Here is a 72,089-nt window from a genome sequence, read left to right on the forward strand (position 1 = left end):
AACGATATCACTCTCCTGAGGATTACACAGTGAGATAAAGAACGGATGTTGCTTGAATGCCAGCAAACACCAAGACCATACGCTGCCAGGCTTTGTCATGCAATGGTACCCGATTACTTGCTTCTAGCATGGCGTGGTCAAGTGTCCTACCATGGAGGATGGAATAAGGCTGCACTGCCCAGAAACCTTGTGGAAAGGCTTTTGGAGTACCTCCAGGAGAGCTTCATGGAGATGTCCCTGGAGGATTTCCACTCGATCCCCAGACACATTAACAGACTTTTCCAGTAGCTCTACTGGCTGCGAATGCATCCCAAGTCCTCCGGGCAAAGTAATCATTAAAAAACGCTTGCTTTTAAACCATGTTTTATATTTTAAAAGGTAAACTCACCTGAGGTCCCTTCCATGGGGTTATGGTCTTGGATACTGCCTTGGGAGGGTTGGGAGGGTACTTCAGTCAGGCTGAGAAAAAGATCCTGGCTGTTGGGGAGAACGGAGAGCTGTGTGCTCTCCGCAAGCTCGTCCTCCTCCTCCTCCTCCTCCTCTTCCCCATCCACAGAATCCTCAGGTGTGGCTGAGATTACCCCCACCTCGGAATCCACGGTCAGAGGTGTGGTAGTGGTGGTGCCCCCCCCAGAATTGCATGCAGTTCAGCGTAGAAGCGGCATGTCTGCAGCTCTGACCCGGAGCGACCATTTGCCTCCTTTGTTTTTTGATAGGCTTGTCTGAGCTCCTTAACTTTCACGTGGCACTGCTCTGAGTCCCTATCGTGGCCTCTCTCCATCATGCCCTTGGAGATTTTTTCAAAAGTTTTGGCATTTTGTCTTTTCGAACGTAGTTCTGCTAGCACTGAATCCTCTCCCCGTATAGCGATCAGATCCAGTACCTCCCAAACGGTCCATGCTGGTGCTCTTTTTCTATTATCGGACTCCATGAGCTGATGAGCTCTCTGTGGTCACTGATGCTCTCCACGCTGGGCAAACAGGAAATGAAATTCAAAAGTTCGTGAGGCTTTTCCTATCTACCTGGCCAGTGCATCCGAGTTCAGATTGCTGTCCAGAGCGGTCACAATGGTGCACTATGGGATAGCTCCCAGAGGTCAATACCATCGAATTGCAGCCACACTAACCCTAATTCGAAATGGCAATATCAATTTTGGCGCTACTCCCCTCGTCGGGGAGGAGTACAGACATCGATTTTAAGAGCCCTTTATTTCGAAATAAATGGCTTCGTTGTGTGGACGGGTGCAGGGTTAATTCAATTTAACGCTGCTAAATTCGAATTAAACTCATAATGTAGACCAGGCCTTTGGCTTAAAGCAGTTTCCTGGGCTCAAAGCCTTCCCTCCAATCAACCACTCAAGGCCCTGGAACAAATCACTCCCAATTCACACTTTTCAAACAAACAACCATATTGTCAAATATTCCCTGCAACAAGTATCCACATTGAGTGGATGTTTTCAGTGAACTATCCATAATGACTCCCAAGATCGCTCTCTTGAGTGGTATCAGCTAATTTAGACCCCGTCATTTTGTTTGTATAACTGGGATTATGTTTTCCAATGTGCATTACTTTGTATTTATCAACATTGAATTTCATTGGCCATTTTGTTGCCCAGTCATTCAGTTTTGTGAGATCCTTTTTTAGCTCTTCGCAGTCTTCCTAGACTTAACTATCTTGAGTAGTTTTGTATCATCTGCAAATTTTGTCACCACACCCTTTACCCTTTTTCCAGATCATTTATGAATATGTTGAACAGGACTGGTCCCAGTACAGACCCCTGGGAGATACCACTATTTACTTCTCTCCATTCTGAAAACTGACCTTTCTTTCATTCCTACCTTTTATTTCCTATCATTTTACCAACTACCAATCCGTGAGAGGACCTTCCCTCTTATCCCATGACAGCTTACTTTGCTTAAGAGCCTTCACTGAGGGACCTTGTCAAAGACTTTCTGAAAATCTAAGTACACTATATCTACTGGATCCCCCTTGTTCACCTGCTTGTTGACCACCTCAAAGAATTCTAGTAGATTGGTGAGACATGATTTCCCTTTACAAAAACCATGTTGAGTTTTCCCCAACAAATCATGTTCATCTATGTGTCTGACAATTCTGTTCTTTACTCTAGTTCAATTTGTCTGGTACTGAAGTAAGGCTTACTGACTTGTAATTGCTGGGATCACACTTGGAGCCTTTTTTAAAATTGGTGTCACATTAACTATTCTCCAGTCATTTGGTACAGAGGCTTATTTAAGTAATAGGTTACATATCACAGTTAGTAGTTCTGCAATTTCACATCTGAGTTCCTTCAGGATCCTTGGGGAATACCATCTGGTCCTAGTGACTTATTACTGTTTAATTTATCAATTTGATCCAAAACCTCCTCTAATAATAAAAATAATCTGGGACAGTTCCTCAGATTTGTCACCTAAGGTGTGGAGTTCTCCAGCCCATCCTCTGCAGTGACAACTAATGCAAAGAATTCATTTAGCTTCTCCACAACAGCCTTGTCTTCCTTGAGTGCTCCTCTAGCATTTTGATCATCCAGTGTCCTCACTGGTTTTTGGTCAGCCTTCCTGCTTCTGATATTCTTTAAAAATTAGCTGATATTTTTTGTGTCCTTAGCTAGTTCTTGATCCCTGATTAGGTGAGCAAGAACAGCCCAGGCAACATCTGAGCAAGAGAATGCTGGGTGCCATCTCAGAGGCCTGGCCCACTCCATCCAGTATCCCATCTCCAGCAGTGCCCATCACTGATATTTCAAAGGAAGGAGGCAAAAACCCCACACCTCCTAATATACATTGCCGGGGGTTGATCCCCTTCCTGACCCAAAACCCTGAAGCATGAGCTTTTAGAACTTGAGACATAAGCCAGAAGTGAGCCCCAGGGCTGCTGAGCCCTGCCCCCCACCCCTCACCCCCCACCATCACAAGAAACGCAGTCATATATTTATTGATCTCTCTCTTAAAGCTATTTAAGTTGTATCCCCCTACAGTTCCTGATGAAAGGTTGTTCCAGAACTGTACCCCTCGGATGGTGAGAAGCCTTCTTCTCGTTTACAGCCTGAATTTGTTCATGGCCATTTATATCCATTTGTTTTTTTTCTGACAATAAGGAGATGGAATTAGGAAGAGGAGCTCTGGCATAACTTTTATCCCAGCATTTAGGATTCTCATTTGGGATGTGGGAGACCCCTGCTTCAAGCTGATGAGGAGAAACAATTTAAAAAGGGATCTTTCCCCTCCCAGGGGTGTGCCCTTATCACTGGGTTATGGGATATCCTAATGTGGGTCTCTCTCAATCTCTCCTGTTCAAACCTAGATCATTTTGTTAATCTACCTCAGCTGAAGATCAGACCCATTGGCTCTGTCACAGTGTCTGGTATGGGTCACAACTGTGAGTGCCAGTCTCAGGTCAGACTGTCATAACTGGGCAGACACTCCTCAACTGATGGTCTACTCTATAGTTAGATTTAACCAAACCAGAAATAAATATGTGCTCCTGGATCACTGTAAATAAATATGTGTTCCTGGATCACTGTATTAGCTCACCATGAAGCCAACAGACAGTCCTCTTAGACATTCGGTCTCCATGACCCCCCAGACAAACTGGACTTCTGTGATGAAAGGTTATTAAAACCAAAATCACCACACAATAGGTTCTTCCAGCCCCAAAGGGCCAGTCACTTATCCCCAGGTCAAGGTATACTCCAGATCTCACCAAAGACAACATTGTTTGCCAATTCCTTTAGTAAACTAGCTAAAGATTTATTATATGAGAGAGAGAGAGAGAGAGAGAGAGAGAGAGAGAGAGAGAGAGAGAGAGAGAGAGATTTATTGAGAAGCTAAAGCAGATAAAAATGCATTAGAGGTGAGTCCTAGTTTGTAATCCAAATGATGCAGAGATGTAATGTCTGCTAGTTTTCTGTAAGTTCTCAGGGTTTCCCAAAGTGGCTTTGGGAACTTCTGTCCAATTGCTTAGGGTTCTCCCTTTCAGAATCTAAGCAGTTCAGAGATACAGAATTTCTCCCTTAAACTAGATATTTATTCTTGTTCTCAGAAGAGAAGCTGACAAAGCCAGCTGGGTCTTTAACCATTTGTGATTTTCCTTTGATGAGGATGAGTGGGAAATGTAACTTGAGTAATTGACCTCAGGCAGCAGCAGTGACCCCTTGCTTTGAAATTAATATTTGTTTGCTATAGTCCTTAAACCCTTATTTGATAAGCAATGTAGTTAGTGGTGTGCACAATGCAATTATCACATTACATTGTAATAAAATAGTCACGTGCCCAGCCAATGGGAGTTGCATTGCTAGCGCTCGGGGAGCATGGGAGAGGGGCAGTGTGCAGAGCTGACTGCCACAGCTCTGCCTAGGAGCAGCCAGGACAGGTCACCGCTTGTGGGGAGCCACTCAAGGTGAGCAGCCCCTGGATCCAGCACTCCTTCTCACGCCCCAAACTCCTGCCCCAGCCTCCTCCTGCACCAAACTCCCTCCCAAAGCCTGTGCCCCGCACCCCCTCCCTGCTCCAACCCCCTGCTGGCTCTATACCAACCAGACTATAAACTGAAATTTCAACGAAAATCATAAATTCTGGTTTATAGAGTTTTCCAGCTGGTGAAGTGCCAGATAAAAACCACTTTTACTGTACATCTTTTTGATCTAGAGTTAACTAAGTATATGCAAATCAACAAGTTGATCAGTGAAGACAATAGCACTAACATTTCCCTTTAATGTATACCTATACGTGAATTGGCTCAAAAGTACCATGACCTTTTAGCATTTATTTGGTCTTCATACACAAGTGAATTGCCCTATTGATCCAGCCTGAACCTGAGCCTCAGCTTCCCTGTCAGGGCCACAGGCTCCCACCGAGCTATAGCTGATTTACATGCAGTAGGGATCTAGGCAATTGACTTCAATGGATCAACACTGATTTAGACCACTGGAGGACTTGGCCCGAAGTGTCAGTCATCTACCTGAGCTGAGAATGTCCCAAACACTAGTTACCCACAGTTCTATGTGCAACACTACTTGAGAAACTTGAATTTCCCCAATATATTCCTTAGAGCTGTTTTCACCTCCTTGTTTTTCAGGCTGTAGATGATGGGGTTTAACATGGGAGTCAAGATGTTGTACTGGATGGAAAACATTTCATCCAAAGCCACAGAGGAAACTGAGCTGGGCTTTGTGTACTGGATAAAAGCTGCCAGGTACCATAAACCAACCACAATCAGGTGGGAGCTGCAGGTGGAGAAGGCTTTATGCTTGCTCTGTGCAGAGGGTATCCTCAGGATGTTGGAGATGATGTGAATGTAGGAGATTAGGATGAGAAGGAGGGAGATTGATCCAAGTATCACAGCAGAAGTGAGAAGCACCACTTGATTAGTGAAGGTATCAGTGCAGGACAATTGTAATACGGGTGGGAGCTCATAGCTGAAATGGCAGATTTGATTGGGCCCACAGAAATGCAACTTGAAGATGAAAACAGTGTTAAGCAGGGCATGTAAAAACCCAATAGTCCATGCCCCACTCACTAGCTGAACACAGATTCCTTTGTTCATCATCTCCATGTAATGCAATGGGTCACAGATGGCAGCATAGCGATCATAAGCCACTGCTGAGAGAATGGAAATTTCTGTACCGGCTAAGAGGATAAAGAAGAACATCTGGGTAATGCAGCCATTGACCGAAATAATTTTGTGCTCTGCTAGGAAGTTCATCAGCATTTTAGGCACCGTGACAGAGGAATAGCAGATATCAACAAAGGATAAATGGAAGAGGAAGAAGTACATGGGGGTGTGAAGGTGAGAATCAGCTCTTATCACCAGCACAATCAGTATGTTCCCAACCAGAGTAACCAGGTAAATAACTAAAAACACCAGGAAGAGGAAAATCTGCACCTGTGGTTCACTGGAAAGTCCCAGGAGAATAAATTCAGGGACTTTGGTTTGATTTTCCATTGGCATTTATTTAGGAAATCTTTGATCTGGAAGACCAGAAAAAAAATTAATTAACACTGCTAATAAAAGTAAATTGAAAACACATGTGAAGATCCTCAGACCAGTAGCATGCCTGTAAAGAGAGCCTATTCCTGCCTGTAAAAGGTGTGTTTAAAACAGAGTAAATTGAGAGAGAGAGCTGCTGGATGGAATTTGTGTGCTTTAAATTGACAAAATGGGCTGGATTCACAAAAGGACTTGAGCATCTAACTGCTCCTTTCGATGCCTAAGTCCCAGCATCAGGCCCCACTGGTATTCACAAATACCCTGCTCAGCTGTGACTAAGGGACAGTCTTCTGGGGGGCTCCCTCAGCCTCTCCTCTTGACCCTGTTCTGCTCTGGATACAAAATAAAAGAGGCAGTGTAGAAGGGTTACTGGATCCTTGGACTTCTGCATCTGGGGTGAGGATTCTAACCACAAGGCAATGAAGGCATTCCCACACAATCTCTTCAATCTGGCCATATGACTTTAACAGAGCTACAGCTGAGTTAGGCCAGCATGGGGTTTGGAAGATTGACCCCAATGGAGCTATGGCCAATTTGCAATTGCTGGGCATCTCTTTCTCTATTATATTTTATCAGTTATTCTAGACCATTTTTTTGAAAACTATTTAATATCTGTAGTGTATGATTGGAGTCATATCTATTAAAATCATCAGGATTTTTCAAGAAGACATTAATGGGACCAGCAAACATTCTTTCAGCACTGTGACATGAATTTAAAAGAGGGGCCTGATAGAAAATTAATGGGACTGTTGTTCGTAAGTCATTTAAACTCTGACTCAATGGGACATTTGACTCACTGTCCTGCATGTCTGAATATCAGGCTTTACATATAGAAGAGAATCTATCCTGCCCCTACAGACGTCAGTGGTTATTTTGACATTAGTTTTCAATGGAAATGGGAATGAAGCAATGCTCTCTCCAATGTCCCATCTATTTTTCTCCCCATATGACCTTAGAGAGAAAATCACCATTCCTTCATTATCAACTCATGAGACAAATACCTAAACACAGAGGTTGATTTTGTACTAGAATCTGAAGGTAAACACAGGCAGATTCTGTGTGAAGGGAAATTTCACAGTAGAGAGAAGTAAATAGCTGGCCCCTGGCAAAGATCTTTACAGGGACCACAGCTCTTCAACATAGACATAAATGATCTGGAAATAAGGTTAACCCATACAAAAATGTTTGCATACAATACAAAATTTCTCAAGATAGTTAAGCCCAAACTAACTGAGAAGAGTTACAAGCAGATCTCACAAAAATGGGTAACTGGGTGACAAATGACTGGTGAAATTCAGTGTTGATAAATGCAATAAAATGAATATTGGAAAACATGATCCCATCCATATATAAAAAAATAAAGAAGTCTAAATTAACTGTTATCCCTTAAGAAGAGAGATCTTGGAGTCTTTCTGGATAGTTCTCTAAAAACATCTGCTCAATGTGCAGTGGAAATAAAAAAAAACTAACAGAATGTTGGGCACCATTAAGAAAGGGATAGATAATAAGACTGAAAATATCAGAATGCCACTATATAAATGCATGGTATGTCCACATCTCGAATACTCTGTGCAGTTGTAGCTGGCCCACCTCTAAAAAGTTCTATTGAAATTGAAGGGGAACAAAAATGATTATGGGTATGGAACAGCTTCCATATGAGGAGAGATTAAAATGGCGGTTGACTTGGAAAAAGGCAACTCAGGGGGGACATGATAGAGGTCTACAAAATCATGAATGATGTGGAAAAAGTGAACAAGGGCATGTTATTTGCCCCTTCACATACCATACAAACCAGGGGTCACCCAGTGAAATTAATAGGCAGCAGGTTTTAAACAAACATAAGGAAATACCTTTTCACATAATACACAATCAACCTGTGGAATTCATTACCAGGGGATGTTTGGAAGGCAAAAAGTATAACTGGGTTCAGAAATCAATTAGATAAATCCATGGAGGATAGGTCCTTCTGTGGCTATTAGCCAGGATTGTCAGGGACATAACCCCATGTTCTGGGGGGTCCCTAAGCTGCTGACTGCTAGAAGCTGGGTCTAGACAACAAGGGATGGATCACTCAATAAATTTCAATGTTCTGTTGACTCCGCGGAAGCATCTGTCATGGACCACTATTCAGACAGAATGCTGAACCAGGTGGACTATTGGTCTAAACAAGTATGGCCATTCTTACATTCTTATTAAAACTAAGTGTCTTCTCCTACCCATGCCCATAAAACGCACACACACCACACTCTCCAAAAATAAAAATTACAGCTAACGTGTACCAAATGAACTCTCACAGTGCTGCCGAGAGAGAGAGAGAGAGAGAGAGATGGGTGATTCAAGTAGCAGCTGGGTTCCCAACCATCGCCCCTGTGCTGTAACTTACTCTGTGTGCGCACGCAGTGTAGCTGTAGCTGTCTCGGTCCCAAGATATTCGAAAGCTAAGGCAGGTGAGATTATATCTTTTATTGGAACAACTTCTGTGGATGAAAGAGAAGAGCGCTGTGTGGCTCAAAAATATGTCTGTCCCACTAACAGAAGTTGGTCCAATAAAAGATATCACCTCACCTAGCTTGTCACTGTGTGAGCAGGCAGAAGTCAATGAGACTTGGTAGAGAGACCCACACCTAGATAAGGAGGGACAAAATCCGGTTCTTTGGAATGGAAAGGATAAAATAAGTTTAAAGAGGAATAAAATATAAATCATCTCACCTGCCTTTTTAATGTGGATCATAAACATGGTGAGATCATTCTGATCTGTGCTTTTCTCTTTCTGTTGTCTTAGTTTATCTCCCTACTTACTGATTTGTCTGTCTAGTCTTTCTATCCACCTCCGTGATACAGCACCTCAGGATATCAACTCTTCTTTACCCCAAACACTTGCATCTGACAAGGGAGGTACAGTTAGCACTGGGAGTGGAGCAAAGAGCTTTTCCTCATCTGACTCCAAGACTAAGAAGTGATTCTTGAGAGCTGTTTAAATGGTGTCATGTTCCCCTTGGGACAAGATCCCTGAAGTTTACTCTGTAACAAGCTACCAGTAACACCTTGCAGGGTCGGTCCTTATGCAGTGATTTACCATGCATAAGAATGAGAGAATTGAGGCCTGGATTATCAAAGGAGCCTAATGGATTTAGGCATACAATTTAAGTGACAGGATGAGATTTTCAAAGCACCTAAGGAGCTAGACAACCAAATAACACATCATTTTCTCTCCCATATGGTACTTTGAAGATGCTATCCACAATGTAAATGGAGCAGATAGACTGCATGACCCTTACAGCTTCCTGTACATACTAACAAGTAAAACCAAAGACATAAGAACATCCATACTGGGTCAGACCAAACTTCCAGATAGCCCAGTATCATGTTTGCTGACAGTGGTTAACACCAGGTGCCCCAGAGGGAATGAACAGAACAGGTAATCATCAAGTGATCCATCCCCTGTCGACCATTCCCAGCTTCTGGCAAACAGAGGCTAGACACACCATCCCTGCCCATCCTGGCTATTAGCCATTGATGGACATATTTTCGATGAATTTATCTAGTTCTTTTTGGAACCCTGTTATAATCTTGGCTTTCACAACATCCTCTGGCAAACAGTTCCACAGGTTGTGCGGTATGTTGTATGTAAGACAAGGGAGGTAATTGTTCTACTCTACTCAGCACCAGGAAGGCCTCACCTGGAGGATTGTGTCCAGTTTTGGCTATCACACTATAAGAAATATGTGAACAAATTGGAGAGAATCCAGAAGAGAGCAACAAAATGAGAAAAGGTTTTGAAAACTCAACCTATGAGGAAAGATGGAAAGAACTTGGCAGATTTAGTCTAGAGAAGAGAAAACTGTGGTGGAACCTGTTAAGTGTTTAAATATGTAAAAGGTTGTTATAAAGAGGACAACAATCAATCATTCTTCATTCCCAATGAGGGTCTCACAAGAAGGAATCAGCTTAATCTCCAGCAAGGGAGATTTAGTTTAGATAGTAGAAAAATATTATAACTCTAGGGGTAGTTAAGCCCTGGAATAGGTTACCAAGGCAGGTTTTGGAATCCCTGTCATTGGACACTTTGAAAAGCAGCTTAGACAAACACCTGTCAGAGATGGTCTAGATGGTCAGCGCAGGAAGGTGGGCTAGGTAAGTGGTTCTCAACCTTTCCAGACTACTGTACCCCTTGCAGGAGTCTGAGTTATCTTGAGTACACCCAGTTTCACTTCACTTAAAAACTACTTGCTTACAAAATCCAACATAAAAATACAAAAGTGTCACAGCACACTTACTGAATCATACAATTCTAAAATAAATCCATGGGGATGTAAGTATTGTACTTACATTTCAGTAGCAAAGAGTCCTGTGGCACCTTATAGACTAACAGATGTATTGGAGCATGAGCTTTCGTGGGTGAATACCCACTTCGTCGGATGCATGTAGTGGAAATTTCCAGAGGCAGGTATACATATGCAAGCAAGAGTGAGTCAGGCTAGAGATAATAAGGTTAGTTCAATCAGGGAGGATATACAATATACAAAAACCTGTAGGAGAACACTTCAATTTCTGTGGACACACAATCGCAGATTTAAAGGTAGTCATCCTGCAGCAAAAAAACTTCAGGACAAGATTTCAAAGAGAGACTGCTGAGCTTCAGTTCATCTGCAAATTTGACACCATCAGCTCAGGATTAAACAAAGACTGTGAATGTCTAGCCAACTACAAAAGCAGTTTCTCCTCCCTTGGTGTTCACACCTCAACTGCTAGAACAGGGCCTCATCCTCCCTGATTGAACTAATCTCGTTATCTCTAGCCTGACTCACTTTTGCTTGCATATTTATACCTGCCTCTGGAAATTTCCACTACATGCATCTGACGAAGTGGGTATTCACCCACGAAAGCTCATGTTCCAATACATCTGTTAGTCTATACGGTGCCACAGGACTCTTTGCTGCTTTTATAGATCCAGACTAACACAGCTACCCCTCTGATACATTTCAGTGTGATACTGAGCCTGTTTTTCACTTGTGAGCCTTGTCTGAAGCCCAAGCCGTGCTGTCCAGGGCTGAAGCATGTAACTTAGCTTCACAGGGGGTTCCTATGGTGTGGGGCCCCGGGAAATTGCACTGCTTGACACCTCCTAATGCCAGCCCTGCCTTTGTGCCCCCCTCCCCCCCCGCCAACTGTCCCATGACCACCCTTGGGCCTGCAAGCCCCAGGTTAAGAAACACTGATGTAGATGAGTTTAGTACCCCCTGGAAAGCCTCTGAGTACCCCCCAGGATACAGGAAACCTTGGTTGAGAGCCACTGGACTAGGTGACCTCTCGAGACCCTTCCCAGCCCTTCATTTGTATGGTTTATTATTCTATCTCTTTATCAAACACATCTCTGAATTTTTTGTTGATGCCTTATTTAGTGATGAATTTGTATTCAAAGTTTTAGTTAAGCATACAATATTAGTTGTTTGTTTGTTATTCTATGCCTTTGTTTAGGGAGTTTTAACAGGTTTACAAATCCTATCCATGTAAATATCAGATACAATACAATATTAATTTTAATCCTTGCCTATTTCTTCTTCATATCTGCTAGAAATTACATTTTTCCAGTCTTAGCAAACTGTAAGATCACGTGTTATAAGGTTGCTTTTATCGTCTGTAACTTAGAAAGCATTAGAAAATTAATGATAGATAATATGTACGTCTAAAATTGTCTCTTCAGGGTGTATCTCGCAGAAAGACAGTATCTCAGTTACACATTATTCATGACAGTATACTTCATCCTTTATCTTCTGTGAATCTGATGAGAAACGTTGTGCTTCCTCAAAAATGGGTATAACAAAATCTGGACTCTCTGATGTGATATCTTCATACAGTCTTTCAGAGAGCACGATACAGGATCTAGAGTCTATCTCCATCTTCTTCATGGACTTCAGTAAAGAGATCTGAGAGTTCTACAGAGGACCCCCAGTTCCATTCTCCTACTTGGCATTGCTGGCTTTTACCTGATCCCAAAAGTGACTGCCTCCTCTTATTCATTACATGAGAGAGCAACAACTCCCTGGAAACTTCTGCTAATGGGAATTTTCAGCTGCCAGAAAGGCAGAGTTAATGCTGCATTTATTTTTAGAATTTACAAACAAGTGTAACAGGTGAAATTCTAACCTAAGTGAAAAAAATGTGGAGATAGGAGAAGTTCTAGCTTCAAAGGAAATGTTATGGAAATAGGAAAATTTCTAATGTGAAATGAGGTGTTTCTCTTTATCAATTCTAAGGAACATAGGAATTGCCACTTTAGAGGAGGCTAGTCATCTACCTTATCCACTCTTCTGTCTCAAAACTGGCTAGTACCAACTGCTTTAGAAGAAGGTTCATAGATTCACAGATCTTAGTCCAGCAGGGACATTGAATCATCTTCTCTGACCTCCTGTACATAGCAGGACATTACTTTTCACCCAGTTAACTCTGTATTTAGTCCAATAAAGTGTGATTGATTAAAGCAACTTTCAGAAAAGCATCTGGTTTTGATCTGAAGATATCAAGAGATGGAGAATTCACCACTTCCCGTGGTAGCTTTTTCCAATAGTTAATCATCTTCTCTAGAAGAGTGACTCCCTGGCTGGTGTGCTTCCTCATGTTTGGTCATGGCCTAGCAGGGTCTTCTTTGGCACCCCGTGCCAACTGTCACTTTGGCCACTCTGCAGTGGTCTACTTCTTGTGACTCGGCCCTCCAGCTAAATCATATATAATCTCATCCCTTCTGAGGTAAAGCCAGTTCAGCTCAACAGTAGTCCAGCAGCTTCACACTGGGTCTTCAGCCTGACTTCAGGCTTTATTGGCCTTCCAGCTCATCTCTGGGGATCTTCATGTCATCATACTCTGGGAGGCTGGTAGGGGAACCCCGGCCTGCCCTCTACTCTGGGTTACAGCCCAGGTACCCTGTCATAAGCAGCTCAGCTCTGTATATTCACACCCATTGCTTCTTCCCTGGGCTACTTTCTAACTTGGCCTGTCCTTAGGCCTTTCTCACAGCCCCTTCTTGGACCCACTGCTCCACAGGACCCAGAAGGAAAGAGAATTAGTTATGGAGAACAAAGCAAATATACAAGTCCCACACAAAGGTTATCTGCCCCAAAGAGGCTCTCATATCCAGAAGTTTCAGGAGAGCCCCTGTCCACAGACCAGCCTTGCTCCATGCAATCTATAGGTTTTCTCTGACACCAGCTAGGCCTTCCTTCAAGATAGCACAGGAGAACCATCTCTTCTCCTGCTCATCCCCTACTGTACCTACTGTATTGGGCTTTTCCTCTGTTAATTCCTCACTCCAGGGTTTGACCTCTCATACGTGTACCAGGGTAGGGATGACTGAGCTCCTGGCCCTCATTAACCCCTTTCCAGCCAGTGTGGGGTCAGTGTCCCCCTTCAAAGCCTCATGGTTAAACATTTGTGCCCTATTCCTAATTTGCATTTGTCTGGCTTCAGCTTCCAGCTACTGGTTCTTATCCTGCTAGAATGCAAGTGCCCTTTAGTACCAGGTCCTTTCTCCACATGAAGGAATATCTATGCTGTAATCAAGTCACTTCTAAGTCTTCTATTTGATAAGACTGAGAGGTGGAACCCAAGGGCCCCATAGAAAGTCCCCTTGTATCCTAATCAGTTAGCTGTTGGCTTAATCTGGGATGAGTGCTCTGGTAAATCTGAAGCAATAAATAGTTTATCACTAAAAGCAGTGAAGTCCTGGGGGCCTAATCCTGCTTTCCTTGTTTACCCAAATTTCCCATTGATCATTAATGGAAAGAGATGAGACGCTATAGCTTGGTATGCAATGTTACACCCAAAGTCTTACTCACATAATGGGCTGAGCAGAAAAGCTGAAGACCTCTTGGTTGGAGTCTCATTTCTTCTCTTGAGTGGCCTTGATAATAATTTGAACATCACCCAATCAGTGAGATAAATATGTTAAAATATAATGATTGGAGCTGCCCAAAAATTATCCTATGGAACAATTTTCCATTGGAAGACGCTGTTTTGACAGAATGGGAACTTTTCATTGAATGTGTAGATTAAATTGAAATTTTCATTGGAGACCAAGCAGGCTCCTGGTTGACTTCAGCTTGACAGCTGCCTGATTCTTCATCTGCCTCGCTGCCCAGATACCCATGCTGTCTGCCCATCTCCCAGGCTCCCAGCTGTCCAGCAGGAAATGTCATTTTTGATGAAATCGCATTTTTCAAGGGAAGAATCTCTCATGTGAAAAATCCCGAGCAGCCCTTAAAAGAAGTTAAGGGAAAAACTAAAGGCAGATTTCCTCTTGCAACCTTAACTCTGCCCCTCTGGGAGTGCCAGTCTTCCATCTCCACACTGGATCAAACTAAATCCTCCCAGCACAAAATTCTACTATATCAGTATCCACAAATTATGTGGATAGGGCAGCAAATGGTAATTGGATAAACGGGTATATAAATAGTGTGGTGACCTCTGGAGTGCCCCCTCATGGCTTGGGATAGCTGTGCAGTGCCTGGCCTCCATTTCCCTCCATGGGGTTCCTCAATAAATCCACTAAGACTCATGTGTCCCTCCTTGGGGTCTGGGTTATTAACATAAAATTCAAAATAAGCACAAAAGAGTCTTCCAGCCCAGTCTCAAACTGCACACAGCCTCTCCCCCCTGTGGTCTCTCTCTCTGTCTATCTTCAAGTTTCCAAGTTGGGAACAGCTTTTCATCCCTTTCCAGGATCTGCTTCTGCTCTCCCCTTGGTCAAAGGTCTATCTCCTGCAGGAGCCTACTGAGCTCTGCAACCCTCTGCCACAGCTTCCTCCCCTATTTCCTGTTCCTCTATGGTGCTTTAAAAAAGACCAGATGCCCCCATCAGGTGCCATTGATAGACTGTTATTAAGGTACAGATGGTATGGGCCCATTCCCTCTTAAACGCTCAACTCACCTGGTGAGCGGGTGCATGAAGAAAGGGAGGCTGAGAGGGTGGAGTTCAGGTTAGGGTGCATGGACTGAAGTTTATGGGAGCTCTGGTAATAATAACACTGACAAAATCAATGAGCTGGCTCCTCAGCTCTTTTACATCAGCATAGCTCCATGATGTCAACTCAGCTACATTGCTTGACATCAGCTGAGGACATGGCTTAATAGTGGTCTTACATTGTCTCAGTGAGTTGGATACAAACAGCCCAGTTTATGACACTTGGCCTCAGCTATTCAGGGATTTATAAGTGATTCACCACTGCCTTGGATTTCACTCAGAAGATGGATGGCAGCAGGGAACATGTCTATAATTAAAGGTGGGTGGACACATGATGTATGAACAGGAAGAATATCATGTCTAGAATTCAAACCAGGGTTATTGTTGCTGCTTCATGGAGTACTGGAAAAGGATTGGCACAGAGACTCCAATTATACTAAGGCCTTAGGTAGGGTGTGCAGAGGGGAACAGGAGGAGAAGGCTGCTGTGCCATGTTTGGGACTTTCTCAAACTATGGTTAGGGAAGGCATTTTTCAAGGGAATTTTGATGCCCAATTTCCATTAATTGTTAAGGAAAGTTGAGCATCCAGACCCCCTAGGTGTCTCTGAAAATCTGAGTCTATTTATAGAGCTGATGGACACTCCAAATTTCTGTTTCATGAGAAATTTCAGTATTTCACATTTGTTTTTATTTTCAATTAGAACAAAACAAAATATGTTTGAAATTTCCTGTGAAATGTTTTTTTTTTAATCCCTTTGGAAAACTTTGGAATAGATCCATCTGTCCCTCTTTAGAACAGAATAGTGTAGACCCACCTGTACTAGTTGAATAGACTATAATAGAATAGACTCACCTGTACTAGTTTATAATATAATAGACTAAACCCTTATGGACTAGACTAGACTAGGACTAGAGTAGAATAGACCCCCCTGTTTCTGCTCTGAATAGAATAGACACACCTGTAGTAGTTGAATAGAATAGAATAGAATAGAATAGAATAGACCCACCTGTACTGGAATTTCAAAAGCACTTAAAACTTAGGAGAACACATCCCTTTGAAAGTTTCTGATACCTTAGGACTGCAGATCCGTTGATTAAGAGTAGGTCTTTTTTGCTTAATTTGTTTTCACAGTGGAACAGCAATTTGTTGCATCTGAGTTAAGGACTCCAGATTGTCAAAATAAAGGGCTCAATTAGAATTATTTAATCTAAAATTATCAATCAGAGATTAATACAGCACTATGGAGAATACAGAAAATAAGAGAATACTTTGCCACTCTTTGTTGACAGACTAAGAGATGGATCTGTGTCTCTCCTGCATCTGGAAAAGAGGTGAAGTTTTCATTCTCCCAAACTAAGTTACCATACCAGTATTGTTATATAGGTTGTTGGACAAAGGAAACCCCATTGCCAAGAATATACTCCCAGAAGCATATGTTATGATGTTCTATACATTCTGAGTTTATCTGATTTATCACACATACTCTTTGTTGAAGGTAAAGATTCTAAAGAATAGTTAATATATAAATGAGTCAAATATGCAGAAAGAAAGAAGTAAAAGTGTTAATATTTACTAACAGGTGCTAACAAATTTAACTTAGCATTAGATATACAAAAGCTGATTGGGAAGAACAAAATATTTCACAAATCTACACAACAATTTCAAAAACATTTTCATTTCAAAGGTTTTGAAAATAACTCCTTTGATTAAAAAAATTAGAATTAATCACATTTTTAACTAAAATAATTAGGTTTGTGTTTTCAGGGTTTTTTTTGTTTTTTGTTTTTTTTACTACTTCTGTCCCCATTTTCTCAATTTTTACATTCTTCCCTTTTTCTAAGGAAAAATGAAGGATGGGAGGAGAAAAAGCTGAAGAAAAGCAAAACCCAAAGAGTAAATGTAGTCATTTTTCTACTTTTTATTTTTATCCCTCCAAAACTCTGGAAAATGTCTGATAAAATTTTCACTTTATTTTCTAATTTCAATAAAAAGCCACCTTATTTTGTTCATCATAACAAAGACTGAGCATCTCCATTTACAAACACACTTTTACATCAGGATTTGGAGAAATGACAGCCAAATAGAATTGAAGATTTACCTCTGAAAATAGAAATAGAAAAACATTGTATAAAGGAATGAACTCCAATTCTCTTTGAAAAGAAATCTTAATGAGCCAAAATTGGTATGTCAGATATTAAGCCTAACTGGAGGAGAAAATAATGAGAAGATGGACTATTTGTCACAGAATCATTGGGGCGATGCTCTGGACCTACTCCCTATGAAGCCAGTCAGGACTCTGGGGGAGCCTCCTCTCTCTGAGCATACTGTCTCCAGAGCAAGAAGCTTACACAGCTTCAAACTTCCTGGGTCTAACCTTGGAGCATTCAGCATCCCCTTCCACACCGTGCGCTTCCCACAATGAGTCCTCCCTGGTGGGACTCCTGGGGAAGCCAGAGGGCCCTGCACCCCAACTCCGCAGTCAGATGTGACTCTCAGCCAGCTGGTAAAACAGAAGGTTTATCAGTTGACAGGAACACAGCATAGGACAAAACTTGTTAGCAGAGAAATCAGTGACTTTCAGTCAAGTCCATCTTGCAGGGAGGGTAGCCAAGAGCCAGAGCTCTGGCCCTCCCCCTGCACTCCAAACCAGCTGAGACTGACTCGCTTCCAGCTGCTTGGCCCCTGCCCTGCCTGTTGCTCCTCCTCCAGGCTTTGTCTCACTTCCTGAGCCAAGAGTCACCTGGTTACATCCCCCTCCTGGGTCTCAAGGTTATGAAGAGGTGGCCATAGCATCCATGCAGGCAGCTGGAGCAGCCCCCCACAAAAGTAACACACCCTTATTCTCACCACCTAGACATTGATGCAATACACAGGGAAACTGAGGAAAACACAGCATTCATGCAAAACAGTAAGACTCTCATAAAACATAACAAGGGGAAATCCCCACTACGTCACATGATTCTACCCATCACTCCCTTTCTGGGTCCTAAAGGAAAGAAAGAAATTTTGTGAGGAAAGTACAGAAAAAACAAAAAGAAGAACAGATGGAGGCTGTGATGGGTTGGATTACAGAAACCCCCTTAGGAGCTGCCACCTGATGTGCAAAGACTACCCCTGCTTCTGTTTTCCCTGCCAGCTCAGGACTCCAGCACCCTGTCTTGCTGAGCCAGACACTCCCGTCTGCTCCAACACAGACCCAGGGTCTGAATTACTTGCCTCAAAGCTGCAAGTTTACCTGAAAATAGCTCACAGAAGTGTGCTTGTCTTTAGCACTCAGATGCCCAACTCTCAATGGGGTCTAAACCCAAATAAATCTGTTTTACCCTGTATAAAGCTTATACAGGGTAAACTCATAAATTGTTCGCCCTCTATAACACTGATAGAGAGATATGCACAGTTGTTTGCTCCCCCAGGTATTAACACATACTCTGAGTTAATTAATAAGTAAAAAGTGATTTTATTGAATACAGAAAGTAGGATTTAAGTGGTTCCAAGTAGTAACAGACAGAACAAAGTAAGTCACCAAGCAAAATAAAATAAAATGTGCAAATCTATGTCTAATTAAACTAAATACAGATAAGATCCTCACCAGTTCCAGAATGCTCCCTTTTACAGGCTAATCTCCTTTTAGCCTGGATCCAGCAATCACTCACACCCCCTGTAGTTACTGTCCTTTGTTTCAGTTTCCTTTAAGTATCCGGGGTTGGGGGGTGTGTGTGGAGAGGCTCCTTCTTTAGCCAGCTGAAGACAAAATGGAGGGGTCTCCCACGGATTTAAATAGACTTTCTCTTGTGGTGGAGACCCTCCCTCCTCACTCCTATGCAAAGTCCAGCTCCAAGATGGAGTTCTGGAGTCACCTGGGCAAGTCACATGTCCCTGCACGACTCAGTCTTTACAGGCAGAAGCCATTGTCCACATGGTATCTTGTATGTCTCCAGGAATATTTCTTATTTGGATTGGAGCATTCCAAGATGCATGGTTCCCCAAGTGCTTCCTGATCAGGTACTTAACCTTGCAAATTCCTTCCTAAAGAAGCTGACCAAATGCCTCACAAAGCTTACTTAGAAACCAAGCAAGTATACAGCCCATATTCTTAACCTCAAGTAGAAAATGATATATGTGTACAAATAGGATGAATAGATATAGTAGACCATAACCTTTACAAAGATATGTTACATGGCACAGGCAGCACAAAACATATTCCAGTTATGTCATACATACATTTCTAAGCACCCCACCCATAAAGCCTTATAGGGTACACTGTCACAGAGGCTAACAGAATGAGCTTCACCATCATGGCTGCCACTCCTACTGTCTCCTGGGACCCCAGGCCTTTGTCATCCTGACCCTGCGCAACAGTGAAGGACCAGATGATATCACCACCCCTACCAGCTCCAGCTGAATCCCAACCACCACCTGGAATCACAGTTATTTCCATCTTTGATACCACTGAAGAGATTGACAAACAAGGCGGATTTTGCTTCTAAGACTGGACAGTAAAAACAACAGCAACAATGACAGCTCCAGCCCAACTCAACTAACTTCTTCTCTTCTCCCCAAAAGGACGGGTATTACCATCTCTGATATATCTAGGGGTATATCTACACCCAGCTGATAATTTGGCGGCTGGCAATCGAAGTTCTGGGTTCGACTTATCGCGTCTTGTCTGGACGTGATAAGTCGAACCAGGAAGTGCTCGCCGTCGACTGCGGTACTCCAGCTAGACGAGAGGAGTACCGCGGAGTCGACGGGGGAGCCTGCCTGCCGCGTGTGGACCGAGGTAAGTTCGAACTAAGGTACTTCGAACTTCAGCTACGTTATTCACATAGCTGAAGTTGCGTACCTTAGTTCGATTTGGGGGTTTAGTGTAGACCAAGCCTAAGAGACTGCCAAACAGCTGGGGGTTTTCCTTCTAAAAACTGCCTCCAGCTAAAGGGAAACGGAACAAGGAGTGTGGCTAAAATGAAAGCCTGACTTAATACTTTAAATTTCAAATACTGTAACTGGTTTCCTTTCCTGTCTGGATTATTAATAAAAAGTTAACAGGATTTTTAATTATGTGTTTGCCGTGGTGTGAAGCACGCTGTGGTCTATGGACACCAACCTCTGGAACTTGTTTAACACTGTTTAACGTTGGACAGTGACTGGGTTATGTTAACACCTTCAGCCCAAGTATTCCATCTAAATGAATACGTTAGAGTGTGGCTGGAGTTTTATTTTAGGTTTAAAATAATCAAAAGGCACTTATCCAAGGTGCAAGGCCCCTAACATGTCATTACTAATTCAATACAATCCCAGGACCATCCAAATAAACCTTTCAGCAGGAACTCAGCCATCCAGAAAACTACAGATGCTCCTTTCCGACCGCTGGTCATTGTGGAAACCAAACCTTCATTTCACTCAGAAAAAAAAAAGAAACATCAAAGCGTTGACACATTGGCTTCCCAAAGACAAGACAAAATATTGACACCCTCATGTAACAATAATTTCCCTCCCCTCCCCCAAAAGAATAAAAGAACTAAACCAAATTGACCAACTGATCAAATAAAACAAAACAAAAGGCAGATAAGCAAGGTGTTAGAACGTGGCCCTTTATCCAGCTGTCCAGTCATCTGTCTCTTGCAAGAGGACCCAATCATTGGGAGCCATTTACTTGCAAGGCAACTGCATCTGGGTAGAGTCTCATCAGAGTTTCTAGCTCTGGGTCTCTAGGAAACGGTGGGGGCGAAGGACCTGTCTGGTTTTAAGATTAAGCTAGATAAGTTTATGGAGGGAATGGTTTAATGGAAAAACATGATTTTAGTCAAAGGAATACCATGCCATGGCAGGTAAATAGTATAATGGCTAACAAGGGTCAGGCTGGAGACTCTTGCCTACATGCTTGGGGTTTTACTGATCGCCATATTTGGGGTCGGGAAGGAATTTTCCTCCAGGGTAGATTGGCAGAGGCCCTGGAGGTTTTTCGCCTTCCTCCGCAGCATGGGGCAGGGATCGCTAGCAGGAGGATTCTCTGCCAATTGAAGTCTCTAATCCACAGGATTTGGGGACTTCAACAGCAGAGTCAAGGAAAAGGGTAGGGATGGCTTTGTGGCCTGCATCATGCAGGGTGTCAGACCAGATGATCATAATGGTCCCTTCTGACCTTAAAGTCTATGAGTCTATGAGTCTATGAAACACTCTGATCCCCTTCCATTGGCTGTGGGAGGCCATTGTCCAACTGCCTTGGAGCTCAAAACCAGTATCTGAGTTCTCCAAGCCCACAGTCACTTACATACACTCCACCAGAGCTTCACCTAGCCTATGGTCCCTTTTGGCTTCTATCTGAACCTCTTTAAGAAGATCATTGCAGGAAGGCAAGGAACACGGGTGTAGCAAAGGGAAACTTTATGCCATAAGTCTTCAACCAACACAGATCTTTAAAACAAGGCAGTTCTGAGACACCCCCTCCCCCAGTCTGAATCTGATCTCACTGATTCTGTGAGTCCAGGGTTCATCCGAGTTTCAAGCTGGGCAGAGTCCCTTCTGCCATCTTGCTCCTGAAAGTCTTTATTACACATGGCCGTGGACAGCACCATGTTGCCCCAACAGTGGATCCCATTGTTAAGCAAGCCGCAGGCTATGGGCCATGGGTTCAAACTGTAAAGTTCCATCTCCGACTTCCATGCCAGTGGGCTCCCTGTATGGAAAAATCATTTCCCCCTGGGGACAGGCAAGTAGTGGAGACACAATAAAAATTGATGGCCCCAGACTCCAGTCTTGATGGGTTCTCAATGATGGTCCTTCAGTGAGGTGTCAAAGACCTCTCCAGGCAGGGCAGCTGATTAGAATGCAGCACAATAAGCTGCCATTGAGCCAGGTCAGACTTGTCCTGTCACCCTGACAATATTTCCACATATACTACAACAAAGTTCACAACATGACACCATCACACCACACTCTGTCACACAAGCAAACAATTAACCAAAAGCCATGGTATTCCAAGCAGCATTTATACCCCCAAAAGGAAAAGGGTCAGAGACCTCATCAAGTCCATTGGGAACTTGATTATGGCTATTCATTTTAGGTGGAAGGTGCTCAGATAGTGTGATGGTGGGTGGCAGTACAGAAAAGATAGATAGATAGATAGATAGATAGATAGATAGATAGATAGATAGATAGATTAGATTCTGATCCTATTTGTGCAGCTGGTGTAAATGCCCCTTTCTGCACAAGCAGATTTAAAATCATGATCTCAAGGAGACAATAATGCCTTCATTTGATTATATTTGAAAAGAAACACCAAAAGAAATCATGATCAAAGACAAAAGATGGACATTTTGTTTTTGGTGAATAACCACCCCCCTATCAGTTTCTTCAGTGCAGCTTTGATAGCCTTGTTCCTCATGCTGTAGATGATCGGATTCATCATTGGAGGCATCACAGAATAGAGAACAGTCGGCAAGAGATCCAGCACTGATGTTGAGCTGGAGGTGGGTTTCAGGTCAGCAAAGGCTAAAGTGAAAAAGTACAAGGAGACCACAATGAGGTGAGGGAGGCAGGTGGATAGAGCTTTATGCCGGCCCTGCTCAGAGGGGATTTTCAGTACTCTGGTGAAGATCTGAACATATAACACAACTATAAAAATAAATAAGCTTAAGCCTAAGCACACACTAAAGGCACTAGCCCCAACTTCACTGAGGTATGAGTCAGAGCAGGCGAGCTTGAGGAGCTGGGGGATTTCACAGAAAAACTGATCCACTGTGTTGCCTCCATAGAAGGATATTGCAAATGTGTTCCCAGTGTGCAATGCAGAGTAGACAAAAATACTCATCCAGGCACTGGCTGCCATCTGGATGCAAGCTCTGCTGTTCATCACTCTCTCATAGTGCAATGGTTGGCAGATGGCGACATATCGGCCATATGCCATGATAGTAAATAAGGCAAAACCTGTTGAAGTAAAGAATATAAAGAAAAAAACGTGTGCCACACATCTGGAATAGGAAATTGATCTGGTGTTCATGAGGGAGTTGGACAAGGATTTGGTGACTGGGACAGAAATGGAGCCAATGTCTAGAATGGACAAATTCATCAGGAAGAAGTACATGGGGGTATGAAGGTGATGGTCAAAGGCTACAGCTGTGATCATGGGAAGATTCCTCACCAGGGCTGCCAGGTAAAGCACCAGAAACACCACAAAGTGCAAAATCTGCAGCTCCTGAACGTCAGAGAATCCCAGGAGAAGGAACTCGGTCACAGTGGTCCGGTTGGACATTTCCCTCTCCAAACATTATGTCCTGCCTGTGGATAGAAGGAAAAGGGCAATAGTCAAGATTAGAGTGACAGAGAAAATAAACTAATTCTCTCTCCGTAATATCTAATGATGGGAATGCAAAGGGTGCATAGTTCTTGTCACTTCCACTGCCTAGGAGCTGAGAGTGCTCCTTATCCCTGTGAGACAGAGCACTAGTGAGATGCATATCGGTGAATACTGGATTATTGCCTCTAAAGCTAAGAGAGGTGGGTCAGTTTACACCATATGAGGATCTGGCCAATGTGGTATGAAGGCTGGAAAAAAGTACAACTCAAATCCAACATTCCTAGCCAATATAGTACCCTATTATGAGAAACAGAAGGCTCTAAATTTGGGGATGAAATGTAAATACTAACATGGCTAATACTGATAGCAATGCTGAAATAGTGATTCCCACTTTCCAGAGAAATTCAACATTGACTCACCCAGCCCCCTACGTGGCAGCTTGTCTGTAATGATTCTACCCCAACACCACGTAAATGGTGAGCTACATATTTACACATTGAATTGTGGCAAGAGAAGTGTAAAAGTATAATTAGGCAGGCCAGATACGAATCTGAAAAGTAACTAACAAAAGACACAAAATCTAAGAGGAATTTTGTTTAAGCATTTCAAAAGCAGGAAGTTTGCCAAACAATGAGTGCGGTCGCTGGATGGTCAAGTTGCAAAAGGAGCTCTCAGGGAAGACAAGGCCGTTGTGGAGAAGCTAAATGAATTCTTTGCATCGGTCTTCACTGCAGAGGATGTGAGGGAGATAGCCACACAAGCGATTATTTTTCCGTGACAAATTTGAGGAACTGTCCCAGATTGAGGTGTTAATAGAGTAGGTTTTGGAACAAACAGGAATGAGTCTCCAGGTCCAGATTGTAGTCACCAAGACTCTGAAGGAACTCAAATATGAAATTGCAAAACTACTAAATGTGGTAAATAAACCAACACTTCAATCAGCCTCTGGAACAGATGACTGCAGGGTAGCTAATGTAACATGATACAGTTAATATAGGGTACTTGGACTTTCAGAAAGCTTTCAACAAAGTCCCACACTTACAGCTCTTAAGCTTTTGGGATAAAAGGTAAGGTTCTCTCATGGATTAGTATCTTGCTAAAAGATAGGGAAGAAAGGGTAGGAATAAATATTCAGTTTTAATAACGGAGAGAGGTAAATAGCTGGGCTCCCCAAGAATCTGAACTCAGACCTGTGCTGTTAAACAAATTTATAAATGGAGCGAATAATGAGAAAAATTACTCAGGATTGTTAAGTCCAAAGCTGACAGAGAAGAGTCAAAAAGAGATCTCACAAAACTGGGTGAATGGTCAACCAAATGGCAGATGGAATTCAATATTGATAAATGAATAGTAATGTACATTGGAAAATATAATCCTAACTATACATACAAAATGATGGGGTCTAATTTAGCTAGTACTCCTCAAGAAAGATCTTGGAGTCATTGTGGTTCATTCTCTGAAAACATCTGCTCAATGTTCAGTAGCAGCTAAAAAAGCTAACAAGATGTTAGGAACCATTAGGAAAGGGATAGATAATAAAGCTGAAAATATAATGCCAGTATATAAATCCATGGTATAACCATACCTTGAATATTTTGTGAAGTTGTGGTTACCTCATCTAAAAAAAAAAGATATATATAAATTGGAAATGATATAGAGAAGAGCAACAAAAATGATTAGGGGCATGGAACTATTTCCATATGAGGAGATATAAAGAGACTGGTACTGTTTAGCTTTAGAAAAGAGATAACTAAGGGAGATATGATAAATGTCTATAAAATGATGCATGTTGTGGAAAGAGTGAATAGGGAAGTGGCATTTACCTCTTCACAGAACAAAAGGACCAAGGATCACCAAATGAAATTAATAGGCAGTAGGCTTAAAACAAACAAAAGGAAGAATTTCTTCACACAATGCACAGTCAACTTTTTGAACTCATTGCCAGGGAATTCTGTGAAGCCTGAAAGTATAAACCGGGTTAAAAACAAGAATTAGATAGGTACATCAATGGCTATTAGCCAAGATGATCAGGATGCAATCCCCTGGTCTGGGTGTCCCTAAACCTCTGTTTGCCAGAAGCTGGGAATGGGTGACAGGGGATGGATCATTTGATAACACTACTCTACAGCCAAAATGCTTCTGAAATAAATGTAGTCAAACTTTACTAATTCTGGGTCACTGAGAACGAAAATGATACTTAAAATTGTTGATTGGCTCTAGTTTTCAAGATATGCTATTGGGTCAGTATATACGACCCATGACTTGGGAATGGCGGAGGATAAGTGAGTTATAAAGGGAAGGGATCTCAATTTAAACCAGAAATGACTAAAATACATCTTTGACTGGACCTATGAATAAATCTATGACTGGGTTTGGACAGTACTTGCTTTTTAGGCAAAACAATGAATGATGCAATCTGAAGCTGGTATTGTGTCATACATGATATGAATAGCATCATGTTATTCCTAGAAGTCATGGATGATGCAATCATAACAAAACTTACATCACTCTGCTGAACAAATTGCCCTATATCAGCTCTAGAAATCATACAGTGTCGTGCTCTCTTATTTGTCAGTCTTTGATTTTGCAAAGGGACACATTTCTGTTTAGCCAAAGTGAGCAGAGATGCCTCGTACTTGTGTGAACAGTGTAGATAACTTCTGCTATGTTTGTGGTGAAGTGACTTTTGCATCACAAAAGCACAGTATAACCACTATGGTTAAGAAAGCCTATCACCTTTCTTTTGGCTGCAAAATTGGAGATCAGGACAAGAGGTGGGCCCCACACATATGCTGCAACACTTGTGCAACAAATCTTTGCCAGTGGTTGAACAGGAAAAGGAAATCTATGCTTTTTGCAGTGCCAATGATTTGGAGAGAGCCAACAGATCATACCAGCAATTGTTACTCCTGCATGGTGCCTCCAGTTGGGAAAGGTGTGTCAAAGAAGAAAAAGTGGACTGTGCATTATTCAAACATTGCATCAGCTATATGCCCAGTACCCCTCGGAGAAGGACTGCTGGTTCCTGATGCACCAGAATCATTCTCACTTGAGTCAGACAAGGAAGAGGAAGAGGATGAAACTTCTGATCCTGAACCATCAATGCCACAGGACCCACATTTTCTCCCATCCTCCTCCTCTGAACCACAGCTCATAACACAAGGTGAACTGAATGACCTTGTCAGGGATTTGGAACTACCCAAGAGTAAGGCAGAGCTGTTGGGCTCCAGACTACAGCAGTGGAATCTTCTGGCAGGTGATGTTAGGGTTTCCGTGTTCCGTGACCGTCAAAAGGATCTTGTCCCGTTCTGCTTCATGGAAGGTGATCTTGTAGCCTGCAACAACATCGATGGTGTGATGGCAGCCCTCAACATCATTCACGATCCAGATGAGTGAAGTCTGTTCATTGATTAATCGAAGACGAGTCTTAAAGCTGTTTTACTGCATAATGGCAATGTTTTGCCATCAATTCCAGTTGGTCATGCAGTCCATATGAAGGAAACCTATGACAACATGAAACAACTTTTGAGGTGCATAAACTATGACCAACATCAGTGTCAGCTTTGTGGCGATTTGAAGGTTGTTGCTCTCTTGCTTGATCTGCAGACTGGATACACAAAGTACTGCTGTTTTCTCTGAGAATGGGATAGTCGTGCAAGAGATTCCCACTACATCAAGAAAGATTGGCCACTCCGACAGTCATTGGAGCCTGGGAGGAAAAGTGTTCAGCATCCACCACTTGCTTAATCAAGGAAGATTTTGTTACCACCCTTACACATCAAGCTGGGTCTGATGAAGAACTTCGTCAAGGCCATTGACAAAACACAAGCAGCTTTCAAGTATCTCCGTGAAAAATTTCCAAGGTTAAGTGAAGCTAAGATAAAGGAAGGTGTCTTTGTTGGTCATCAGATTCGTGAACTTCTTCGAGATCATGCATTTGACCATGCACTGCGTGGCAAGGAAAAGACGGCATGGAAAGCCTTCCAGTTAGTGGCAATAAATTTTCTTGGAAACAACAAGGCAGACAACTACAGGTTGTTGGTGGAAAACCTCCTCAAGGCATACAAAAGCCTTGGTTGCAACATGTCACTAAAGATCCATTTTTTGCACTCTCATCTAGATTTTTTTCCACCGAACTGCAGAGCAGTGAGCGACGAGCACGGCGAGCGATTTCACCAGGACATTGCAACAATGGAGAAACGCTATCGGCAAATGGAGCCCATCAATGCTTGCAGACTATTGCTGGACAGTGACAAGAGATGCTCCATTTAATGAATACAAGAAACAAGCCAAGAAGCGCTGAGTAGACACTGAATAGGACTAAACTATGTACAGAATAGTTTTTTGCCTTTTGTTTCATAATACATTTTATTTAGATAACCCTTTTGCTGATTTTTAAAGTGTTACATAAACAGGACAGGTGAAATATTATCATGTAAAGCAACCATAAACACATGAAAAGACCTAGGTTTACAATTTATGATTAAAACTCTACTATCTACACAATATACATAGACATAAAATGTAAAAACGTAAATATCTTAGAAACAGTAGCCAATCAGTTGTTTGAATTGTCATATTTGAATTCAGCACATCAAAATACATAATAAATAGCACATTTTATCTCTAAAACAGACAGCTTCTCAAAAATTGTAGACCAGTGTAATTGCCCTGTTCTGTTCATTCCCTCTGAAGCTTCAGGCACCAGCCACTGTCCCAGACAGGATACTGGGCTAGATGGAGCATTGGTCTGAGCCAGTGTGGCCATTCTTATGTTCTTATAATTTAAGGCTCCAAATCCCACTGCATTTCCATCTCTGGGTTATGATGGACTAGTAGCATCCCTCCATTACTCTGCTGTATCCTTTCCTTCTGCGAATTTATGTCTGTACAGGCAGGAGACTTGGGTTCTGTTCTGGGCTCTGCCATTGACCTGCTCTGTGACCTTGGGCCAGTCACTTCCCCTCCCTGTACTACTGATTCCCCACACCCATGTCTCTGGCTTGTCTTCTAGGACTGGGAGCTATCGTGTGCATGGCCAGTGTCTTACTATGTGTATGTTCTGAGCACCTCTCTGCAGCATTGCTGCTTAGCTGGCTGCAGTGTGGGACAGAGAATACAGTGGAGATGCTCTAGGGAATGATCAAGATGGAAACGTTTTGTCTGGGAGCTTTGACTCTGTGTTTTCGCTTCAAGGCGTTAGTATGTTTAAAATATATTCTGGCTGTCAACTTCGCTTCTCACTCAGATTAACCATCCTGCAGTGAGTCCTTTGTAATAGAAATAATAGAGGATGGGACAGTGGGAATGGGAGGGTGAAATTTTAATCTGAATAGAAAATATTAATTTTCCGCATCCTAGCACAAATCTAAGTTTCCAATTAAGAACAATCAGACTTTTTCGGCTTTAATTATCTCAAAGGAAAATTGGGTTTTCAATTGAACATATGTTCATGGAAAAAGTCTGCCCTCCTCCATATGTATTTTGTTTTTTGAGGATAGCAGAGGCTAAAACTTTTCAATTTTCAACAGCTCTTAGCTAAAATTGCCTTGTTCTCACTTGCCAGAATGACAAAAAATGTTTGGGTTTTCCCAATTTTGATGAATAGTCTATTTTTGCTGCTACAAAATATACAAATAAATAAGTCTGACTGGTGCCAGATTAAATTGATAGTAAAAGTCTTGAAGAGTTCTGACTGTCATGCGTATTTATGTTCTTAAATCTGCCCTGTATATTAATACACCAACATATTCAGTTGAAAAAGCAAACTTAGGATGCAGATTTTTGTGGAATTTCTCACAGCTAGCGAAGCATTTGATCCTCCAGGGTTCTGATTATTTTGTCATTATTGATCTGTCTGTCTCTCATGCCCCCATCACTGTATTAGCCCACAGCCCTTTCCATGTCCTCCACTGGAGTTGCTGGGTCTTTCTGCAGTTCCCAGCAGAGAGGGAGCCACTCCACAGATGGGTGCTCCCTGCTCCCCTCCTGGCGGAGAAGTGATGGATTAAATAGGATGAGGGACTGAAAGCCCCTCTTATCTCTAGGGCTGATCACAGCTTGTGCAGGCTCCAGAGATGTTCACAGCACAGGATGTCCCTGCTCTGGGGCTAAATTTCTGAAAATGGTCTCCAGGGTTGTGAACCCAGCTCTGCTGTCACCTCTGGAGCAAACCACCCTGATGTCGTGGAAAGAATCACCCACGCATTGATTTTAGTTCACAGACTCAAGATGAGGTTTGTCTTTTTTGCAATACATACTGAGGCGTCGGGGTAACAATCCGAAGAGTACCACACCTAGGTCAGCTTGCAGGCTGCCTTTATTCTGTCAGACCACAAGCATAGTACAAATTATACGTCATTTGCGTGAAATAAGAGTTGGGGTCTGTCCCCTATTCCCGGTACCTTCCTTATTAATTTATGAGAATTGGGTGCATATTGGGTGGAGGGCTTCTTGGTGTTTTCCATTATGGGTGGTACTTGGAACCAATTTGGATACTTTTCTCGTCAAGGCCCATGTTCTTTTTCCGGGGTTTTACGGTTAAGGGCATAGGGGTTATCACAGGATGCCCAAAGAAGGAATATGATTGGCTGGTTTGACAGCTAGCTGGAACTTCAGGAGAAGTTGGCCTTTGCTAGATGCAATTTCTTCATATAAGTAGTTATTATATTTCACAAACAAGCGGTTATTATGTTTGCTAAGGCCGTTATTATGTTTGCTAAGGCCTTTGCATTGTTTTCTCCCCCTCCCTCCTCTGGTCACAACCCTTGACAGAATTTGGCAGGGAATTGTGCAGCTTAGTCTTGCTCAGGTCTTGGCCCATATTGCCTCTTGTATGGGCAGTTAGTACGGGTCATTAAAAGGAAGGCCCCCCAGTTCCTTTTCCCCACAATTTCCCTCCTCTGATGCCCTGTAGGCATCATTATTATAGTTTAGTGAAGAGGCCATAATGCAGTATTCGGACTTATTTGGTTGGAAAAGGGAATTGGAGTTGACACTGAGGCGATCAATGTTTGGGTCTGAGGGATAATATAGTGTTGTTTCAGGGGTATTTTTGGAAAAGAAAAGGGCCTGGGGTGGTGGCTGAACCTGTAGCTGGGGCAAGCGACATATTCTGCACAGGCAGCAGAGGACGGCAATTGTTAAACCGCAACAGATTGCAGGAATTAGACCAAGCAGTATTTTTAGGTCTAAGGAAGTGAAGAAACTGGGTGTGGCCTGGGTAACCTCCTTAGAGGCAAAACATGCAATGTCGTGAGAAGAGCATAGGGTATGTACTCGATAAGCGGCCTGAAATGCTTTGGCTTCTTTGTTGTATTCTATCTCTATTATATGCATTTGGTCTTGGAGATGGGATATGTTGGAGAGGATGGAAAATAGGGAGGTTAAATTTAAAAATCGGTTTGGGATTAGGGAAGTCCAATCGAAAGTAAGAGGGACGGCTGGGTGGAGGGTTATATAGATTTGGGGGTTAGCGGGCCATGTGATAAAGCGGCTACCCAGTGCAGTGGTTAAGTTAAGGTGAAAGGGGAGAGGGAAATGGGGATTTGATGGCAGGGTGCAACCATCCTTTTTATTAAATAGGAGTTCTTGACCTGGAGTCTTGCCTATTGCTTCTCCTTCCCAACAAACTGCATCAAAGATGTTGAGTAGCTCCCCAGGGTGTAGCTTGCGGAAGCAAAACAGCTGTGGGGGTGCCAAGGGCCACAAGGACCACAAGGTTCCGATTCCCACCCAGACATGTTGAGTCTCAAAATCATGGGGAGTGGTGATGAAACGGCTAGGTCCGTGGGATGGCTTGACTTCCCATACCTGCCGGCGAATAACCCAGTCCCACAGGCAGCCCGCCCAGGGCCCTGGCAAAAGTAAGTGCACTGGGGCCCAGGTGCCATTGACAGGTCCCGAAGCCTGGAAAGAGCATTTTGAGGAGTCACAGGCCCATCCTGATAACGTCCACGTATGCCTCCATTTCCATAGCCCAGGTGGCACTCCCACAGTAGTGGTAAGGGTTTTGGGCCACTGTTGGCTAAGGACATCACTTCGCATTTCTGCTAAGAGACCATTAAAGAAATCCTGCATTTGACTACAAGCTGTATCCCATCCGTTGTCTTTTCCTATTAGAACGAGGATGTTGATTAATGTTGTTAAAAGGGTTTGGGTTGTGGTTCCTAGTCCTGATAGTGCATGGAGGGTTTGTATATTTGAGTGGGTGCTGGTTAACCCTGCCTCAGTGAGGAGGCCTGATGCCCTTTCTAGTACATGGGGGTGTGGAGCCGATGGTTTCCAAGCCAGGTGTTCATATAGATTATGAAGAAAGCCACATAAAGGAATTGCTGCAGCTCAGAACTCTGGGTGAGGCCCGAGAGGACAAATTCTGACACTGGATTGCTGAGGTTCTTCTTCTCTGAAGAGTCCTGAAGAGGAAACACTGATGATAATAGTTATGATGTGGTTATCTCCAGGTTCGGGTATTTGGGCATGAACAGGAGCAACCTACACAGTCAAAATGCCCCCTGCTAATAACTGTCTCCATTTGTCTTCCTGAAGCCCTGATGATGCACACCTCGCACAGGCCACAAATTCCTCATGTGCCATAGAGGTTCAGGGTTGGGAAGAATGTGGATTTTCTGGGAGTCCATGGGTTCTAACAGTCCAGGTTTCTCATTGGGGGGGAGGGGTCTGTCACATTCTGGGGTGCAATCCAGACCTGTGAGGGTTTGAGTCACCGCCTGCTCCATAACCCTGTGTGCCTCACAATTATTTCCTGTTGTAGCTCCCAACCTGGGACACTCACAACCAGCCTAGGAGCATGTTAGCCACACCCTGAGTGTCTGTGTAGAGATGCAGCACTGGTCCAGTATCTCTGACCCCAGCAGCCTGTCAGCAACACACCAGCCACACTGCGACTTCCACCAGCCTTGATTGCTACTTGCAAATTGACCACAGCACACTCCCAATCCCAAATTTTCCCCAAAACCTGTGTTCTGCACTGCCTGCCCTCTGCTGGACAGTTCAGCTATTAAAGATTCATTACTCCTGTACAGAGTCAATATTCAATGGTTTGCTAGTTAAACTGGAGTTACTAAACAGTACAGTTGAAACACAGCATTGAATTGGTTTAGATTTCAAAATAAAACCAATTTATTAACAAAAAAAGGACAGGACTTTTAGTGAATTCAAGTTCAAGAGACCAAGTTAGAAATGGTTTCCAACAAACAAGCTTAGGTGGAGTGAGATTCCATTCATAAAGTAATTGGTAACAAATTTCCTTAAGCATTGGACAAATAGATGTGTTTTTAGCCTTCCTCCAGAAAGTTTCCCATTGTTCCAAGTGATATCTGCTTTTAGATTCTTTTCCCGTTTTCTATAAATGTGCTCGTCTTCCAGGTACATCAGAAACAATTCATTGTACTAGGGGATCGCACATTTCATAGCTTCTGTAGGATGATCTCATTGCAAACACATGGGGCTTCTTGCATTCCCCTCCCACATTCCCCCGCAAACTTCCTGTGTGTGACCCTCCCAACCCCCTCTATTTAAGCATTCCCTGTTGCTCTCAATTTTTCTCCACCAGGTGTTCTACGTGCTTCCCATGCCCCCTATTTCCAGAGTCCACCTTTCTCTCTCTGATTCCCACCATATGCACACCCCCATTCACATCTTTCTCCCACATTGCTCCCCCCTAGTTTTTTGTCTCCTCTTCTCTGGGTAGTAAGTCAGGCAGGGTGTCAAAATGTTATCCTGTTGGGAGGCTGGGCAGAGATGGGATGCAGTATTGTTATGATGGAAGGCCCAACATTTTGGAATTGACCAAATGCAGTATTCAAGAGTGATCAGATTACAGAGGGAGACAAATAGAAAAATGCTGATATGTTTAGTTGAAGGCCATTGTGGGCTCAGACAACCCCTGGGGAATGAGATTCTTGGAGGTGTCTTTTGCCTTAGTTAATGGTTCAATCATTTTTAACATTCTACTAAAACTCTGACTTCCCACACTGGATTATATAAGTTTTAGTTGTTTTTTTCCCAAACCCTGACATAAAATGTGTTTTTTGTTGCAGCTGTTTTGGTCCCAGGATGAGCAACATGAGGTAGGTGAGCTTAAAAACGTGTCCCTACCTCAATTTATTTCTCTATGAAAAACAGCATTTTAATTATAGTGGAAAATCATGAAAAATATTTTCAAAAATACTGCAGATTTTTTTTCAAAGGAAAATAGAAAACAGGAAAAACACGCTTTTTGTCTTTCCTCCACCATAACCACAGTTTCTTTATCTTCAGCTCTTTTTATTAGGACAATAGACAAAAAACTACTACTACTACTACTACTACTACTACTACCAATAATAATAATAATAATAAGAACAACAACAAAAGACTGAAATATTAAAATCTGAACATGTTCAGGTAAATGCTCATGAACATTTTCAAAAATTGGAAAATCAGTTCTTTTTTATAAAATTAAATATTATAATGTTTTTGAAACATTTCAAAAATAATTATAGTATGTGTTTTCATTCCCAATTAACTCTACATTTGTAAGAATTGATAGTTATGTTGTGCAGCTCTGCAAAGTAATTCAGTAAAAATGGCCTCCTCTTATTCAATTCACAGATCTACTAACCATGTGTAGTTGAGTCATGATGTGAGGAAAAAATATAAAAGAATAAAATTCTAAATGCTGTTACTCCTGCCAGCCCTGCTCAATGAACACAGATCTGGGAAAGTGGCTGTTCCTGGCTGGAACATCTTCAGCCCAATTGTGAAATGATTTTTCATCAATGACTGTTGCAAAGTGACTGAAAGCAGCAGGGATGCGCAGTAGGATGGGGCTGCACAGGGGGCAGTGAGGGCAGGGTGTGAAAGAGAGGGGGCTGCACAGGAGTCACTTAAAACTTGGTTTTGCCTGTAGAACATTTGTTGCTGTTGATGATGACAGAAAAGTTGAGACAGCTTCACGCTCAGGTCCCAGACTGAGCTCACAGAAGATGTAGGTAAGGAATTTGAGTTTAATTTGTAAACTGAGGCAGTGTCCAAATGGTTTGTGTCCAATGCCATTTTTACAAGCACCGTTCAGAAAGTTGTGCAACAGAGCCAGAAGCCGGCCTCAGTGTGCGCAGGGTGGGATGTCACTGGAGTCTGATGGCTCTGAATATTTTCCCTTCAATAGCCAATCATTGTTTTATTACTGCTGTGCTGGTGCTTTAGTGCCTACTAGTACCAGTCCTGGACTAGGACCCCAGTATGCAAGGAGCTGTACAAAAACAGAACAAAAACACCACCTCTGTCCCACAATGTACCTCACTGTTTGCCTAGAACCCAGTAGCACTGCCTCCTTTCCTCCTGCTCTAACCCTTTGATCACATTTCTTTCTAGTGCTAGGGATAAAACTCACTGGGATTCTCTCTGATTCACAGGCCATTCAAATATCCATTTATTTCCCTGCATCCCCAACATTCCCCTTGTGTCCACCAAGCTTGGCAGGGAATTGCAGAGCAGGTTGGGTTTGGGTGGCTAAAATAAACAGATAACTGAACTGAACCACTCCAGGAATTTCTTAATGATTCCCTTTGTGCAGAATCCTTCAGTCTTCAGGGAGGCAGTTCACTTGATCCTGCTAAGAAAAGCTGAGGGAAATTTCAAGGAATCTCTGATCTGAGATCTAGCATTAGTGAGGGGGCAGATATATAAGAGGAAGATTTCTGGGGCTGTCTCATTATTGGAACCAGGTCCACTTCCCCTGTCTGTTAGCAGAGCAGTGATCAGCTCTGAGATGTGACTTCCCAGGGCTTCCTCACTCACTTGGAGGAGCTGGTTCTGAGACCATGTACACAGTAGATTTTGTGAGGTATTGACTCTTGACTACTACAACGTGCCATGTCTTACTACAGACAGGCATCATTATTTCAGGGGCAATGCAGGAGATAAAGTGTGATTGGCGATACTAGCCCACACACCCATTATTGCTATGACCATTTAAGGTCTTCCTGTGACTAATGCTGTGTCCCCAGGATTTTCCACAGCAGAGGCTTTGTGAGGCTCAGATCTCTGGGGCAGATTACTGTTGGAAAATACACCCCAGAAATAACCCAGGGGAGGGCCCAGATTGATGAATAAACCCCTAGTGATTTTCCCAGCAAGGGCTTCATTATTTCCTTCTCTTAGTATGGCACAGGTTCTGTAGCTCTTCAGCAGGAGTAGACTGGTGTGGTGAAAAAGGACCCACACCAGAACTGAAGGTGGAATTTGGCCCCTAGCTCTCTTGGGCTCCTTTAAGAATCCCAACCTCAAAGCCCAGAAAACAGCCCAGATCCACATGAAGGGCTAGATTCAGAAAAGAATGTAGGCACATGTCAAGGCTCCTTCCCCATTCTGAACTTCAGGGTACAGATGTGGGGGCCTGCATGAAAACTTCTAAGCTTAACTACCAGCTTAGATCTGGTCTGTTGCCATGACTCCCAATGGGCTAACTCCCTTCCCTGGGTAGCCTTGAGAGACTCTTTCACCAACTCCCTGGTGAACACTGATTCAAAACTCCTTGGATCTTAAAACAAGGAGGAATTAATCATTCTCCCCTTTTCCCCCCACCAATTCCTGGTGAGTCCAGATCAATCCCCTTGGATTTTAGAACAAGGAAAAATCAATCAGGTTCTTAAAAAGAAGGCTTTTAATTAAAGAAAGAATGGTAAAAATCATCTCTGTAAAATCAGGATGGAAAATAACTTTACAGGGTAATCAAACTTAAAGAGCCCAGAGAACCCCCTCATCCAGCTACCATTCTGTGGGCCAAACATTCTGGACAATTTCTACTGTGAAGTCCCACAGTCAGCGCCGTAACACGGACAAGGCGAGTGAGGCACTTGCCTCGAGTGCACAAAGCCAAGGGGCGCAAAAAGTGATGCAGGAAAAAAAAAAGCTGCTGGCAGGCACAGAGATATTTATAACCGGGGTGATCTCCCCCCCGGCCCCACCTGCCGCCTGCCCCGTGCCTCCCCCAAGTGTCCCCCAGCCCTGACTTGCTTCCCCCTCACCTTCCCGGACCCCAAGCAGAGCAGCTCCATGCTGCCTCCCTGCAGCAACTGCTGCCACAGGGTCCCCATCTCACTGCCAGGGCAGACTGACTCTGAGCCTGCCCTTCCCCCTCTGACCCTTTCATTTTTCAATGGGACCCTCCAGCAGCACAGGGGCCCCCCGCCCGCAGTCACCACTCCTGCCCCATGGTGGGCAAGGAGGCAGCCCCATCCCTCACCCCCAGTGAGGCTACAGTCAGGGGCAACAGCAGGGGAGGAGGTGCATGCAGCGCCCCCCGGCATCCACCACGGGGGAGGTGAGGGAGATTCCTGGACTTGAGAGGGGCCCTAGGAGCACATGCAGTGACAGTGGTGGTGGTGAGTGTGCTGCTGGGGGGGCAAGAAAGGGGGGCTTGCTGCTGCTGGCAGGGAAAGGGCTTGGGGGAGTCCTCCTCTCTGGCCCCTGGCCTGGAGCAGCCTGCCTGCACCCCCAAACTCATCACCAGCCCTGCCCCACCTCAGAGTCCACACCCCCAGTCAGAGCTTTCACCCCCTCACTGCACCCTCTGCCCAAGCCCTGAGCCCCTCCAGCACCCCAAACACATTATCCCCAGTCCCAACCAGAGCCCTCATCCCCACCGCACCCTGACCCTCTGCCCGAGCTTTGAGCCCCTCCAGCACCCCAAACACCTCATCCCCAGTCCCAGCCAGAGCCCTCAGCCCCCACCCCAACCCTCTGCCCCAGCCCTGAGCCCCTCCCACACCCCAAACCTCCCATTCCCAGCCCCAGACAGAGCCCTCACCCCGACTCTCGCCCTGAGCCCTCCCCACTCCAAATCCCTCATCTGCAGCCACAACCCACAGCCCTCACCCCTGCATCCCATACCTCTGCACCCCTCCCATCCCCAAACTCTCTCCCAGAGCTGCATCCCAATCCCCTGCCCCAACCTAGGGCCTGCACCCCAGACCTCCTCCCTCACCCAAACTCCCTCCCAGAGCCTTGGGCGGGTGGGGGGGGTAGAGTTTGGGTGGGGGCAGGTTCTGGGCACCACCAAAATTTCTACATACCTGCCACCCCTGATCCTGCCCCGAAAACCTGAACTCCCAGCATTCTCAGGACACATGCTGATCCCTAGTGGCCACTGCTGATATCCAGCACCTCCCTCCTCTCTTAACCTGGAAGTCCATCTCTGGATTGGAACTGGACTGGAACCAAAGACCATCTTGGAAGCAACATTACCAGCCCAAGCAGTCAAAAATTATGAGTTGACCCCCCCCAAAATCACAGGCTCTACCACCGCCCCTTCATTCATTCTTTGGCGGCAATTCGGCGGCAGGCCCTTCCCTCCGAGAGGGACTGAGGGACCCACCGCTGAATTGCCGCCGAAGAGCCGGCCCTGGGGGAGGGCGCAATTTTATATTCTTGCCTCGGGCGCAAAAATACCTAGTTACAGCTCTGCCCACAGGTCATCAAACTGGCCTGTGCTGACACCCATGTAGTCGAACTGCAGATTGTCTTCAATGGTGGAGTGCTCCTCATCAGACTATTCATTTGTCTGCTAATTTCCTACACTGTCATCTTAGTCAAGATCAGGACACATGTCATGGAAGGGAAGTGCAAGGCTCTGTCCAACTGTGGAACCCAGATTATTGTGTTGTGCTTACTATTCATACCCAGCATCTTCATCTATGCTCAACCCTTCAAGAAGTTCACCCTGGACAAAGTAGTCTGCGTCTTTTTCACTCTAATCACCCAGATGCTGAACCCCATAATCTACACGCTGAGAAACACCGAGATGAGAAAAGCCATCAGGAGACTGATGAGCAGAATCCTGTCCTCACGGAGGAAACTAAAGGCATCATGTGTCTTTGAATGATCATTTCAAATAGAAACCAGACCCCAGTACATTAGAGGGTAGATGTATTCTCCATGTGAAATGTGTGTCCCATTGAAGAGATTACACACCGCACACTCCTGAAAATCTATGTACAAGAATAAATTAAAGACCAACAGCCACAACCTCCACTGAAATCTCTGGGGCCAACGTGTTCAAAGTACCACAGCTCCACTGAGCCAATAAAGCCCACTTGGTTTAAATCAATGTAGCTGCATTGGAGTCAATAGGTCAGAACCCCAGCAGATGTAAAGCTTCATAAATCCATTAGAGACAATGTGCCAAGTGCCTGGCTTATGAAAAACAGTTCAACTCACTGAAATGTTTTCCAACTGCTGAAGATTGGGATCACAGATATTTATTTATTTTTTTAAAAACCTATGAATATTTTCAAATACCGAAAATAAAATTCTACAGATCAGTCTCCTCAGGATAACAAACTTCCCTTCAAAACTCCCCTCCTCAGGCTGAGGTTCAAGTTAAAAGAGTTGGCCTTAAAGGGTTGCATTGTCACCTGAGCCTCCGGGTTGATGAATTTGGTGTCCACCAGGGATTGGTGGATAGCTGACACCTGTGCTTCAGTGTCTCTCCACACAGTAATCTTCCTCCCACCCACACTTATAGTTTCCCTTCGCTCTGGGGGTATTTGCGGGGCATCTGCACCTGAAGGCTCTCGGTGGGAACCCAGGGTGATTAGTTGAGTCGGCTGCTGCTTTTGGGGAAGTTGGCCTTTACATGCCACAGCTCGTTACATTTGAAGCATCGCCCAGCTGACTGGGCTGGGTCGAGGTGGGTGGTTGGAGAGTAGGGTGGTGGGATGAGAGGGCATCTGGGGTTTCTCTGGCTGTATGGAGGCTCCTCCTTGTGAGGTGGGGCCTTGGGCTGACTCCGATGGTGGAGTGTCATCTCGGGTTGCCCCTTTTGGTATCCGCACCAACTGCTACCAGCTTTCTTCTTCTCTGCCACCTCCACCCATTTGGCTCCGATCTCCCCTGCCTTGATTACAGTTTTGGGCTTCCCATCTAGGATGTATCTTTCTATTTCCTCAGGAACCCTCTAAGAACTGCTCCATTTGTATTAGGAGAGATAGATCTTCCAGAGACTTAACATTTGCTCCTGATATCCAGGCATCCCAATTTTTTACAATCTGGTAGGTGTGTCGGGAAAATGCAACATCTGGTTTCCACCTTAGGGCTCTGAACTGCCAATGGGTATGCTCAAGTATTAGCCCCATCCTAATGCTGGCCTTTTGTTTAAAAAGTTCATACTTGTTTGTGTGTTCTTTAGGCATTTTAGCTGCTACCTCTGCTAAAGGTCCGCTAAGTTGTGGCCTCAGCTCCACCATATACTGGTCTGTAAGGAGGTTGTACCCAAGGCAGGCTCTTTTAAATTTTTCTAAGAAGGCCTCTGTATCATTGCCTACCTTGTATGTGGGGAATTTCTTGGAATGGACACCTGGAGGAGGACTGTTATAGCTACCTGGTTGACCCAGCTTAGCCTTTCCAGTTCTAAGCACTTCAGCTCTGTTTCCGCTTCCAAGAGCTTTGCCTCCGCTTCCGATTCCAAGCACTTCGCCTCTGCTTCCACCTCCCAGCCCTGCATCTCTCTCCTCTCCTCCTCCTCCAAGCGCTTCATCTCTAGGAAGAAATTCCTGTCTTCCGCAGTTAGAACTCCGTCTGGGTTAAGGGCATCCCTCCATCTTGGCACCTGGATCTCAGGTTGGAGAGGGCTGACCATTCCCTGCAGGGAAACCTCCGGTTCCCCATCCCCTCCCTTCATTTCTGTCATGGAGCTGGATCTCTGGGCTTGTTCTGGGCCTGTCTTCTCTATGGTGTGCCGCTTTGGGAAGACTGGTTGCTCAAGGGTTTTGGTGCCCGACTGCAACCTCATGCACTGGGCTGCCCTCCTGTAGCCTAGCTATTTCGTTGCCATGAAGCTAGAAAAAAATGGCTTGTTGGACTCCCTGGCCTTGCAGGCTTAACCCTTTGTGTGCCTGTTCCCCCTCAGGCAGCAAAGAAAAGAAAAGAAACAGAAAAAACCCTGGGTTTGCAGGCTGCCAAAAGGAAAATCTTGTCCCTTTAAAATCCTGAGGTCTGTGCCTCTGGTTCAAAATGATCCCACTGCTCTGCCACCATATCAAGGCTAATTCCTCACTCTGGCACTTCGACTGCAGAAGGTGGGGGCCTGCAAGGATTCAAAAAATGTATACTGGCCACTCCAGGCTCGTATTACACTCCCAAGATTACAGCTTTTCTCTGTCCTTTGATTGGTAGATGCTGCCACCACCCAAGTGCAGAACCCCTTTGAGAGCCCAGGAAGGTGCACTTGGGAATTCCTTTCTGTGGGGTACCCTCAAGCCTTTTCACACACACCCATCCAGGGAAAAGCTGAGAAAGAAAAAAAGAAAAAAAAGGAAATCAGCTGTTGCCAACAGCTAATTAAACATGTGGACAAACCTCTTAAGACACAAAAATTCAATTCTGTTCTTTAAAAAGGTAAATTTTATTTTAAAAAGGGAAAGAAAATATATCTGGGAATTCAGCTATTGCTTGATTTTAAAAGAGCAACTACAAGGATTAAGCACCAAGAATAGCTTTCCTGAGGTCCAACTTAAAGGTTACAAGCAAACCAAAAGCACTGTGGTTAGCACAGAGGAATCCACAAGCCATCAAGAAATAAAAGGGATAAACCTAATTGTGTCTTCCTAGACATTTACTAATCTACTTACATATCTGAGGTTTAAATGAATAGTTTCTAGGTATGATACTGATGATTTTTTCATACCTGGCCCAAGTTTTTCACAGCATAGATCTGCCCTGTCTGCTTCTTCCCAGGAGAATTACAACAGACAGACAAAAGGGGAGTCGTTTTTCAATTTTAAAAAGTTCTAGCCTTCCCACTGGCTCTTTTCCACTCACTTCCTTTTACCTATGCATAGCAGTGAGATTTTTTAACCCTTTACAGGTAACTAGAGAACAGATAGAGGGATTTTTTAGCTACTGGTTGGCTGGGGGGTCCATAAAAGGGAGCTACAACCCCCCCCTTCATTTATCACAACACTACTTACCCACAGTTCTATGTTCAACACTACTTGAGAAACTTGAATTTCCCCAATATATTCCTTAGGGCTGTTTTCACCTCTTTGTTTTTCAGGCTATAGATGATGGGATTTAGCATGGGAGTCAAGATGCTGTACTGGATGGAGACCATTTCATCCAGAGCCACAGAGGAGACTGAGCTGGGCTTTGAGTACTGGATGAAAGCTGCCAGGTACAACAAACCAACCACAATCAAGTGGGAGCTGCAGGTGGAGAAGGTTTTTTGCTTCCCCTGCACAGAGGGTATCCTCAGGATGGTGGAGATGATGTGAATGTAGGAGATAAGGGTGAGGAGGAAGGAGATCGCTCCAAGTATCACAGCGGAAGTGAGAAGCACCACTTGATTGGTGAAGGTATCAGTGCAGGACAGTTGTAATAGGGGAGGGAGCTCACAGCTGAAATGGTGGATTTGATTGGGCCCACAGAAATGCAACTTGAAGGTGAAAACCATGTTAAGCAGGGCATATAAAAACCCGACGGTCCATGCCCCACTCACCAGCTGAACACAGATCCCTTTGCTCATCATCTCCATGTAATGCAATGGGTCACAGATGGCAGCGTAGCGATCATAAGCCATTGCTGAAAGAATGAAAACGTCTGTACCGGCTAAGAGGATAAAGAAGAACATCTGGGTAATGCAGCCATTGACTGAAATAATTTTGTGCTCTGTTAGGAAGTTCATCAGCATTGTAGGCACTGTGATGGAGGAATAGCAGATATCAACAAAGGATAAATGGAAAAGGAAGAGGTACATGGGGGTGTGAAGGTGAGAATCAGCTCTTATCACCAGCATGATCAGTATGTTCCCAACCAGAGTAACCACGTAAATAACTAAAAACACCAGGAAGAGGAAAATCTGCACCTGTGGATCACTGGAAAGTCCCAGCAGAATAAATTCAGTCACTTTGGTTTGATTTTCCATTGGCATTTATTTAGGAAATCTTTGATCTGGAAGACCAGAAAAAAAATTAAATTAACACTTCTCATAAAAGTAAATTGAAACAGCATGTGCAGATCCTCAGACAAGTAGCATGCATGTAAAGAGAGCCTATTCCTGCCTGTAAACGGTGTGTTTTAAACAGAGTAAATTGAGAGAGAGAGAGAGAGAGAGAGAGAGAGAGAGAGAGAGAGAGAGAGAGAGAGAGAGCTGCTGGATGGAATTTGTGTTTTTTAAATTGACAAAATGGGCTGGATACACAAAAGGACTTGGGCATCTAACTGCCCTTTTTGATGACTAAATCTGAGCATCAGGTCCCACTGGTATTCACAAATACCCTGCTCAGCTGTGAATAAGGGACAGTCTGCTTTGGGGCTCCCTCAGCCTCTCTTCTTGACCCCGTTTCACTGTGGATACATAGTAAAAGAGACAGTGCAGCAGGGTTACTGGATCCTTGGACTTCTGCATCTCGGGTGAGGGTTCTAACCACAAGCTCTGAAGGCATTCCCACACACTCTCTTCAATCAGGCCATACGACTTTAACAGAGCTACAGCTGAGTTAGGCCAGCATGGGGTCTGGAAGATTGACTCCAATGGAGCTATGGCCAATTTGCAATAGCTGGGCATCTGGCCAAATCTATAAAAATAATCTCTTTCTTTATTACATTTTATCAGTTGTTCTAGACAATGTTGTTGAAAACACTATTTAATATCTGTAGTGTATGATTGGAGTCATATCTATTAAAATCATCAGCTTTTTCAAGAAGAAGAAATGAATGGGGCCAGCAAACATTCTCTCAGCACCGTGACATAAATTTGAAAAGAGGAGCCTGATAAAAAATTAATGGTCTGTTGTTCCTAAGTCATTTAAACTCCGACTCAATGGGACTTTTGACTCATTGTTTTGCATGTCTGAATATCAGGTTTTACATATAGAAGAGAATCTATCCTGCCCCCACGGACGTCAGTGGTTATTTTGACATTAGTTTTCAATGGAAATGGGAATGAAGCAATGCTCTCTCCAATGTCCCATCTATTTTTCTCCCCATATTACCTTAGAGAGAAAATCACCATTCCTTCATAATCAACTCACGAGACAAATACCTAAGCACAGATATTGACTTTGTACTAGAACCTGAATGTAAACACAGGCAGATTCTGTGTGAAGGGAAATTTCACAGTAGAAAGAAGTAAATAGCTGGCCCCTGGCAAAGATCTTTACAGGGACCACAGCTCTTCAACATAGACATAAATGATTTGGAAAAAATGTTAAACCATACAAAATCATAGAATCATAGAATCATAGAATATCAGGGTTGGAAGGGACCTCAGGAGATCATCTAGTCCAACCCCCTGCTCAAAGCAGGAACAATTCCCAACTAAATCCTCCCAGCCAGGGCTTTGTCAAGCCTGACTTTAAAAACCTCTAAGGAAAGAGATTCCACCACCTCCCTAGGTAACCCATTTCAATGCTTCACCACCCTCCTAGTGAAAAAGTTTTTCCTAATATCCAACCTAAACCTCCCCAACTGCAACTTGAGACCATTACTCCTTGTTCTGTCATCAGGTACCACTGAGAACAGTCTAGCTCCATCCTCTTTGGACCCCCCTTTCAGATAGTTGAAAGCAGCTATCAAATCTCCCCTCATTCTTCTCTTCTGCAGACTAAACAAAATGTTTGCATACGATACAAAATTTCTCAAGATAGTTAAGCCCAAATAAACTGAGAAGAGTTACAAGCAGATCTCACAAAAATGGGTAACAGGGTGACAAATGGCTGGTGAAATTCAGTGTTGATAAATGCAATATAATGAATATTGGAAAACATGATCCTGTGCATAAAAAAAAATGAAGAGATCTAAATTAGCTGTTATCCCTTAAGAAGTGAGATCTTGGAGTCATTGTGGATAGTTCTCTAAAAGAACATCTGCTCAATGTGCAGTGGAAATAAAAAAAAACTAACTGAATGTTGGGGACCATTAAGAAAGGGATAGATAATAAGACTGAAAATATTAGAATGCCACTATATAAATGCATGGTATGTCCACACCTTGAATACTGTGTGCAGTTGTAGTTGGTCCACCTCCAAAAAGATATATTGAAATTGAAGGGCAACAAAAATGATCATGGGTATGGAACAGCTTCCATATGAGGAGAGATTAAAATGACTGTTGACTTGGAAAAAGGTGACTGGGGGGACATGATAGAGATCTACAAAATCATGAATGATGTGGAAAAAGTAAATAAGGAAAAGTTCTTTACCCCTTCACATATCATACAAACCAGGGGTCACCCAATGAAATTAATAGGCAGCAGGTTTTAAACAAACATAAGGAAATTCTTTTTCACATAATACACAATCAACTTGTGGAACTCATTACCAGGGGATGTTGGGAAGGCAAAGAGTGTAACTGAGTTCAAAAAACAATTAGATAATTTCATGGAGAATAGGTCCTTCAATGGCTATTAGCCAAGATTGTCAGGGACATAACCCCATGCTCTGGGTGTCCCTAAGCTGCTGACTGCTAGAAGCTGGGGCTAGACAACAGGGGATGGATCACTCAAAAAATTGCAAAGTTCTGTTGACTCCTTCTGAAGCATCTGTCATGGACCACTATTGGAAGACAGGATACTGAACCAGGTGGACTATTGGTCTGAACAAGTATGGCCATTCTTACATTCTTATTAGAACTAAGTGTCTTCTCCTACCCAGGCCCATAAAACACCCACACACCACACTCTCCAAAATAAAAATTACAGCTAACAAGTACCAAATGAACTCTCACAGTGCTGCGGAGAGAGAGAGCGAGAGAGAGAGAAAGAGATGGGTGATTCAAGTAGCAGCTGGGTTCCCAACCATCGCCCCTGTGCTGTAACTTACTCTGTGTGTGCATGCGGTGTAGCTGTAGCTGTCTCGGTCCCAGGATATTCGAAAGATAAGGCAGGTGAGATGATATCTTTTATTGGACCAACTTCTGTGGGTGAGAGAGAAGAACTCTATGTGGCTCAAAAACTTGTCTCTCTCGCCAACAGAAGTTGGCCCAATAAAATATATCACCTCACCTACCTTGTTGCTGTGTGAACAGGCAGAAGTCAATGAGACTCGGTAGAGAGACCCACCCCTAGATAAGGAGGGACTGAATCTGGTTCTTTGGAATGGAAAGGATAAAATAAGTTTAAAAAGGAGTAAAATATAAATCAACTCACCTGCCTTTTTAATGTGGATCATAAACATGGTGAGATCATTCTGATCTGTGCTTTTCTCTTTCTGTTGTCTCAGTCTATCTCCCTACTTATTGATTTGTCTGCCTAGTCTCTCTATCTGCCTCCACGATACAGCACCTCAGGATATCAACTCTTCTTTACCCCAAACACTTACATCTGACAAGGGAGGTACGGTTAGCACTGGGAGTGGAGCAAAGAGCTTTTCCTCATCCGACTCCAAGACTAAGAAGCGATTCTTGAGAGCTGTTTAAATGGTGTCCTGTTCCACCTGGGACAAGATCCCCAAAGTTCACTCTCTGTAACAAGCTACCGGTAATACCATGCTGGGTCAGTCCTTAAGCAGCGATTTACCATGCATAAGAATGAGAAAATTGAGGCTTGGATCACCAAAGGAGCCTAATGGATTTAGGTATACAATTTTAGTGACAGGATCAGATTTTCAAAGCACGTAAGGAGCTAGACAACCAAATAGCAAATTATTTTCTCTCCCATATGGTACTTTGAAGATGCTAGCCACAATGTAAATGGGGCAGATAGACTGCATGAGATAGTGGGGAAAAGTAGGGGATGAAACATTGTTTTCTTGCACCCATCAAAAAGCAGTATTGGTTGACCCTGTACTATTTGCAAAATTGACAACTATTTGCCAAATATTTTCATTAACAGGGAGGTGGGAGGGAAGAGTCCAAATTACAATCCAGCATATGGACCCGTAGCACCCATCCCCAATACCTTTAGCCTATTTGTTGGGGTACTCAGAGGTGGGAGAAACTCATTCACTTCCCACCTCTGCCTGCTGTGAAGAAGAGATTTGAAATTAGCCCCCCTCCCCCCCCCCCCGCCCCACCCCACCTCACCTCTCAGGAAAGTGTTTTAATCTCTGGGCCATAAGGTAATTTAGGACAAGGCTTTCTCAGACTCTCCTGCTGAAGCTGTTCATATTGTATAACTCAGCAGCACATCAGCAGCAGGAGATACACATCACGCTAATGCAGCCATGGTGACACTAAGACACTCATCTCTTAGTGGTCACATAGACATTCTGCCAGCCAAGCAGAGACCTTTGAAGATGCTGAAATGCCAGTGACACAAGACTGATCATATGTGTGACTTCTTTGCATAGAGAAACTCCTGCTGCCAACCAGCTACCCAGAGAGATAAAACTATTCACCCATTCAAGGTCATTGCTATCTACATGTGCATCACCAGGTCATTCATTTCCATTTTATAGGCTTTGGTTTTATCATCATAGAGTAAGCAATTTTTCTCAGCTTTGGTCAGTAGTCTTTCCAACTCAGGCAATATCATTCTCATTATTCAAGATCCACTAAAGATGAAACTTTAAATAGTACATCTCCTCCTTGGGCCTCAGTCATTGGATAGTCTATTATACCATTAAATACCAAAGGGTGAGAGATTGCATACCTGACTCACCCCTGATTCTACTGAAAATCAGTCTGTAATTGACCCTCACACAGGTCAATGTACCATGGTATTGTTCCTCCGTGTGGCGCACTAAGCCCTCAGGCACCCCACACTGGCGAAGTAGTATACACAGTGCTGGTTGATGCAGTGAGTCAAAATTGGCTGCAAAGTCTATAAACACGATGGTAACATCCTTTGGTCACTCTATTCATTTTTCAGTAAACCTATCTGTCTATCAAGTCTGACACATGGGGGTTTCCCTTTAGTAATTGTTAAGATTGTTTCAGGATCTGTCACTACAGTTGTGATTTTTGTACAATGGAAAGGGCATTTCATCCAACAGGTATCTCTGGGTTGTAGAACTTACTTCCCTAGTGGGAGAGGGAGGAGGCGCTTTCTAATAGTTGACTAACACCTTAGACTTAGTGTATGTCTACACAATCAGCTATGGGTGTGATTCCCAGCTCATGTAGACATACTCACACTAGCTCTCACTGAGGTAGATCACTTAAAATAGTAGTGTAGCTATTGAACACCTAAACACCTGTCAGGAATGGTCTAGATAATACTTAGTCCTGCCACGAGTGCAGGGGACTTGGACTAGATGACATCTCAATGTCCTTTCCAGTCCTATGATGCTATGATTCTATGAAGTACAGACAGTGGCATGCGTTGACACGGGCAAGATATGCCAAATACATACCCATTGGGTTCAGGTGGTTTTCTACTCAGTGAAAATAGCCTGTGCCTCCACTCACTGCAGCCTGTGATACTACTACTACATTGCTAATTTTTGATGAACTGGGATTGACACCTCTTGCTCACAGTGTAGACATAGCCTTAATGGACATTGAGAGGCAATGCCTTAAAGTCTGTAGCCTTCTGCCCTTGGGGGAGCACTGAAACCAGTTTGAACAGGCTGGGTGACACTGGGGGAACCATACTGACCGTTGCATGGACACACTGCAGAATCTGAGCAAGCCAGGAGAGTGTAAATCAGACAGATTCTGTTCCTGTAATTTAAGAGTGAAGCCAAAATAATTTAGCTTCTAGTGAAGTATGAGATTAGATGAGATTAAGTATGTATGCAGGGCTCTGGCAGGAGCTGTTCTTCAACCACTACCCAGGGATTTTCCTGTCTTTTCAAGTTCATCACATCCTCAGCCCAGACCAAGAACTACTCCTTACTCTATAAGTCATTGATTTCTCCAGTTTTGCTCTTTAAAGAGATCTTGATTACGTAATCAGCCAGACAATCAGTATCTGCTCAAATTGCAGCTGCAAAAGGATGGATTCCAGGTGAGTCATTTGCATAATTTTCACCACCACAAATTTCTTTGAAAATCCACTTCATGTGTATTGTCCCCAAATGGCCTTTGATATCCCCACTATATGCCACAGATTGCATGATTTGTGTCTTCCTCCTAAAGAAGCTCCATGTAATCCTACAAAAGCACATACACATTTGCATTTTTAATACAATGAATTCCAAAGAAGTAAAACCTAATTCCATAAGATTTGTCCAAGATGTTACAGGACACCATCATATCTGTCACAATGACACTCTTGCAATACAGTGTCTGAACCCCTTGCTGCACTTATTCAACTCAAATCTTCCTGCAGCCTTACTCCCTGTCTTGAATGCAATTCCTTGGAGACTCTTCAGCTAATCATATCCTTTTGTATGACATCCATCCATCCAGTTTGGGTCTCCCAACCCTTCTTTTACCCTCCACTTCTAAGATAAACTCCTTGTTTCCTATATATTCTTCCAACTTTCTTTTCACATGGCAAACCCATCTACACCTGGATTCCCTCAGTTTCTTTCTATAATTGGTACCACCTTCACATTTCTCCTACTTCATTGGTTCCAAATAATGGACCAGTCATGTAACTCAAAGCACCCATCTTTACATTTTCATTTCCATTGTATTCAAGATCTGCTCTTGTCTCTTCCTCAGCGCCCAGAATTCAGGGCCCTAGAAAGTTCAGGCCTAATTAACGTCTTGTATATCTCATTTTTCAATTTGATAGGTTTAGAGGAAGCACACATGTTCATATAAATAGGCATATAGAGCCCAATACAGCAAAAGCTGTACATCTGTAAATAGGTTGAACACATGTATAATCTTATTGAAATTACATGAGAGTACGGACTACTAACATGAGTGTAAATCTGTCTGCTGGATTGGGATGGTGCATAATGTTGATTAAGACTCAAATAGGCCACATAACCCAGTCACTGTCCAAGATTAAACAGATTTAAACAAGATTAGGAGTTTGGTATGCAGAGACATGCAACCCTGGGGAAAAAAACACCATTAAAATCCCTTTTTATAACATTTTTATTAAAGATATAGACAAGAACAACAGATAACAAGCCTCTGAGTGTGACCCCCCCTTATAAACTAAAATCACTTTTTAAATATATTGAACACCATTATCGATGTTGGAGGCAAGGCAGGGCTTGGGGTGTAGGCTGACAGCTCTTAATCCCCCCCATGTAATAACCTCATGACCCCCTGAGGGGTCCTGATCCCCAGTTTGAGAACCCCTGCTCAAGACCCCCCAGAACGGAACATGACCATACATTGGAAGGGGTGGTACCAGGGGAGGGCCACTACAAGTATAATTAAGTTTGCCAAGAAGAGGGAGGGGAAGAAGGATCTCTGTTGCCATGCAGAGCTAGAGGTTGAGAGAAGAAGGGGGTTCTATCAGTGTATAGAACAGTAGTTGGGGGAGGGGAAGAGGAAAAATCTATCAGCGTCTAGAGATAAGCCCCACTGGTGTGAAGGGCTTCAGAATAAGCTTGCTTGTTTAGCCCCAAGAAACCCATTGAATTGCCTTCAGACTGCACTCTGGACTGTTATTTTCCAGTGAACTGTGTCTGGGAACTGAGAGGGAGGAGGGAGCTGGACCCCCAATAACATATTGGTGCCGCGACTCAGATACACTTCGCTGGATGGGCAAGTAATAGAGTAGCAGCCAGATAAGTCCCCTATGTCAACTGTCCGTGCAGCAATTAGGTTATTCAGGCACAACTTGCCCTTGGTGAATCCATGCTGACTGTTCCTGATCACTTTCCTCTCCTCTAAGTGTTTCATAATTGATTCCTTGAGGACCTGCTCCATGATTTTTCCAGGGACTGAGGTGAGGCTGACTGGCCTGTAGTTCCCTGGATCCTCCTTCTTCCCTTTTTTAAAGATGGGCACTACATTAGCCTTTTTCCGGTCACCCAGGACCTCCCCCGATCGCCATGAGTTTTCAAAAATAATGGCTAATGGCTCTGCAATCTCACCCGCCAGCTCCTTTAGCACCCTCGGATGCAGCGCATCCGGCCCCATGGACTTGTGCACGTCCAGTTTTTCTAAATAGTCCCGAACCACTTCTTTCTCCACAGAGGGCTGATCACCTTCTCCCCATATTATGCTGCCCAGTGCAGCAGTCTGGGAGCTGACCTTGTTTGTGAAGACAGAGGCAAAAAAACATTGAGTACATTAGCTTTTTCCACATCCTCTGTCACTAGGTTGCCTCCCCCATTCAGTAAGGGGCCCACACTTTCCTTGACTTTCTTCTTGTTGCTAACATACCTGAAGAAACCCTTCTTGTTACTCTTAACATCTCTTGCTAGCTGCAACTCCAAGTGTGATTTGGCCTTCCTGATTTCACTCCTGCATGCCTGAGCAATATTTTTATACTCCTCCCTGGTCATTTGTCCAATCTTCCACTTCTTGGAAGCTTCTTTTTTGCATTTAAGATCAGCAAGGATTTCACTGTTTAGCCAAGCTGGTCACCTGCCATATTTACTATTCTTTCTACACATCGGGATGGTTTGTTCCTGCAACCGCAATAAGGATTCTTTAAAATACAGCCAGCTCTCCTGGACTCCTTTGCCCTTCATGTTATTCTCCCAGGGGATCCTGCCCATCTGTTCCCTGAGGGAGTCAAAGTCTGCTTTTCTGAAGTTCAGGGTCCGTATTCTGCTGCTCTCCTTTCTTCCTTGTGTCAGGATCCTGAACTCGACCATCTCATGGTCACTGCCTCCCAGGTTCCCAACCACTTTTGCTTCCCCTACTAATTCTTCCCTTGTTCTAATTCTTGTGTGTTTTGTGTATTTTGTCTTCTTATTACTGTTATTTTGGTGAATATTGTTAAAGGAGGGAAAAATTGGTCACAATTGTTACCCTTTGTTTTAACGAGAATAAGGGCCTGATGATCAAAAGGTACAGGATTCTCCCCATATGATGTTATTATGGAAAGGCCCATGGAACGATGGGAAAATTTGCTCACTCCAGTACCTGGAGAGGTTACTACACACGGATTAAGAACAAGAATGGGTTTTATTCCTAATTGACCATGACAGACAAGTATAGCAGGTGGTGGCCTGGCAAGATGAGCAAGGAGCAGCAAAAGTGAAAACATGGTGTGATCTACCTGGAGAACACAATATACCCACAGTGGGTGACCGAGTGATGTCCTGGATTCCAGAACAGTGCCATCCATTTCCCAGCTTCTAAATGGAGGGGCCCTTACCTGGTCCTTGACCAATAAGGGCCCAGTTTACTATTACTAGGAACAGAAAATGGGGGACAGGAGTGAGTTCACTGTACACAAATAAAGAAGTACAAGCACATAAAAGATGAGAAACCGGAAACATAATGATGTTATTTGTTTTACAGGAACCAAATGCAAAGGCTGGTGGAAACACTACAATGGTTTATGGAATATGTTTATCAGTGTGAATATAATGTAACTGGAATATGTTTTATGCAAAAAGTCTCTTGTAAGGTATCATTACAAAGGTTATAAGCTACTGAATATATTCATCCTATTTGTATGAATGTATCATTCTTGTATCTGAAATTCGGAATATGAAATATAACTCTGAGGTCCTATTGTAATTATGCAAAGTGTGGGTCATTAATGGTGGTTTAGAATCTTGATGGCTCCCATTAACTAGGACAATTGGTTGTAAATGGTTTATTTACCTCCAAGCCTTCCTGTATATGTGTGTGTCAGACCATGGGTAATGAAGAATGAAGTCTTACAGTGACATATGACCATATCACATGATATTGGAATCCATCTTAAACCTGGTGTTTTTCCATTTAGAAACAAAGAGCAATAAAGGATTTCTGCCTTGTGCCAAACCTATAAAAGGGGGGGAGAAGGACAAAGTGGGTCCCAGTCATGAGAAAGCCCCTGCTTTTCACCTAAGATGCCTGCTGGAACTAACAAGGACTGTACCAGAGGAAAGGATTGGGCCCAGACTAGGAAGGAGTCTAGTCTGTGAAAGAAGCTTATTGGAACATCTCTGAGGGTGAGATTTACCTGTAATCAGTTTCTTAATGTATTAGGCTTAGACTTTCGTGTTTTGTTTTATTTTGCTTAGTAACTTACTTTGTTCTGTCTCTTATAATTTGGAACCACTTAAATCCTACTTTTTATACTTAATAAAATCACTTTTGTTTATTGATAAATCCAGGGTAAGTGATTATTACCTAAAGGAGCAAACAGCTGTGCATATCTCTCTATCAGTGTTATAGAGGGTGGACAATTGATGAGTTTACCCTGTATGAGATTTATACAGAGTAAAATGGATTTATTTGGGGTTTGGATCCCATTGGGAACTGGGTGTCTGGGTGCAGGAGATAGGTGACCTGCTGAGCCATTTTTGGTTAAAGTCTACAGCTTTGGGGGCATGGACCAGACCTGGGTGTGTGTTGCAGCAGGCTAGCGTGTCTGGATCAACAAGGCAGGGTTCTAAGTCCCAAGCTGGCAGGAAAAACAGGCTCAGAGGTAATCTCAGCACATCAGGTGACAGTCTCAAGGGGGTCTCTGTGACCGAACCTGTTACAGGTACCTGTGGGTGGGATTATGCTTAATAATCCAGGACAGAGGTGTAACCACTCACTGAATACCCACCTGTGAATTAATAAAGGGGGAAGAGGAATGGGAACCAATTCCAGCCATATGGACAGATGGGTTAAGGGAGAGTGTAGCGGGGAAACGGAAATGTCAGTGGACAGTATATGGAATGGATCAAGAGCCTTTACACTAGCGGATTAGAAATCTGTCAGAAAATATTACATGGTGGGCTGGAGGTAATGGCATAATAAATGGAGGTGCCACAGAGACATCATGGCATCTAAGTGATGATGAGGTTGAGTATTGGATTAACTCATTGTATTCCTTACAGTGGTATCAATCAAAAGGGAACCAACATTTGACATTCCAGACACCAGAGGTGTTGTAACCAAGAGGAGTCCCCCAATTTAAATGTCATTTGTCCACATGTAATGATGAGGACACCATGGATCAATATAAATGGAAATGCTGGTGTGGAGCTAAAATCGCTCTAGGGGCATACACAGGGAAATTAATTCTGACTGGTTTGCAGAATGTAACCCTACAGATGGTGTGGATGCCCATCTTGAAAAATCCAGACCTGAATTGGCCACAGCCCGGAGCTAAAAATATTCCCCGGTGGGCAAACGTGTGGGAGCCTTTATGGGAGCGGGTGCAACCGGCACTCTTTAATATGTCCTTTCAGTCTATTACATGGGTAGTCTGCCCCAGTGAGTGGTGGGTGGACCAGCTATATCCCAACTGCAGTACATCCAGGACATACAGAAAGGAGGATTATTGTCAACAATAAACATGGGAATGGAGCATGGAGCTTGGGGGAAAATTGGACAACTAAGCATTTGATGAGTCACAATGTGAAATTGCAACAAGAAATTAATGAATTGGTACAGCAAGTAGCTGCAATTGCAGATGGGTGGGGGGAAGTAGCAAAATGAATCTACAGATTGCTGATTGGACAGGACAATTGGTGAAATGGGCAGGAGATAGTTTTAGATGTTTGATGTGGGGAAAGGTGTGTATGGGAATGCAGAATGCTCAAGTAAACGATATTAATGAATGTTATGAGGGACACATGGTTGGGACAGTGGTCATCAGTTTTAAATCATGGAACTAGCCCATACCTATCAACACTTGCAAAAACATTCCCTTCCACATGGAAAACAACATCGCCAACCTGTAAGGCTAGCACTGTGATACCCTGGGAGGGAAATGCAACCAAAGTAGTCCCCATGAGCCGACGGGAGTGCAGGAAAAGGGTGGGATTTGATGGGAACTCTTGGGGGATCAGTGGGTAGGATGAATGGTATAAATTGGACCATAATTGAATAAAACAACTGTGTATTCAGGGGGGAATATATGGATATGGCCCACCCCAATTGTGTCAGAGAAACAAAATGAGTGGCCCATTGCAAAGGGGGGACACTTAAATGTTATGTATATGGGATATGGAGTTTTCTCCTGGGAATGCATGTAACATTCCTGCAATGTAACACTAGAGGGAAGAAACACCCCATCACATAACCGAACTGCATGCACCTATAAGCTGTTACCAGGATGATAGTGCACAAATGGGTCAGTGGAACAAATTGTTGTGAATAACCGGACCAGCGTGTACTACCCCATCCCACACCAAGTGGTCAAGTTGTTTTGGAAGATATCAAATTTTACTATTGACATTGAATGGACTTATAATATGGACAAAAGTGCACAAAAATTGCAAGAGCTGCTCACCACAGCAGCTGACAATTGGACACACTTGAGATGTATGATTCAGAACAATGCTGAAAGAATTCTAGCCCTGTCGAAGAAGTATGAGCAGTTCCAGTGGTGTTGGCCAAAATGATGGACTATATTTCATTGGGCAGGACATTCAATATTGCTATGAATTATCATGACACTTGGCCTACTATTAAGTGTTGCTTTTGCAACACTTAGAAGGCAGTGGGCAAGGGGGATATGGTAGCGAAATCAAGAACAGCCATCAATTGTAACATATTTGTAAATAGTAGTAAACCCACTCATAGTGTACCAGACAACCTGGACCCAACATTCCTGGGCCCACTATAATGGGAAGCCTGAGACACTGATTGGAATAGTGCAGAATGCCTGTACAAAGGAAGGTTCAGAGCACTAACTAGTACTAGGACCTGTGGGGCACATTGTAGGGATATTAAAGAAAGTACTAACAGTTATTCCCCCAAGTGATAGTGACCCCCCAATAATTTGTCCCCCACACTTTAAAATCCAACAGTTTCACCAAGTACAAAAATCTCTTGGGTCTTCTGTTAAAACTTGTAAGCTACTGTCTGTAGAAACCATTGATTGTATCTGTCCTGTGAAAGATACTTTATCACTATGTAAAACTTACAAACAAGTTAATTGACTTTGTTCTTGAAGTAACTGATATAATGTAAACAAATGCTATAAGCTGTTAAGTGACTTTCACTTCATTGTAACAGCAACTAGGGTCCTAGGAACAGACCCCCACCTTCTGTGACCCTCTGTGGTTAAAAGGCCGGGAGTCTCAAATGAATTAGCACACACCCCGAAAGTGGTGGAGACAGTAAATTAAAATACGGTTAAGATATGAAATGTATGTTGATGAATGCTTGATGTACATGAATGGTTAGGGAGGTGCCAGCCTAGAAAGGGAGTATCCATCAGCCGAAGAATGTGTAAAATGAACCACCAGAACCCCCGGAGGGTAAACTGGGATCCACCCCATCACCTGGAAGGATGAGAAACACAAACTTTGGACAGTTTGGAGCCACGAGGAATGTGCCCAGGAATGTGCCATCTGCTGATTGAGTCAGCAACAGCAGAATGAAACAGCTCCCATAGACTAACATAGGAATTAATTCCTATAAGAATGGACTCTCAAGACTGAGGATTTTGAGTCTCTGGTTCTGCTGCCAACCTCCAGGAGCATCAGGTGCACCTGACACAGACTCGGCTCCATCCTCATGACCAAGATACCTGGCCAGTAACTTGGCATGAGCAACTTCTAGGCTGGTAACTATAACACCTATGCAGAACTTGAATGAATGATTGTGTGAATATATATATATATATATATATATATGTGTGTGTGTGTGTGTGTGTGTGTGTGTGTGTATAAGGAATAAGTAGTGATAGGAATAAGTAGTCAAACAACGTTGTTTACTTTTATCTTTTGCTTTATCATTATATTTACAATAAATGTGGCATCTTTGTCTTATCCCTCTTAATAAGATCCTGCTGGTTTTTATTCTATTGGTATAACAACATCGATCAACAGCACATTCCATCTTGATACCTGTGGCCTATGTGACATACTCAGGGCCATACGGGTAGTATATATATTGTGTGCATGTGGCTCATATAACACAGAGAGAGCTGCATATGCAGCACAGAATGGTAAATAGGTTGAGAATCACTGCTCTAACCCCACCTAAGGTGGCAAGAAACCAGGGTGAGAGAGGGGAGAAAAGGAGAAGGAATTAGATGGAGGAGACCCCACCTAACTTCTATCCTAGTGGTTAGGGATGTAGCAGACCCCTCTTCAAGTGCCTGATAAGGAAAAAGATTTTAAAAAGGGATCTGCTTCCTCCCGTGTGGGTGCCCTAGCCACTGCGGTATGGGATACCTGACATGTGTCTCGCTCAATCTCTCCTAATCGATCCTTAGGTCTTTGTGCATTGTGGCCCCACTGGGGATCACACGCATTGTCTACAATTATTATTATTATTGGAAAATCCTACAGATATTAATAGGAATGAATCCTATAAGATACAACAGATATTAAACAGGATTTTCAACACAATACTCTAGCAGAACTACAGAATGTAAGAGACAAAGATGTTCTTTTTTATAGAACTAGACAAATCCCCAAGTGTTATAAACAGACCATAGATCCAATGAAGTCAGTGGGCCAGATTAAAGAGATATTGGCCCACAGAGAGACAGAAGGCATGCCTAGCTCTAGACCCTGGTGCTTCTAGCACTCACCCTAGATGGAGAGCCTTGACCTAGTCCCCTTTGCTCCAGTGTCTCTTCTACCCAATGGGGATCTGGCCTTCTGAGTTCAATGGAGCCACACCGATTTACACCAGCTGAGGCTTTGACCCAAACTGTCAGTCAGATACCTGAGCTGAGAATCTCGAAAACACAAGTTACTGACAGTTCTATGCTCTTTGATTTTTTTTAAATAAGATCAACACTACTCGAGAAACTTGAATTTTCCCAGTAATTTCCCAACAGCTGTTTTCATCTCTGAATTTTTAAGGCTGTAGATGATGGGGTTTAACATAGGAGTCAAGATGCTGTACTGGATAGAGAACATTTCATCCACAACCATGGAGGAGACTGAGCTGGGTTTTGTGTACTGGACAAAACTGATCAGGTACCATAAACCAACCATAATCAAGTGGGAGCTGCAGGTGAAGAAGGCTTTACGCCTGCCCTGTGCCGAGCGTATCCTCAGGATAGTGGTGATGATGTGAATGTAGGAGATCAGGATGAAGAGGAAGGAGCTTGATCCAAGTATCACAACAGAAGTGAGAAGCACCACTTGATTGGTGAAGGTATCGGTGCAGGACAGATGCAATAGGAGAAGGAGCTCACAGCTGAAATGGCTGATCTGATTGGGGCCACAGATGTGCAACCTGAGGACTAAACCTTTGTTAAGCAGGGCATTTATGAAACCTATTGCCCATGCTCCACTGTGGGGATGTATCATCCCTACACCAACCTAATGAAAAGTTCCATGAGGAGGTAAGGGTCACGATGGGACACTTGCAAGGTAATAAATCATGGCCTTATGTAAGGCCCCCCTGGTGGTCTAGGATTATATAAAATGATCATGGCCTTATGTAAGACCCCCTGGTGGTCTAGGATTATATAAAATGATCATGGCCTTATGTAAGGCCCCCTGGTGGTCTAGGATTATATAAGATGATCATGGCCTTATGTAAGACCCCCTGGTGGTCTAGGATTATATAAAATGATCATGGCCTTATGTAAGGCCCCCTGGTGGTCTAGTATTATATAAGATGAGGTAAACAAATCATGGCCTTATGTAAGGAATGGTTGAACCAATCGGAGTGGGGCTATACATGTGATAAACACATGATTCTCCTTCTTGTCCAATCCGTAGATGTGTGATTATAGCCTAATTGTGTTATGTAATGTTGAGAAAAACTATAAAAGAAAGCTTGCAATAAACAGAATTCGGATTCAGCCTGCAACCACATTGGTCGTGCGTTTTATCTGCTCCGCATGGAACCCCACAAATGGTGACCCCGACGTGATTCGGCTTGAACATCAAGGCAGCCAGGACTTTGCCCAGAGTGAGCTAGCAGAGATCATACTAGACACAGCCGCCAGTGGAGCAGGGATCAACGTTCTCAAACAGTAGACCCAACAGGTGTTGTCTCAAAAGCTGAGCAAAGAGAAAGCAGATCCAACCAAAAAAAAGGATCTGAGTGGTCAGACTCTATGTCATCTCTCATGAAGAAACTGGAACAATTGAATTTAGATATTGAAGAGGCTCTCAGTGCTGGCTCTTCTCCTTCCAGCACTCCTTCTACCAAAAAGCGCAAACAGCCGTGCCCTGTTAAGGTGGAAACAGGCCTTCTTCACAGAGATCATCAGAGAAAGGGAATCTGTGGGAATAAGAGGGCAGGCTACCAAGATTTAGATGGTTTGCCAAGCTCAGTGTCAACTGGAGCACGACCAAAAACTGAACATGGTTTAAGAAAAGGCGGAGGTGGCAGCCGCGGCAGGAGGTACCGGAGGATACCGGCTCCTGGTCGTCCGAGAGAGACGTTCGTGAGCTCACAGCCGACTGAAGCGTTCGGTAAGAAAAGGCGGAGATGGTAGCCGCGGCAGGAGGTACCGGAGGATACCGGCTCCTGGTCGTCCGAGAGAGACGTTCGTGAGCTCACAGCCGACTGAAGCGTTCGGTGAAAAAAGGCGGAGGTGGCAGCCGCGGCAGGAGGTACCGGAGGATACCGGCTCCTGGTCGTCCGAGAGAGACGTTCGTGAGCTCACAGCCGACTGAAGCGTTCGGTGAGAAAAGGCGGAGGTGGCAGCCGCGGCAGGAGGTACCGGAGGATACCGGCTCCTGGTCGTCCGAGAGAGACGTTTGTGAGCTCACAGCCAACTGAAGCGTTCGGTAAGAAAAGGCGGAGGTGGCAGCCGCGGCAGGAGGTACCGGAGGATACCGGCTCCTGGTCGTCCGAGACAGACGTTCGTGAGCTCACAGCCGACTGAAGCGTTCGGTGAGAAAAGGCAGAGGTGGCAGCCGCGGCAGGAGGTACCGGAGGATACCGGCTCCTGGTCGTCCGAGAGAGACGTTCGTGAGCTCACAGGTGAGCGGCTGCTTTTAATAAAATGGGCTCTGCTTTGTCTGCAAAAAAAAAAAAAAAAAAAAAAAAAGTAGTCAGGTGGCTAGTAATTGTCCTAATGTTAGTTGGACCCTCCTATAGGCCTTATTTAAGAAAAAGGGGGGAGGTGTGGGGATGTATCATCCCTACACCAACCTAATGAAAAGTTCCATGAGGAGGTAAGGGTCACGATGGGACACTTGCAAGGTAATAAATCATGGCCTTATGTAAGGCCCCCCTGGTGGTCTAGGATTATATAAAATGATCATGGCCTTATGTAAGACCCCCTGGTGGTCTAGGATTATATAAAATGATCATGGCCTTATGTAAGGCCCCCTGGTGGTCTAGGATTATATAAGATGATCATGGCCTTATGTAAGACCCCCTGGTGGTCTAGGATTATATAAAATGATCATGGCCTTATGTAAGGCCCCCTGGTGGTCTAGTATTATATAAGATGAGGTAAACAAATCATGGCCTTATGTAAGGAATGGTTGAACCAATCGGAGTGGGGCTATACATGTGATAAACACATGATTCTCCTTCTTGTCCAATCCGTAGATGTGTGATTATAGCCTAATTGTGTTATGTAATGTTGAGAAAAACTATAAAAGAAAGCTTGCAATAAACAGAATTCGGATTCAGCCTGCAACCACATTGGTCGTGCGTTTTATCTGCTCCGCATGGAACCCCACACTCCACTCACCAGCAGAACACAGATCCCTTTGCTCATGGTGTCCATGTAACACAATGGGTCACAGATGGCAGCGTAGCGGTCATACACCATTGCTGAGAGAATAAAAATTTCAACACCAGCCGGCAGTAAAATGAAGAATATCTGGGCAAAGCAGCCATCAGCAGAAATGGTTTTGTGCTCTACTAGGAAATTCACCAACATCTTAAGGACAATGGCTGAGGAATAGCAGATAGCGACAATGAGACAGGAAGAAGTACATGGGGGTGTGAAGGTGAGGATCAGTCCTTATCAACAGTATGATCACCACATTCGGCACAAGGGTAATTACATAAATAACTACAAACACCAGAAATAGGAAAATCTGCATCTGTGGGTCACTAGAAAGTCCCAGGAGAATAAATTTGGTCACTTTGGTTTGATTCTCCATTGATGCTGACTCAGGAAATCTGACCTGTAAGATTGGGAAAAAATAATGAAATTAACACATAGAAGTAAATTGAAATGGCCTGTCGAAATCATCTGACCAAAAGGATAAATGTAAAGCGAGGCCGACTACATCCTATAAAATGTGTGCTGTAAATAGACAAAATGGGCTAGTTGCACAGAAAGACTTTGGCACCTACCTACCACTTTAGGTGCCTAAATCCCAGAATCAAGCCCCACTGGTATTCACAAAAACCCTGCTCAGCTGTGACATTGAGGGACCCCTATAACTGCCCCAGTCTCTCCTATTGAAGCTGTTCCACTGTGGTTAAATAATAAAAGAGGCTTTGGAGCAGAAGGACTGGATACTTGGCCTTCTGTATTGGAGGGTGAGCACTCTAACCACCAGCATATACAGTCATTCAAATGAGTTTGTGCCTGAAACTTACGTTCCTTTGAAAATCTGACCCACTGGCACTTCTGGCTCAGTGTCCCGCAAGTCTGAATATCAGGCTGCTCACACATAAGAAAATCTCTCCTGCCCTCGTGGAAGCGAGTGGCTATTTTGGCATTGATTTTTAGTGGAACTGGGAATGAAGCCAGTGTTCTGTCCAATATCACATCTATGTTTAACTCTGAATGCCTCCCAGAGACATACTAAATCTTTTCCCCATTATCAGCTCATCAGACAAACACCCAAGGTCTTGTGTTAGAATGTGAATGTCACCACAGGCAGATTCTGTGCTAAGTGAATTCCAAAGCTAAGTGCCTGCTCCAGAAAATGCCCTGAAACCCCCTAACACACACACACACACACACACACACACACACACAGGCTAACACGCACCAACTGATCTCATTTGTTGTTGTGGTGAGAGAGCAAAAGTAGCTGGGTTGCCAGCCATGGCCCCTGTGTTGTAACTGACTGTGCGGGAGCAGACTGCTGCATCCAGGCAGAAGTCAAGGGGACCCTGCAGACAGATCCACCCCTAGACAAGTGGGGCAGCATCTGGTCCTTTGAAATTTAAACAATAGAAAGATTACAAGTAATAAAAATATGAATCAACTCACCTGCCTTTTAAACATGGATCATACATATGGTGAGATCATTCTGACCTGTGATTTTCTCTTTCTGTTTTCTTAGTTTACCTACTGATGTATGGATTTGGCTACCTAGCCTGTCTATCTGCATCTGGAATCAGCATCTCCGGACATCCAATGTGTCTATGTGTAACCATTCTGCCAGGCCGAGTTGATAGCAGCAAGGGCCGGGTTCAGTACATAGGGGTCCCCTCCCAACAACGTAACGCAAAACCAGCTCAAGCCTCCACCCAGTGACCTGGGAAAATCTTACACACACCCCTGGGCGCCTCAAAGACAAAAGCCAATGTCTGTAAAACACAAGGTCCATGCACTGCTAAAGTCCAGTAAACCCAGCTTCCTCTTACCAGGTCATCCCAAAGTTGTGGCCTTGGTGCAACTGTTTCATGGGGGTCATAGAAGTCCTATTTCAAGGACTTAATTGGCCATGTGCTGACTCTGCTCATGGATGACTGTCACTTTGCATGAACACAGACATGTTACAACTTACCACGGGGATTCCTTTAGATCACGGGTGATTTGTGGTGCTCTAAAGAAAGGCAGATCATCCCTCTATGTTAGGGCTGGGGGACACTGACTAGGATAAAGAGATGGGGAAGAATGCGATGCTTAGATTCATAGATTCTGATGCCAGGAAGGACCATTGTGCTAATCTAGTCAGGCCCCCGGTATAGCAAAGGCCAGAGAACTTCTCCAAAATAATTTCTAGAACATATCTAGGATGCTGCCCACACTATATATATGTCCTGTGGATGAATATAAAGTTCAAGTCAAGCACGTGTGTTTTATCTGACCAGCCTGATCCAGCACATCCAAAACACAAAGGTTATAATTTTCAAGGCTACCAGAGGGTATGATTTCCAGCAGTGCTTAAGGCTGTTAGCTACCCACCTCCCATTGAATTTCAGTGCGAGTTGGGCACCGGATTACCTTAAGCTCCTTTGTGAATCCCAGGTGGAGTCTAACTCCCTTAGGCTCTGTCTGGCTGTGAGAAAGGATCAGGCCAAATTCTCCCATCACTTTCACTGAGGCAAATCCCGAATTGCTGCATTGAAGTTGTTGGAGAGAGATCAGTGCAAAAAACTGGCGTGAGTGAACTATCCAGTCAGTCGTTTGTCCTTCTGTTAACCACACTAGTCAGGGGCTGAGTCCTGCACACCCTGAGATGGGCCTAACCCTGAAAATCCTTACTCATGTGAGTAGGTCTGCTGACACCAGTGGTTTCATTGATAACAATGAGATCACTGGGGTAAGAAGTACTTTCCTCAGTAAAAGCTGGCAGGGTCAGCCCACTGAATAGTTCTTAGTCAGGAACTGCTGATTGTGTCAGGTATTCAGCTGCTATAGACTGACATAGCTCTGTTGGTTTACACCAGCTGGGCATTTTATCCCTTTGATCTTAGTGGAGGTGGACCCACTGTCTGCACTGGAACTATGCAGATTCACACAAGATGGGGAACTGGCCCCATTGGGAGGTATGGCCAATTTGCACCCGCTGGGGATTTGGCCCATTGAGGTAAGGGGAGCTATTCCTGATTTAGACTACAGAAAATGAGAGGGAGGGGGATCAGGCCCATAGACACAGACATCTCTAGTTTTTGAAATAAGAATGCCTAGCAAGGTTCACGTGGGATTCTCAAATAGGTTAAGTGCCAGATGGGGAAGGTGAAGCACAGAATCCCAACCCACTGCAAGTACCTGGCAGTGCTGTGAAAAGAACCAAAGGACTGAAAAATTTCTTATCTTGTTCACTATGGAGTCCAGCTCATAGGTGCCGACTCAGTGGGTGCTCCAGGGCTGGAGCACCAATGGAGAAAAATTAGTGGGTGTTCAGCACCCACCGTAAGCCAAGCTACCCCCCACCCCCGTTCCCCCAGCACCTCTCGTCCACCCGTCGCCCCACGGATCCACTCCTCCCCCTCCCTCCCAGCGCCTCCCGCCCACCGCAAACAGCTGTTTCATGGTGTGCCTGGGGCCCCAGGAGGGAGGGGGAGGAGCGGTGATGGGGCGAATGCAGGAGAGGGGGAGGTAAGAGAAGGGGAAGAGGTGGGGTGGGGGCAGAGCAGGGGCAGAAAGAGGAGGGGCAGGGGCGTGGGCCTGGGGGAAGGGGTGGAGTGGGGATAGGGCCTGGGGCAGTGAGGGGGTTGAGCACCCCCCGGCTAGCGGGAAAATCTGTGCCTATGGTCCAGCTGCTAAATGCAGTGGTGTTCCCCTGGGATTAGATCAGTGGTTTGTTTTGTTTGTGAAAAGGAAAAAGGGAAGAGAAAAAATAAATGAGAAAAGAAAAGAATATTTTGACTCTTTTATTGTTATATTGTGAAAACTTGACATAATAAGGCATGCCATAGAGTGCACACTACTGACATGTCATGACATAATGTTAAACTAATAATGGAATAATAAAGTAAATTGCAAAACAAACATTACATTTTGAAGTGGAGTTTTGATTCCCCACCTCCACAACAAATGGTTTGAAATGGGTTTGTTTTGCAATTTCCATTTCAAAAGACATTTGGAAAATAATTGTTTCCGCTATGATTTGGAATGAAAACAAATGTCAAAATATCAACATTTCCCACTTGATTTCCCCTCACTGCTTGCCTAAATCAATTATATCCAGGGCATTGGACTAGGGTGACCAGATCTCCCGATTTTATAGGGACAGTCCCGATTTTTGGGTCTTTTTCTTATATAGGCTCCTATTACCCTCTACCCCATCCCGATTTTTCACACTTGCTGTCTAGTCACCCTATGTCCTACTGAATGCCTTTCTCAATATTTCTTTAATGTCTTTGTTCCTTAGCGTGTAAATGAAAGGATTAAGTAATGGTGTCATGATAGTGTTCAAGAGGGTGACAACTTTGTTCATTTCCAGTGAGTTCTGTTTGGATGGCTTGACATACAGAAAGATGGAGCAGCCATACCATATAACCACGACGGTGAGATGGGCAGAGCAAGTGGAAAAGGCCTTTTGCCAGGCTTGGGCAGATGGGATTCTCAGGACAGTGGAGATGATGTAAATGTAGGAGACCAGGATGACAGCACAGGACCCAAGGACGACAATAAAGCAGATAGTAATATACACCATCTCAATGAGGCGCGTGTCTGTGCAGGACAGCTCTATCCAAGAATCTACATCACAGAAGAAATGGTTGATGATGGTAGAGTCACAGAAGGACAACCTGGTGATCAGAAACGCCAGCACAGAAATAGTCAGGAAGCTACTTGCCCATGATCCAAGAGCCAGCTGAATGGACAACGTGCTGTTCATGATGGAGCTATAGCGCAATGGGTGGCATATGGCCAGATAGCGATCATAGGCCATGACGGCCAGAAGTAGATATTCGGTGCAGCCGAGGGAGAAGACAAAGTACATCTGCAGGATGCAACTGGGGAAGGAAATGGTTTTGTTTTTGGACACTAGGAGAGCAAGAGTTTTGGGAATGTAGCCCGTGGTGAACCAGATGTCTAGGAAGGAGAGATTGCAGAGGAAGAAATACATCGGGGTGTGCAGGCGGCGGTGGGTCCCCACTAAGGAGATGATGGTGATGTTTCCCATCAGCGTCAGGAGGTACATGAACAAGAAAAGCAGGAAGAGAGAGATCTGCACGTACCAAGAGCCAGGGAACCCCAGCAGAATAAATTCCCTCACATTGGTCTGATTTCCCTTCACCATTGGGTGCTCTCCCTGTTAAAACACAGAAAACCATAAAAGGAAGACAAAGAAACACCCAGGTGACTTGGTTAAGTGCAGCTCATTGTTAACAACAAACTGAGCAGTCATGGAGAGAGAGAGAGAGAGAGAGAAAGAGAGAGAATATATTATATTTTTAAAGCCCAACGGGATTATACAGTCTGACCTCCTGTATCACACAGGTTGGATAATCCCATTCATCAAAGCCCAGTAGCTAATGGTTGAACCAGAGCTTATCTCTTAGGAAAAAGGTATCCTATCTTGACGAGACCCCCCCCCATCTCACATTAAAGAGCAGTATCCTGCAGGATACTGAACACAATTTATGTGAAGTAGTGCACATTCAGTTCTCAATAGGAGATGTGAGTATGTTGTCATCTATGAGAACTATAGTTTCAATGGCAGATTGGCACCTAACTCCCCTAGATTCCTTTGAAAATCCCAGCCTTAGATTCTTCTCCACCCACAGAGCCAGGAAACCTGCCCTAACTCACCTCCCAAAGCCAGACACAGAATACTGGATTTCTCGCTCTCAGACTTCTGCTCTAACCACAAGACCCCACTTCCCTTCTAGAGTGGCGAATGGAACCCAGGAGTCCTGACTCCTAGCCCTCCAACCCATCGATCCCATCCCACTCCCAGAGCTGGAAAACAGAACCCAAGCATCCTGATTCCTGGTTCCTTTTTCTAAGCCAGAGGTTCTCAAACTGTAGTCTGCAGACCACTAGTGGTCCGCGAGCTCCATTCAGGTGGTCCACAGATATTTTCCTCTAAGGTGAGCACCTGGGCAGCCGCACAGAAGAGAATGAAGGCCACCCATCTAATTAGTGGAGCTGTGAAGGTGTGGCTTCACTAATTAGGTGCCTGGACTCTTGAGAAGACGCACATGAAAGGTGAGGTTGTGGCCTTGGAGGGAATAGGGGGTAGGTGGGAGGGGCAAAGGGGTGAGAAGAGGGGATGGGGTGAATTTGGGACTTCAGGACTGCGGCAGCCAGAGAGGCGACTTTCCCCAGCTCCAGGGCTGCGGCTGCTGGGGAGAGATGACTCTCCTTCCCAGCCCCAACTTGGGGGCTGCTGCAGCGGGGGAGAGGCACATCCATCGCATTAAAAAGGTATGACTACTGATATTAAAATATGAGTTGTGTGCTTTTTTTTGTAGAACAAAAAATATGTTAATTATTATTAAGGTTTTGTTATATAGCGCTTTTATCCGAAGTGCTTTACAATAGTTAGCTAATGGTACAAACATTTGGAAAGATCATTAAGTGATCCACTGAGACCCTCAGCAATTTTCAAGTAGTCCATGAAAAGAAAAGTTTGAGAACCACTGTTCTAAGCTATTAGCGCACACTCCCTCCACAGAGCCAGAACATCAGAACATAAGAACTTACATAAGAACGGCCATGCTGGGTCATATCAAAGGTCCATCTAGACCAGTATCCTCTCTTCTAACAGTGGCCAACGCAGGTGCCCCAGAGGGAATGAACAGAATGTCTGCCTTGAGACATCTTAAAGGACATCTAAAGGACAATCCTCTGTTGTTGTTGATGATGATGTGTGCATTTTTGATTTATACCTCCTCTGAACCATTGGTAACCATGATGGTACCCCTGAATTCCAGACTCCATTCACTTCTAAGTCTGGGTATTCTCTATATTAAGGTTCCATATTTAAGGTTTGTAAAGGATTAATAATTGAAGTTTTAATAAATGCTTAACCAATTTATATCGAGGCCAACCACTCCACATGTGTTTATAAACCCGATATATAACCATTTCTGAAACTTTCTACTGATGTGCTTATAACCCTGGGAACATATACTGCTTATGTCTTTAACATGCTTAAAATCAATTAAACTTTGTCAATAGGTGTGGAAGAATTCATTTTCCTCATAATTTTGATGGGTAATATCAATGCTTATTTTTAAAAGCATTGCTTTTCTATTTTTATTGATTTAGATTTTCATATTTGTGCAATATTATCGCTTGTAAGTGTTTATTTCCATTTTTATCAATTAAATGTTCACAGTTGCAGTTCATTATGTGGGCCAGACAATGGAGCAGAGTCAGACAATAATTATTTAATGACAGTGGATGTTGAGATTCAAAATGTTAAAGGTTTATAACTTTTAAAACTCTGTCAACATCACATGGCAAAATAAGCAAATCAAATACCCTTAAGCAGCATTTTCCTTCCTTACCTGTTAATTTGGATTATTGATGGAAATATTTTTGTCATTTTTCTGCGTGTGTGGTGAAATCAATGTTTATCGTCATTTACCAATACAAATCTGATCCTTCCAAGCCTGTTTCTAAAGGACTTATCAAGGGAACACTAATATAAAGTGTGATCCCATTTTCTTCAGTTTAATTAGTCTCTCTGCAAACTGCACTGTCTTTAGGATGTTCTCACAAGAGTCACTGACGTGAATGTAGTAAATAATTCTGTTGGTGATACAATGGCTAGAATCTTTCTTTCTTTCTTTCTTTCTTTCTTTCTTTCTTTCTTTCTTTCTTTCTTTCTTTCTTTTCCCTCTAAAGTCACCATATATAGGGGAAGATTGTTTTATTTTGGAAGGTGTAAAGTATCTCTGCATAGTTTGCAAAACTACAATTAATCTGCAAGACAGCAAAAAGGTGAAACTGACCAGAAACCTACTATGAACACAGGTGAAATTGCCTAACATGTTTTTATACTGGAGAGTGAGTGCAATGCAGAACCATAGGATTGCATGCTCTAAGATGCTTGAGGAAATTATGAACCCAAATCCATTGAATTTCTGAGGGATTTGTGCAATTTTCTCTAAACTAGTATTAATTTGAATGCTAGGAATAATAACACCACCACATTCTAATTTCATTTAAACTGGTGTAACTTCTGAGCATTCTGGGTAGATACTCAAAGAACTTTCAGAATACTCACTGTGTGGGTGACAGTTCTGTGGATGCATTCTGAATGAAACATAACTGCTAACACATCAAGTGTAGAAAAAAGGTGCTCTCTTAAGCATGGAGAGAAAAACCAACACAGTAATTATTTTTTAAAAACAGACAATAATTCTGCTTCTCTGACACACACCTTTTGAACACTTTCAAAAGATTCAAGCACACAACCTGCTCTAATGAAGTCAATCATCAAATATCCTTAAGAGATTATCAGTATATCTTAGTATATACTTTTAACTGAAAATGAACTATATATATATGTTATATACTACTGTCTTCTGTCTTTCTCTCTCTCTCTCTTCTATGGCACTGACATCTATTTATCTATCTATCTCTTATATACTACTGTCTTCTTATGTGCTCCATTCAGGCAACGAAAGAGTGTTCGACTCAAGATGGCTTATTTCATCAGCTCAGAAGGCCACCTTGGGACATAATCTTCAGAGAAATTCACAGACTTTCTCAGAACTACAGAGGGAATTGCTTGAGGGGCCATTAACCAAATAACTCATGGGCCAATCCTCAGAGAAGATGGCTCTAATTCCCACATGCCCGCATGGGTTTTGTAAACACACACACCTACCTTCATAGATTTCCTCTGCACTAAATTCTGAGCAACTTCTACATGCTCTTGCCGCATGTCAAACCTCCATCCATTATTTGTGGATCCAGTCCCGAGAAGAGTTGGCTGAATAACAAAGTGCAGTGGAAAAGATTCTTTAGGCAGCCAACCAATAGAAACAACACTTAGCTCTTATTCTGGGCTTAAAATCAGTAGCTCTCAAAGAACTTACCAAGGAGATCAGGGTCACTATCCCCATTTTACAGATGGGGAAACTGAGGCACAGACAGGGGAGATTCACTCTGGAATGGATAAGAGGGGATTCAGCCAAACTGACTGCAGTGGAGTTACTCCAGATTTACACTGGGGTGAATGAGAGGAAGAATCAGGCCCATTTACTCCAATGGGCCAAAGACCAGTGTCTCTTCTCCTGATCATCCACTCACTGACACTGGGCTTACACAGGTATAACTCCACTGACTTCAGGAGAGTTACTCCAGATTTGCACTGGCATAGAAGCAGGATTCTGTCCCATGTGAACACAGCATGTGCCTGAATTTCAGAGGCGCAGAGGGGAATTACAACCCTGGTCAAACTGCATGGACCAGATCCTCACCTTGTGTGAATCAGCAAATCTCTATCGATTTCAGTTAAGCAATTCTAACTTACAGCTGCTGGGGAACTGACCCAGTTTGACTTGGGATATCAGGAACTACAGGTGCCCATGTCCCATTCACTTGCCCTGAACTGAAATCTAGTAGACACTGCATTCCATTCTCAAAAATCCATTACCATTTTTGAAAGAGGTTTTTCCCCTCACTCAATCAAGTTAGAAAGTGGTTTGCTGTCTTGAAACACAGGAATGTAGAATAAAGCACAGAGTATCCATCATTCCCTCCTCGAGTACCAGACATCCTCTGCAGGAGAAACAGCAGCCAGACCATGAGGTGCCCACTCACACTTTGATCTTGTAGGCCAGGTGTTTGTTTAGGCACATAAAGATGCAGAGGGGAGCCTAAGGGGACTTTCCAAAGCACCTGAACAGATGAGGTGCCTAACTCCCATTGGATGTTACGTGGCTATCATGTTTAGGCACCTTTGAAAATCCCATTGAGGCCCAGCTCCTCAAGGTATTTAGGTGCCTAACTCCCATTGATTTCAATGGGACTTAGGCGACAATGTGTCTATGTGCATCTTGAGGCACCAAAATACCCTCCATGTAGTGACCTCTATCTCCATTTATTCCTTCAATGAAGCAGGAGTAGCCCATTATGTAGGGATTGTTTACAGATGTTTCCCATGGCCATCAAGAGGTAGGTGAACAAGAATAGCAGGAAGAGAGAGATCAGTACATACTGAGAGCTAGGGAAGCCCAGCAGAATAAATTCCTTCACATTAGTTTGATTTCCCTTCACCATTGATTTCACAATCTGCCAAAACGCAATAAATCATAAAAGGGAGGACAAAGAAACACCAGGTGGTGTGGTAAGGGGCAACTCATTGCTGATAGACAAGTAATTGAGCTAGAGGGAGCAAGCTAATAATTTTTTCCACAGTACATCTTAATACCAGAAAATGTGGAATAGTTGAAATAAAAAATTATCCACAGGAAAATGTCAATTTTGACAAATTATCTCAATTTTTGATTGGAAAATAAAAAATATATATTTAGGTTGGACATTAAAAAAATCCAAACATTTTTTCTGTTTCCAAAATCAAATCAAATCCAAACAAAAATATTTTATTTTCAAATAAAGATATGATTTTTAAATAGCCAAACTGAAAAAAATTGACATTAAAATTATTTATTTCAATGCCATTTTAAGTCAACATGTTCATTAATACTAAATATTTTTAATTTTGAAGGGATACTGAAATTAAATATTTCATTCTGAAGTGTTGGAAGTAGAGCAATCAAAAATTTTCAGACAGAACTGTTCCACGGGAACATGTTAACGCCATCAGAAATTTTAACATAAACCATAGATTCCATAGACTCATAGATTCCAACTCCCAAAGGGAACATTGTGATAATCTACTCTGACCTACTGTATAACACAGGCCAGAGAACTTCTCCAAAATATTTTCTAGAGAAGATTTGTTAGAAAAAAAATCCAATCTTGATTTAAAAATGATAAGTGATGGAGAATCCAGCATGAGCCTTGGAAAGTTGTTCCAATGGTTAATTACTCTCAATGTTAAAATTTTACACCTTATTTCCAATCTGAATTTGTCTAGCTTCAACTTCCAGACTTTGGATCGTGTTAGACCTTTATCTGCTAGACTGAGGAGCCCATTATTAAATACTTGTTCCCTGCATAGAGACTGAAATCCAGTCACCCCTTCACTCTCTTTTCGTTAAGCTAAATAGTTTGAACTCCTTGAGACACATTTTCTAATTTCTCTTCCCTGAACGCTTTCCAATTTGTCAACATCTTCCTTGAATTGTGGGGCCCAGAACTGGGCACAGGATTCTAGCAGTGATAGCATCGTTGCCAAATAGAGAGATAAAACAACTTCTCTACTCCTCCTCAAGATCCTCCCATTTACGCAATCCAGGATCACATTAGATTTTTTGGCCACAGCATCACCAGGACTCCCTGACCTTTTTCAGAGTCACAGCCCACATATCTACACCAGCAACACCATCACAGGACCTAACCAGATCAGCTACAACATCACCGGCTCATTCACCTGCACGTTCACCAATGTTATATATGTCATCATATGCCAGCAATGCCCCTCTGCTATGTACATTGGTCAAACTGGACAGTCACTATGCAAGAGGATAAATGGACACAAGTCAGATATCCGGAATGGCAATATACAAAAACCTGTAGGAGAACACTTCAACCTCCCTGGCCACACAATAGCAGATGTAAAGGTAGCCATCTTACAGCAAAAAAACTTCAGTACCAGACTCCAAAGAGAAACTGCTGAGCTCCAGTTCATTTGCAAATTTGACACCATCAGATCAGGATTAAACAAAGACTGTGAATGGCTATCCAACTACAGATGCAGTTTCTCCTCCCTTGGTGTTCACACCTCAACTGCTAGCAGAGCACCTCACCCTCCCTGATTGAACTAACCTTGTTATCTCCACACTGATTTATACCTGCCTCTGGAGATTTCCATTACTTGCATCTTAAGAAGTGAGGTTCTGACCCACGAAAGCTTATGCTCCCAATACTTCTGTTAGTCTTAAAGGTGCCACAGGACCTACTGTTGCTTTTTACAGATTCGGACTAACACGGCTACCTCTCTGATACATTAATTTTTAGGTCTGTGATCAGTTCCACTTTATCTGTCAGGATAAGGTCTAATGTAGAACTACCCCATGCAGAATGAAACATTTATTGAGTTAGGAAATTGTTGTCTATTATGTTTAGAAATTACAAGGATGTTTTAGGATTGACAGCAAATAACCTCCAGCATATGTCATTCACATTGGCATGCCCCGTGATCACACAGCTTTTTATCTGCACATTATAGATAGGTGCGTAAAGAGGTGGTCATCGTGTTCCCAGTTGTGATTTGGTGGTCTGTAGCAGAGACCAACTAATACTCCATCTTGTGCTTTATCT

At 43.5% G+C, this 72,089-nt stretch overlaps 4 protein-coding genes and 1 pseudogene across 4 annotated transcripts; all 5 read right to left on the reverse strand.

The window, feature by feature from the left end:
- Positions 1–5,028: 5,028 nt before the first annotated feature.
- Positions 5,029–5,967, reverse strand: LOC128846891 (olfactory receptor-like protein OLF4). The gene has a single exon (XM_054046158.1). The coding sequence runs from the start codon at positions 5,965–5,967 to the stop codon at positions 5,029–5,031; it is 939 nt and encodes a 312-aa protein (XP_053902133.1).
- A 16,291-nt stretch (positions 5,968–22,258) lies between these two features.
- LOC128846852 (olfactory receptor 14A16-like) lies at positions 22,259–23,215 on the reverse strand. The gene has a single exon (XM_054046101.1). The coding sequence runs from the start codon at positions 23,213–23,215 to the stop codon at positions 22,259–22,261; it is 957 nt and encodes a 318-aa protein (XP_053902076.1).
- Positions 23,216–41,252: 18,037 nt separating this feature from the next.
- Positions 41,253–42,191, reverse strand: LOC128846853 (olfactory receptor 5V1-like). Its single transcript, XM_054046102.1, has one exon. It carries the CDS (start codon positions 42,189–42,191, stop codon positions 41,253–41,255), a length of 939 nt encoding a protein of 312 aa, XP_053902077.1.
- A 14,725-nt stretch (positions 42,192–56,916) lies between these two features.
- On the reverse strand, positions 56,917–60,207 carry LOC128847045 (olfactory receptor 2F1-like; annotated as a pseudogene).
- A 3,846-nt stretch (positions 60,208–64,053) lies between these two features.
- LOC128847083 (olfactory receptor 287-like) lies at positions 64,054–64,980 on the reverse strand. The gene has a single exon (XM_054046415.1). It carries the CDS (start codon positions 64,978–64,980, stop codon positions 64,054–64,056), a length of 927 nt encoding a protein of 308 aa, XP_053902390.1.
- Positions 64,981–72,089: the final 7,109 nt, after the last annotated feature.

Source organism: Malaclemys terrapin, chromosome 12, assembly GCF_027887155.1.
Source record: "Malaclemys terrapin pileata isolate rMalTer1 chromosome 12, rMalTer1.hap1, whole genome shotgun sequence".
NCBI lineage: Eukaryota > Metazoa > Chordata > Testudines > Emydidae > Malaclemys > Malaclemys terrapin.

What these genes read in the sequence shown, in the direction of transcription:
- LOC128846891 (XM_054046158.1), bottom strand. Translation starts at nt 5,967, where the DNA reads ATGCCAATGGAAAATCAAACCAAAGTCCCTGAATTTATTCTCCTGGGA.
- LOC128846852 (XM_054046101.1), bottom strand. Translation starts at nt 23,215, where the DNA reads ATGTCCAACCGGACCACTGTGACCGAGTTCCTTCTCCTGGGATTCTCT.
- LOC128847083 (XM_054046415.1), bottom strand. Translation starts at nt 64,980, where the DNA reads ATGGTGAAGGGAAATCAGACCAATGTGAGGGAATTTATTCTGCTGGGG.
- LOC128846853 (XM_054046102.1), bottom strand. Translation starts at nt 42,191, where the DNA reads ATGCCAATGGAAAATCAAACCAAAGTGACTGAATTTATTCTGCTGGGA.